Genomic DNA, 72089 nt, shown 5'->3' on the forward strand with positions numbered 1-72089 from the left:
GCATATCTACCGTATTGTTCATACCATGAGTTAAGCTGTGTTCTCGCAATAATGTTAGGCGGACTCACACGTGGAATACCAGGTTTGACTCTCGGAATCACAGGATAGGAGAAGCTACAGACTTGGCCGATCGACACTCGCAGAAGGTGGCAACGTTCCCTATCGGTTTGAGCCGCGATCTTCAAATTCATTCACGAAATTAAGGTGACGTCACTAAATTGTTTAATAATGTGTTTCCCAAATCACGTAGCTATACTCAGAATACGCTGTGTTATCTTCTTGGACAATAAGGCATTCGGTAAAACGTTTGACTTTATAGGAAATAGTTACGTTCTCATAAAGTGTGACGCTCTATTTTATTATTCAGACCACGAATTACGGAATCTGTTGAAAGTATTCCTCGGCGCATTTATTCCCGGAACATCTGGCTTACCTGTCCGAATCTCAGGATACGTGAAGCCATTCACATAGCTGTTCGACATTCATAAATGGTGGTAACGCTTTCAAACGGTTTGTCCCTCGATCTTCTACTTCATACATGGAATTACGGCGCCCGACACTAAAATGTATACTAATGTGTTTCTCTGAACACGGGGCAATACTCTCGATGAGGAAGGAGCGGATCGCCGAAGGTAAGACCTTCCGGAAGAAGTTTGAATCTATACCAATAGATATCATTCTATAACGGCTTGACTGTGTACTTTCATATTTACACCGTAAAACAGGGTGTCTAATGCCAATATTGTAGAGCAGCTTTACTGCTCGGATACCTCATTTCACGATCGGAAATCACAGGATAGGTGAAGTTACTGACGTAGACGTTCGATTACCAAAGGAGGTGGTAAAGTTCGCAAACGGGTCGACTCCCGATCATATAATTCACATATGAAGTTGAGGTGCCCGTTATTAAAATCTGTTGTAACTTTATCTACTATACACGATGTTATACTATCGATACAGCGGGCTAGCATCTCGGATGGTAAGTCCTTCGGGAAAAAGTTTGACTGTATATAAATAGGTAACGATCTACAACGATATGGCGGTGTGCTTTAATATTCATACCGTGTATTAATTTGTCCATTGCCAACGCTGTTCAGCAGATTTCCCCCAGGCATACCCGGTTGGACTAACGGAAACGCAGGACAGGTGAAGCTATTATTATAGCCGTTTGTCGTTTACAGAAGGTGGCAACGTTCTCAAGCGGATAGACCCTCGATTTTCCTATTCATACACGCAATTAAGGTGCCGTCACTAAAATATATTCCAATTTGTATCTCTGGATTAGTAGTTATGCTATCGATACAGCGGGTTAGGTTCGCGAAGAATAAATGCCCTCGGTGGAAAGCTCCACTCTCTACGTATTGGTAAACTTCTATTACGGTTTGACTCTGTACGTTGCCAATACTATTGCGAATACTCTTCAGCGGATTTAGTCCCGGAATACCTGATTTCACTTTCGGAGTCACGGTATATATGAAGCTAATGACTTACCCGTTCGTATCTCAAAGAAGGTGGGAGCGGTCTTGAACCGCTTGACACTCGATCTACTAATTCATATTTGAAAATAAGGTGTACTTCTGCTATAATGTCTACCAATTTGTTTTCGTGAGCACTAAGCGTGCCACTCGCCACAGCGGGTTACGCTCATGGATGGTTATGTATTCGGTAAAAAGAGTGTCTCTATACCAATTGGTAATGTTTCTTGAACGATTGACAATCTACATTGATATTTATACCGTGAATTGAGAAGTCTAATGCCAATACTATTCAGCGGATTTACTCCTGGAATCCCTGGCGTGACTCTCGGAATCACAGGATCGGTCGAGCTATTGTCTTAGCCTTTCGACTACCAAAGAAGGTGGTACCTTTCTCGAACGGTTTGACTCACGATTTTGATATTTATACCTGACAACGTGGTGCTTGTCTGCTAACATGTCTACTAATTTGTTTCCGTGAACATTAAGCACGACAGACGCTATAGCGTGTTGGGGTTTCGGAAGGTAAGGTATACGGTAAAATGGATGACTTTATATGAATTTGTATTTATCTTCCACGGTCTGTCTGTCGCATTTCTTATTTATACCGAGAATTAAGGTATCCTTTGCCAATGCTGTTCAGCCCGTTCACTTCGCTAATACCTGGCTTGGCCCTCGGAATCATAGGATATGAGAAGCTCTTGACTTAGCCTTTCGACCCTCAACCAGGGTGGAAACGTTTTCGAACGGCTCGATCCTCGCCTTCTAATCCATACATGAAATTAAGGTGCCCATCACTAACATGTATAATCATTTGTTTCTCTGAACACGAAGTAATGCCCTCGATACAGCGTGTAACGTCAGGCCATGGGCACAACGTTTGACTCTATAGCAATTGGCAATGTTCTCCGACGGTTTAACTATCTACTATAATGGTCAAACCGTGAACTGAGGAGACTATTTCCAATACTGTTCAGCAGATTTACTCCAGGCACACCAGTTATGATTTTGGAAAGCACAGGATACGTGAAGCTATTGACTTAGCCGTTCCATTCTCAAAGAAGGTGGTAGCGTTCACGAATTGTTTGACTGTCGATTTTTCTATTTATACATGATTATAGGGCTTCCGTCTGCTAAAATGACTAATAATTTGTTTTCGTGAGCACTAAACATAACACCCCCTACAGCGGGTTAGGTACTTGGAAGGTAAGGCCTTCGGTAAAATGTTTCTCTTTATACCAATTTGGTAACGCTCTCGAACAGTTTGACGCTCTACTTTAGTATTCAAATCGAGAAATAAGGTGTCCATAGCCAAGACTGTTCAACGGAATTACTCGCAGAAAACCTTGTTTGGCTCTCGGAATGGCAGGATAGGTGTAGCTATTGACATAGCCGTTCGGTTCTCAATAAAGGTGCTAACGTTATCGAAAGGTTTGACCTTAGATCTTCTAATTCATTCACAACGATAAGGTGGCCGTCACTGAAAGGAATACTAATTTCATTTTCTGAACACGATGTTGTACCCTCAATACAGCGGGTTATGCTTTCGGAGGATAAATCCTTCAGTAAAACGTTTGACTTTATATCATTTGCTAGCTATCTCAAACGGATTGACGCTCTACTTTAATACACAAACCGTGAACTAAGGTGTCTATTGCCAATACTGCAAAGTGCATTTACTCCCGGAATACCTGGTTTAACTATCAGAATAACAGGATCGATGTCGGTACTGACTTAGCCGTTCAACTCTAAAAGATCGTTCTTCAACGGCTTGAGTCTCGATTTAGCTAGTCATGCATAAAAATAATATCTCCGTTTGCAACAATGTCTACTAATTTGTTTTCATAAACAACAAGCAAGACACTATCTATTGCTAATACGGTTCAGCGGATTTACACCCGGAATACCTCGTTTGACTCTCGGAACCGTAGGATGGGAGAAGCAATTCACCTAGCGGTTTGAATCTCATAGAAGGTGGTAACTTTCTCGAACGGGTTGACCCTTGATCTTCTTGATCATAATGCAATTAAAGTGCTCGTCACTGAAATGTGTACTATTTCGTACCTCTGAATACGGGCTTTTAATCTAGATACAGCGGGACAGTCTTTCGGAGGGTAAGGCATTCTGTTACAAGTTTGACCAGACACCTATATGTTATTTTCCACAACGGCTGGACGGCCTGCTTTAATTTTCAGACCGTGAATTAAGGTGTGTATTGTCCATACTGTTACGCGGACTTTCTCCCGGAATACCTGGTTTCATTCTCCGAACCACAGCATAGGTGAAGCTGTTGACTTAGCTGGTCGTCTCTCACGGAAGGTACTAACGGTCTCGAACGATTTGACCCTAGATCTTCTAACTCATGCAGGAAATGATGATTCTCGTCACTACAATGTATACTAGTTCGAACATCTGTACATGGTGTTATACTCTCGATACAGCTGGCATGTTTTTCGGAGGGTAATGCATTCTGTACGGAGTTTAACCCTACACGAATAGGAAATGTTCTACAACGGCTTGACGGCCTGCATGAATGTTCAAACAGTGAATTGAGGTGTCTGTTGCAAATACTATACAGAGAATTTACACCCCGAATATCGGGTTTAACTTTCGGAATTGCAGGTTACGTGAAACTGTTGTCTTAGCGGATCGTCTCTCATAGAAGGTGGCAACGTTCTCGAACGGTTCCACATTCGAACTCCAAATTCACATGAAGTTATCGAGCCGGCACTGAAATGAATGCTAATTTCTTTCTCTGAACACGCAGTTATATGCTCGGTACAGCGGGTCAGATTTTTGGGAGGGTATGGCCGTCGGTAAAGCGTTTGACTTTGTAGCTTTTCGTAACGTTCTCAAACGGTTTGACGATCTACTTTAATATTGAAACCGCGAATAAAGGTAAAGGAATACCTTTACCAGTACTGTTCGGCAGATTTACTGCCGGAGTACCTGGTTTGACTGTAGGTATCACAGAATGGGTGAAGCTATTGACCTAGCCGTTCGACTCTCAACGAAGGTGGTAACGATGTCGATCGGTTCGTCCATCAGTCTTCAAACTCATAAATTAAAATAAGATGCCCCTCTATAAATGTATACTAATTTGCTTCTCGGGACACGAAGCTATGCTCTCGATATAGCGAGTTATCTCCCCGGTATGTAAGGCCTTCTGTAAAAGTTTGACTCTATACCAGATGGTAATGTTGTACAACGGCTTGACGGCTTCCTTTAATATTCATTCCGTGCATTAAGATGTCTATTGCCAATACGGACAAGCGGATATGCTCCCGGAATAACTGGTTCGCCTTTCGGTATCACAGGACAGTTGACGGTATTGACGTAGCTTCGCCATCCTCAAAGAAGGTAGTTACGTTCTCGAACGGTTTGACTTTCGATTCTGCTACTCATACAAGAAAGCAACGTGTCCCTCTGCTAAAATATCTATTACTACGTTTCCGTGGACACGAGGCAGGACATTACCTACGGGGGTTAGGTCCTCGGAGGGTATGGTATCCGGTGAAAAGTGTAACTGCATAGTAATATGTAACGTTCTTCAACGGTCTGACTCTGTACTTTAGTATTTACTCCGTGAATTAGGGAGCAAAATGACTTTGCTGTACAGGGGATTCATTCTAGGAATACCTGGCTTGACTCTGAGGATCACAGGATAGATGAAGGTATTCACTATGATGCACGACACAAAAAGAAGGTGGTAACGGCCTCGCACGGTTTGCCCTCGGTATTCCAATATATGCATGAAGATAATGTGTCCGTCTGCTAAAATGTCTACTAATTTGAAAATGCTAAAACTATGGAATACAGTCGCTGCATCGGGTTGATTTCTCGAAAGGTAAGGTATTGGCAAAAATAATGACGTTATACCAATAGGTAATGTACTCCGACCGTTGGGCTCTCTACTTTAATATTCATGTCGTGATATAAGGTGTCTATTGCCAATAGTGTTCAGTGGATTCAATCCCGGATTTCCTTGTTTGACCCTCGGAAAGACCGGAAATAGCTATTGTAGCCATTGACATAGCCGTTCGTCCGTCACAGAAGATGGAAACGTTCCCGATCTGTTTGGCCCTCAATATTCTAATTCATACAGAAAATTAAGGCGACCGATACTCAAATGCGTAATAATTTGCTTCTCGGAACACGAAGATATATTCTCGACACAGCGGGTTATTTTCAAGGAGGGCAGGGTATCCCGTATGAAGTTTGATCCTGCTGCAATAGATAATAATCTACAACAGCATGGCGGTCTGATTTAATATTCAAGCCGTAAAATAAGGCGTCAATTGCCTATACGGCTCAACCGCATTACTCCAGGAATTCCTGGTACGGCTCTCGGAAAGACAGGATATGTGAAGCAATTGAAAGCCGTTCGATTCTCATGGACGGTGGTAACGAACCTGAACGGTTTGACACTCGATCATATAATTCGTACACGAAATTATGGGGTCTGCCACTGAAATGAAGATATCTTCCTTCTGTGAACACGAACTTATACTCTTGATGAAGCCGGTGAATTTCGCGGAAGGCAATGCCATCGATAAAACGTTTGACCTTATACAAATTCCTAACGCTCTCAAACGGATTGACGCTATACATTAATATTCAAACTGTGAATTAAGTTGTCTATTGCCAATTCAGTACAGCAGATGTACTCCAGGTATGCCTGGTTTGTCTCTATGCATCCCAGGATATGTGAAGATAGTGACTTATCCGTTCGACTCTCAAAGAAGGTGGTCACGATCCCGAACAGCTTGACACTCGATCACCTAACTCAATCATGAAATTAAGGTGCCTGTTACTACAATGGATACTAATTAGCTTCTCTGGACATGAAGTTATGCTGTCGATACAGCGGGTTAGCTTCTCGAATGCAAGCCCTTCTGTGAAAGGTTTAACTCTACAGCAATAAGTAATGTTCTACAACGGTTTGGATCTGTACTTAAATGTTTATACCGTGGAAGAGGGTGTATAAAAACAATTCCGAACAGCGGATTTACTCCAGAAATACGTGATTAGACTCGCGGAATCACAGCATGGGTGGAGCCATTGACTTATCGGTTCGACGCTCAAAGTGGGTCCTAACTTTCTCCAAAGGTTTATCCATCTATCTTCCAATTCATTCATGAAGTTAAGGTTCCCGTCTCTGAAATATATACTAACATCTTCTTGTGAACACCAAGTTACATTCTTGATGATGCGGGTGATATTCACGGAAGGTAGCGCCATTGGTAAAACTTTTGTCTTTATGGAAACTGGTAACGGTCTCGAACGGTTTGACCCTCTATATTCTATTTTATCACTGATATTCAGGTTCCCGTAACTAAAATGGTCTTTATGGAAACTGGTAACGGTCTCGAACGGTTTGACCCTCTATATTCTATTTTATCACTGATATTCAGGTTCCCGTAACTAAAATGTATACTAATTTGTTTCTCTGATCACAAAGATAAACACTCGAAAGTACGGGATAGGTTCTCGGTAGATAAGGCCTTCGGTAAATAGTTAGACTCCATGGCAATATTTAAGGTTCTACAGTGGTGTGAATCTGTACTTTATTTTTCATACCGTGAATTAAGGTGTGTATTGCCAGTGCGGTACAGCTCATTTACTCCCGGAATACCTGGTTTGACTATCGGAATCACAGGATAGGTGAAGCCATTGACTTAGATGTGCGACTTTCATAGAAGGTGGGAGCGTTCTCCAACGGCTCGACTCTCGATTTTGCTATTCGTACATGGAAGTAACCTGTCCGTCTGCTAAAATGTTTATTAATTCATTTCGGTGAGCATTAAACATTATACTCGATACAGCGGGTTAAGTTATCGGAAAACAAGGTATTCTGAAAGAGGAATATCTTTATACGAATTGGCAATGTCGTCTGACGGGTTGACTCCGTCCACTAACATTCGTACCGTGAATAATGGTGCCAACTGCCAATACTATTCAGCGGAATTACGCCCGGAATACCTGGCTTGACATTGGGAATCACAGGATAGATGAAGCTATTGGCTTAGCCGTTCGAATCTCAAAGGAGTTGATAACATTCTCGAACGGTTTGACGCTATATCGTCTAATTAATACATGAAATTAAGGTGCCTGTTACTATAATGTATAATAATTTGTATCTCTGGTCGCGAAGTTATACTGTCAATACAGCTGATTAGGTTCTCGGAAGGAACGGCCTACGGTGAATGTTAGACTGTATACAAAAGGGTAACGTTCTACAACGGATAGACGCCCTGCTTTAATATTCGAACAGTGAATGGTGGTACGACAGATCCAACAACACAACTGAATGGTCTCCGTTAACTTCTTAAAACAAGATTTTGAACCGCATGAAATTCTTTCTCATTTTTATATTTATATACAAATATTGCAATTTACTGTTATGGTGATTATAATTTTTTCCGAAATTGTGAATTGTTAGTTGAAAAAGTTACATTTCGGAATACAAGTGCTTTTGGAAATAGTTCAGTGCACGTTTGTCACATTATTTTGTTAAACTTATTGTTATTTCATATGATTGTGTGGATACGCACCTACGCTGTTTGAGCGATACATGTGACGATGTCTTGCTCTTGCATAAGGCAGATCGAAACGGCACAACTGGATCATCTTCGTTGACTTGTTTAACCTGTATTTTGTACCGTAGGCATCCATTCTCAGTTTTTTTTATATATTTCTACATAATGCAATTTACTGTTGTCATATTTTCGATCTTTTTCAAAGTTTTCAATTCTTGGTTTAAAAGATTGTAGTTCTCAGTAGAGGTGTCATTGGAATTAGTTGAGTGTAGGTTTATGACAATATTTTGTTAAATTTGTTGTTATTTTGCAGGATTGTCTGCATGCGTACGTACGCTATCGGAGCGACTCGACTGCACTGGTCTTGTAGTTACGTACAGCAGTACAGAGCGACTGAACTATATGGTCTTCATTAATTTCGTTAAGCATAATATTGTACCGTAAGCATTCTTTCGCCGTTTTCTATTTATTTCTATATACTGAAATTTGCTGTAGCGATATTTAACGTTCCATTCAAAATTTAAAATATTTAATTTCTGAAATTGTGTTCTTTAGTAATATTGCCTTTGGAAGCTCTTGAGTTTACGTTTATGACATTATTTTGTTAATGTTATTGCAGTATTATATGAATGCCTGTACGCGCACCTTCGCTTCCGGATCGACACGGCAAGAGTTTTCTTGCAGTTGCGGACGGCAGATCGGAGCAGCTTTCTGGATAGTCTTCGTTATATTCTCTAACCTTGATATTTCATCGCATGCAACTTTTCCCAGTTTCTATATATTTATACATACTGTAATTCGCAGTTATAATATATTAGATTTTTTTCACAATTTTCATCTTTTCGAATCAATAATTGTATTTCCTATAAAAAGTGTCTATGGAATATTTTGCGAGTACGTTTATAACAATATTCTGTTAAATTCTTTGTTACTTTGTATAATTGATTGTATACGTACCTACGCATTCGGAGCGACACGGCAGAAGCGGCCTCGTATATGTGTACGGCAGATTGGACAGGCATAATAGGTTGTGTTTGTTAATTTCTGTAACCATAATATTGTACCGTTCGCATCCTTCGCAGTGTTCTATTTATTTCTACATACTGCAATTTAATATCAAGCTACATTCGATGTTCGGCAAAATTTGCTATTTTCAATTTTAAAAATTGTATTTCCTAGTAAAGGTGACATTGGAAATATTTGTGTGTACGCCAATGACAATATTATTTTTAATTCATTGTTATTTTATATGATTGATTTTATACGTACCCACGCTGTCGGTTCGGCACGACTAGCGAGGACTTGTATTTACATACGGAAGGTCGGAAGGGCATATGCTGTTAAGATGATTTCGATTCCTTTCTTAATTTTCAGTTCTCTGTTTAAAAAAATTGTATTCCTTAGTGAAAGTGGCTTTAGAATTAGTTGAATGCAAGCACATGAAATTGTTTTGTTAAACTTATTGTTGTTTTATATGACTGCATGTATGCACACCTACGCTTCCGGAGCAATACGGCTGTAGTGGTTTTGTAGATGCCTACGTTAAACGGAGCGGTACTACTGATTTTCATCAAAATTTTACGTTTATAGCTTAAAAAGTTCTATCTTTCATGAAGAGTGTCCTTTGGATTGGGTGAGATTACGTACATGACAATATTTTTTAAGCATGCAGGTATTTAATATGATTGCCAGTACACGTACAGACGCTGCCGGAACGACACGCCTGGCGGGGCCTTGTAGTTGCGTACGGCATAACGGAGCGACACTACTGTATGGCCTTTGTTAATTCCATTAACAGCGGTCCCGTATGCATTTTCCCGATTGTCCCATTTATTTATGCATGCTGTAGTTTACTCTAATGATATTTTCGATTTCATTCAAAGTCTTCAATTTTTAATTAACAAAATTTTTATTTCTAAGGAAAAGTATGTTTGGAGTTAGTTGACTGTACGTATACGACAATATATTGATAAACTGGTTGTTATTTCATATGATTGTCTGTATACGTACCAGCCCTTCCGGAGCGGCACGACTGGCGTGGTCTTGTAGTTGCGTTCGATAGAGCGGAGCGACAATACCCAATGCACATTGTTAGTTTCATTATCATTAATATTGTAATGTAAGAATTGATTCGCAGTTTCCTATCTATTTCTACATGCTGTAATTTACTGTTATGGTATCTTCGATTTTTCAAAATTTTCAATTTTTCGATTTCAAAATATTATTCCATAGTAAAAGTGTCTGTGGAATTCGTTGAGTGTCCGTTTATGACATTATTCTGGTCAACTTATTGTTAATTTATCCGATTGTCTGTAGGCGTAACTACGCTTCCGGGACGACACGGATGGACATACCTTGTAGTTGCGTTCACTAGATCGGAGCGACAGTGCTCTATGGTCTATGCTCATTTTTTCAACCTTGATGTTGTACCATTTGCATTCTTTCGCTATTTTCTACTGATTAATACATACAGTAGTTTCCTGTATTGATTCCTTCGATATTTTCATTATTCCCAATTTTTAATATCATTCTTTGCACATTTCATGAATGGTGTCTTTGGAATTAGTTGAGTGTACGTTAATGACATTATTTCGTTAAATTTATTGTTATTTGCATGATTCTCTGCATGCGTACGTACGCCTTGCAGCGTCTCGATGGCACTGTTGTTGTAGTTGTGTTCGGTAGTGCGGAGTGACACTACTGGACGGTCTTCGTTGGTTTCATTAAATACAATACTGTACGCAGTTTTGTATTTGTCTACATTGACTGTAATATACGGTTCTGATATATTGCATTTTTTTCGTAATTTTCAATTCTTAATTTAAAAAATTGTATTTCTAAGTAACAGTGGCTTTGTAATAAGTGCAGCGTACATCTGTGACATTATTTAGTTAATCTCACTGTTATATTATATGATTTTCGGTGTTCGTACCTACGCTTCCGGAGCGACAAGTGTGTAGTTCTCTTGCCGTTGCGTTAGGAATATCGGAGCGATAGTGCTGTATGGTCTTTGATAATTTCTTTGACCTCGATATTGTACCGCGTGCCTTATTTCTCTTTACTCTGTTTATGTCTACATACTCTAATTTACTGTTATGATATCTTCAATTTTCATCAAAATTTTCAGTTGTTGCATTAAAAAATTGTATTTACCAGTGAAATTGTCTTTGGAGTTAGTCGAGTGTACGTTTATGCCAATATTATGATGAAACTTATTTTTATTTTACATAATCGTCTTCATACGTACATACGCTTCTGAAGCGACACGCCTGATATGGTCTTGCAGTTTCGCTCGGAATATCGACCGACACTATGGTATTATCTTCCTTAATTTCTCTATCCTTGATATTGTGCCGAATGCATTCTTTCGATATTCGCTCTTTATTTCTACATTCTGCCACCTACGGCTATGATATTTACGATTTTATTCAAACACTCCAATTTTTTATTTCAAAAATTGTATTTTTTAGGAGAAGTGAAAATATCATAGCAGTAACTTACAGTATGCACAAATAAATGAAAGACAGGGAAAAAATTCGTACTGTACAACATCAAGGTTTAAAACATTATCGAGGAGCATCCAGTAGTGTTGTTCGGTTCTCTCGTACACAAACACAATACCACGCCGGTCGTGTCGTTCCGACAGCGTAGGTGCGTATACGGACACTCATGTAAAATGACAATTAGGTTAACAAAATAATGACATCGACGTGCACTCGTCTAAGTCCAAACACACTTTGGCTCAAAAATAAAATTTTTTAAACTAAAAATTGAAATTTTTTATGAAAATCGAAAATATTATATCCGCAGATTACAGTATTTTTAAATAAATAGTCAAGTATGAAAGAATGCATACAGAACCATGTTAAGTTAAAAGAAATTAAGGACGCCCATCCAGCAGTGCCGCTTCGACCTGCCTCACGCGACTACAGTACCTCGCCAGTTGTGTTCCTCCGGCAGTGTAGGTCCGTCTACAATCATATAAAATAACAACCAGGTTAACAAAATATTGTCATAGACTCACATTCACCTATCTCAATAGAAACTTTTACTAAGATACACAGATTATTGAAGTGCAAATTGAATATTTTGAATCAAATCCAAAATATCATAACTGCAAATCAGAGTATGCGCAAATATATCGAAAATTGCTAAAGAATGCTTACGCTTCCATGTTAAAGGCAATGAAATTAAGAAAGACCACACAGTAGTGCCGCTCCAATCTGCCGTACGCAACTACAAGGTCGCACCAGTCGTGTCGCTGTGGCGGCCTAGTTGCGTATATAGGTAATCATAAGAAATAACAACAAGGTTTCGAAAATAATGTCATAAACTTTGCCTACAAATTACAAATTTTGAAATTAAGGATTGGAAATTTGGAACAAATCCAAGATATCAAAACCTCAAATTACAGTACGTGGAAATAAATAGGAAACTGCTGAAGAATGCTTACGGTTCAATATTAAGGGTAAAGGAATTAACAGAGACCATACAGTAGCTCCGCTTCGATCTGCCGCACGCAACTACAAGGTCTCGCCATTCGTGTCGCGGAAACAGCGTAGGTACGTATACAGACAATCATACAAAATAACAATTAATTGAACAAAATAAAGTCATACGCGTACACTGAACTAATTCCAAAGTCACTTTTCCTAAGAAGTACAATTTTCTAAGATAAAGATTGAAAATTTTGAAGAAATATCCAAAATATCATAGCAGTAAATTACAGTATGTATAAATAAATGAAAAACGGGGAAAAAATGTATACGGTAAAAGATCAGGGTCAAAGAAATTAACGAAGACCATCCTGTAGGCTCCTCCGATCAGGCCGTACGCAACTGCAAGGCTTCGCCAGTCGTGTGGCTCAAACAGCGTTGGTACTCAGACAGAATCATATGAAGTAACAATGAATTTATCGTAATGCCATAAACGTACACACAAATAATTCCAATGAAACCTTTACTAGGAAATTGGAAATTTTGACGAAAATCCAAAATATCAAAACAGTAAATTGCAGCGTGTAGAAATTAATAAAAAACTGCAAAAGAAGGCATATGGTACAATATTATGGTTAATGAAATTAACGAAGACCATCCATTATGCCTTGCCGATCTGCTGTAACCAATCCAGCCGTGTAGCTCCAGAAGCGAATGTGTGCATACAGGCATTCATATAACACAACAAAGAATATTTCACAATATCGTCATAAACCTACACACAAATAGTTCCAAAGGATCCTCTACTAGGAAATACAATTTTAGAAATTACAAATTGGAAATTTTGATGAAAATACAAAATATCATAACAATTAATTGCAGTATGTAGAAATAAAAAGAAAACAGCGAAAGAATGCGTACGGTACAATATTATGGTTATGGAAATTAACGACGACCATGCAATATGCCTCCCAGATCTACCGTATGCAATCACAAGACCACTCTCCCTTGTAGATCCGGAAGCGAAAGTGCGCATATAGGCAATCATATAAAATAACAATAAGTTTATGAAAAGAATGTCATATGTGTGCATTCAACTAATTCCAAAGACACTTTCAATAAGGAATACAATCTCTTAGAACTGAGAACAGAATATTTAAAAAGAAATCGGTATCATCATAACAGTAGATTACAGTATATAAAATTAAATGGAACCCTGGGTAAAATTCGGTCCTTACAAAATCACGGTTTGAAGAAATTAGCGAACTGCAGCTCCGTTCTTCCGTACGCAACTACTAGGCCTCGCCTTTCGTGATGTTCCAGCAGCGTAGGTACGTATAGAGAGAATAACTACCAATAAGTATAACAAAATATTGTCATATACGTGCACTCAACTAATTCCAAAGTCACTTTTACAATGAAATACAATCTTTTGGAATAATAATTTATAACAATGTAAAAAATTAAAATATCATAATAGTAAATTACAGTAGGTATAAATAAAGTGACAAATTGGAACAGACTGCATACAGTTTAAAGTCATGGGATACAGATATTAACGAGGACAATCCATTATGCTGCTCCAACCTCCCGTACCCAACTACAAGACGATTCCAACCGTGTCGCTCTGGAAACGTAGATACAAATACAGAGAATCATTTAAAATAACCATGAGCCTACATAATATTGTCATAAACGTACTCTCATGTAATTTGAAGGACACTTTTACTAAGGAATACGTTTCTTCAAATTAAAAACTAGAAATTATGAGCAGAATCGAAAGTATCATTACTGTAAATTACAATATCTATAAAATAATCGTAGACTGCGAAAAAATGCATACGGTACAAAATGAAGAATAAAGAAATCCGATCTACCAAAGGCAACTACAATACCACTCCTGTCATGACGCTCGGGAAACGTAGATAAGAATTACAGATATTTGTATGAAATAACAATAAGTTTTTGAAGATATTGCCATAATCGTACACTCCACTAATACCAAGGTCACTTTTCTTGAAAAATGCATTTTCCGATATTAAAAACTGATCAGTATGGAAAAAATCGAAAATATCGTGACTGTAAATTATAGTATGTAGATATAAAGAGAAGTCCGAGATAGAATGCTTTCCTTACAATATTATGGTTAATCAAATTAACAAGGACCATACAGTAGTGCCGCCCCGATATACCGATCGCAATTAGAAGACGAATCCAGGAGTGTCGCTCCGGAAGCGTAGGTACATATACAGACAGTCATATAATGTAACAGCAAGCTTCAGAGAACACTGTCATATATGCACACTCAACTAATACCAAAGACAAGTTTACTGAGAATTACAAATCTCTAGACACAAATTTATAATTTTGAAAAATCAGACATACCATAATAATAAATTACAGGATATGGAATTTAATAGATGACAATGGAAGAATTAATACGGTACAATATTATGGTTAAAAATATTAACAAAGGCCATACAACAGTGCGGCACCGATCTACCGGAAGCAACTACAAGACCACAACTGTCGTGTCACTCTGGATGCGTATGTACGTATGAAGACAATCATAAAATAACAATAAGTCTAACATGGTATTGTCATAAACGTACACTCAGCTAATTCCAAAAATGTTTTTCCCGAAAAGTACAATTTTAAAAATAAAAAATAGGACATTTTGTAAAATATCGAAAATGTCATGTGAATAAAATGCAGTATACATAATTACGTAGGAAAATTGGAGAAATATATACGTTACGCTATGACGATTAATGAAATTAACGTAAACCATTCAGCATTGTCGCCCCGATTTACTGTATGCAACAGCAACATCACTCTAGTCGTTTCTCCACGGCGGCGTAGAAACGTATACAGATCATCACATAACATAACAAAGGAATTAAGTAGAAATAAATGGAAAACATTGAAAGCATGCATACGGCACAAAATCACGGTCAATGCAGAAGTTAAGGAAAACCAGCTAGTAGTACTACTCCGCCCTGCCGTACGCAACTACAAGACCAGGGCGGCCGTGTCGCTCCGGCAGCGTGGGTACGTGTAGAGACAATCATATGAAACAGCAATACTTTTAACAACAAATTGACAGATAGGTACGCTCAAATAATAACAAAGCATTGAACTGCAGACGGGCAATCGTATAAAATAACGAAAGTTTCCGAATATATTGTCTTATACGTACACTGAACTAATTTCGAAGTCACTTTCAGTAAAAAATAAAATTTTGAATATAATATTCTCAAATTCTGACTGAAATAGAATTAGAGTAAATCACAGTTTGTAGATATAAATAAAAGACTGCGATAGAATGCATATGGTTCAATATCAACGTTAAAGAAATTACCATTCGTGTCCCAGTTTGTTTCAATTTATTTTTAAAGTGTTGTAATTTGCTGTTATGATACTTTCAATTTCTTTCAAAATTTTCAATTTGGAAATTTCAGAATCTCTACTTTTTTGGAAAATTGCCTAGCTAAATTCTTGAGATTACGTTTATGACAATATCATGTTAAGCTTGTAATTTCATATGATTGTCTGTATACGTACACACGCTGCCTGAGTGACATGACAGGCGAGGCCTTGCCGTTGCCTACGGCAGAACCGCGCGGCATACTGGATAGTCTTCGTTAATTTCTTTATCCATGATGGTAATCCATGATTACGCGGATGGAAAGGTCTTCGGTAAAGCGTTTGACATTATGCCAATTGGTAACGTTCTCAAACGGTTTGACTTTCAACATTAATACTCAAACCGTCAGTTGAGGTATCTACTGCCGATACTGTTCAGCGTATTTACTCTGGGTAAACCTGCTTTTGCTCCCGGAACCACAGGATAGGTGACGCTATTGACTTGGCTGTTCGACTCTCAAAGATGGTGGTAACGCTCTAGAATGCTTTGATACTCACCTTTACAGCTCGTACATTAAATTAAGTTGCCCATTGGCTACCATGTGCAGGAACCAGATGCCCGGAAATTTATGTTCGACTCTCGGTACAGCGGGATAGGTTCTCGGAATGTAGAGGCCTTCGAAATGAAGTTTGACCCCTTACCAAATGTTAAATGCCCCGAAGGGTTTGACTCCTAGCGTAACAGAAGATGCCAAAATAGAATTATTATATGCTAATAATAAATACAATAAATCATCGTGCGCATTGGCCTGCTTTATAACGCGCGGGTTGGTTTTTCAACATAGTTCGATTGTGCTCTCAAGTTTGCGTTAGGTTTTCTGGTTCGGATGTGGTCCTCGGGCATACAAGTTTCGGACATGCAAGAATTAAGCGAAGAATAGATAAATCGAATTAAAATTTGAGAATGCATTAAATGGACGAGCGGAATTGTCTGCCTTGTAAGGGGCGTGTCAGGCTTTGAGTATGATACGGTTACGTTCTCGGGTTTTGTCTTCGTTCTTGAACATACAGGATACGCAAATGAAAAAATTAACAAAAAGATGGGAAATAACTAAACAGTATTATTACATGCCAGTTGTAAACACATTAAATGCGAGGGTGGTTTGGCCTGCGTACTAAGGCCCAGATTAGGTTTTGGATAGGTTTCGGTACAATTCCTCGTGCGACTTCGAGAAGTGCGGACGTGTTTCGTGGTGCTCCGCGGGTCCGAATTTCAGTGGCGAATATGTTGTTTTCCTATTGAGGCAATGAGTGAAGTACGTGCGTGGGTGTTGCAGAGTTCTCATCTGTGCGCAGTAAACGTGGTTCCCGTCGCTCTGAAACCTTAAGTGAACGATACGAGGTAAAATCGCAGCTATGCAACGCCTCATTTCAGCAAACTGAGCCAGTGCCGGGGACGGCCTGGGCGATAGCCTCGAATTAAGTTTAATACTAGGACTAGGAATATATACCCCGTGAACAGAAATGAGGGAAAATTCAACAGATTTCACGAAAAAGCTAGTAGCTTCCCTGCTGTGTGGGCGCAAATATGTTCCTACGATACGAAAGGAAAGCGTGTATCACATATTTACGTGACATTCCGATTCCAATGCAAACCCGCTACGCACATGCGATACATAATTCAGCCATGAAAATTCAACGTTTCAGAGTCATAATGCGTCTAGTTATTGGTTGATCGAAAAGCAACTTCGTTTTCCTTCCATGCGGCTTAATTGCAAGTGATCTGCCATAAAATACATTTACATCCTCAGCTCGGAGAGAACGAAATAGCCTTCCGAACAACCAAATACAATTTGGTCCTCTTCCGGGAGAAATATAAAGTACTTTCCGCACAATCTAATGCAATTAGTACCTGCATTGGGTTAAAACGAAATTACTTTCTGAACAAAATAATATAATAAATGAGTGTGTATTTGATGCAAGTGACTGAAATAAATGGGTTTGGACTGAAAATCACAATCAGCGTAACGATCTTTATAGTTTATCATTTATGTGCTCGCAAATATGTTCCATGACGAATCACAAATCCAGGGAAATGCAGCAACGTGTCAACGTCAGAATACCCGCCATTACTGAGTTATTCGGGAAGGATTATTGTTTTTTTGTTCTTATTTCATGCGTGCTAATTTTAAAGTTAGCTGTAAGAAAAAACGATTACATCCTCCGTACCGAAAAACGTAATTACTTTCCGAACAACCAAATACAGTAAGATCCCCTGTCCGAAAAAGAAAAATGAAAAATGAAATTTCGTTCGGAACAATAAAATACAACTAGACCATCCATCGCGGAGAACGAAATTATCTCCGATCAACGTAATACAAATAGGCACCCCACCGGGGAAAAAAAACGAAGTTTCAGTCAGAAATGCATGCTGCTATGAATAGCTGTGCACTTGATGTATGCGCCTGGAATGAACGAATTTCGATAGAATTTCGCTGCCAAAGACACAATTTTTAACGTTTCCCCGCTCTATGTTGCCATATACGTACCAGTGGTGGTAAATTGAAGTGAGTATCTCATATTTGTGTAACTTTTGGTTCTCGTCGCGAACGCGACACTCACTTGCTAAGTCGCGAAGTCAGCGAAAAATTTCAAAGTTTCAGTGTCAGGATATGTGACACTATTTGCTTGTTCGGAAAGAAATCTCTTTTCATTCATATGGTTTAGTTTTTAAGATGGCTAAGATGGATAAATTTACGATCTCTGCTCGGGGAAAACGAAATTACTTTCCTAACAACATGATACAATTATGTCCTCCGTCGGGAGTGAACGAAATCATTTTCCGAACAATCTAATGCAGTTAGGTCCTCTGTCAGGCAAACTCGAAATTACGATCTGGACAACCTAATACAATTGGGACCTTCGTCGGGAAAAAACGAAATTACCTTTCGAAAAACATATAGCAGTTAGAATCTTCATGGGTGAAAAACAAAATTACTTTCCGACGAACCTAATGCAATGTATGCATACATATTTGAAGCAAACGACTGAAATAAACGAACATGGACAGAAATTTGCTATTAAAGCAACGATCCATATAGCTCCGTCACTGTATTCGGGTAAATACGTTTCAATGATGCGAAAGCAACGTCGGTGTCTCATAAATACGTGGCTTTTCATTCTTATCGCAAACGCGCAATTCACTGGCGAAACACGATTCAAGCGCGAAATTTCAGCCCCTCAGCGTCAGTATACCTGATATTTCTGGGTCGTTCGTAATGTAGTTTCGTTACTCCTCATGCGGCTTAATTGTGAAGTTTGTTGAGAGGGAATACATATACGTCCTCGTTTCGGAGGAGGCGAAATTACTTTCCGATACGTTCAAATACAATTACGCCCACAGTCTGTCTCACGACCGAATACAAATAATCTCATTAACGGGAAAATGCGTTACATCATACGGATAAATCTAATGCAATGAATGAATGTGTTTTTGACACAAACGAATGAAAAATCGAATTTGGAGTTAAATTCGATGTCAAAATCGCCAATTTTACTATTTCTCCGCTCCATGTGCGCAAATACGTACCAGCGATGCGAAATCAATGTGGTTATCGCATATTTAAATGTCATTTTATTCCCATCGCAAACGCTTTTCACTTGCAAAGCACGATACAAGCTGAAAATTTATGCATTTCAGCTTCAGAATACGTGTCATTAGCTAGTTCGTGCTGTAATTTTGTTTACTTCTGTCACGTGGCTTATCTGCTATCCTGACCTTCAAAAACTACATTTACTTCCTCTTTTCGCAAAAGACGATATAACTTTCCGAACAACCTAATATAATTAGTTCCAGTATGGGGAAAAAGCGAAATTAGTTTCCGAACATGGAAATATTATCAGGTCCTCCACCGGAAAGAATCGAAATAGCTTCCCGAACAGGCTTGCACAATTAAGTCCTCTACAGGGGAAAATCCAAATTACATTCCAAAAAACAAATACAGTGAATGAGCTTATATTTCATGCAAACGACGGAAATAATCGGATTTGGACAAAAATTCGATGCCACACTAATCAGACTTGTGGCTTCTACGCTTTCTGCGCCCAATCATATTACAATGATGCGAAATATACGCGTGCAACGCACATTTGCGTGAATTTTGACTCTCACCGCAACTATGCTTCTCGCTTGGGAATCCCAATTCAAGACAGAAATTTGAACATTTCCTCCACAGAATACGTGTTATTATTGGGTTGTTCTGATTGTAATTGCGTTTCTTTCATACGGTTTAATTGTGTTGTTTGGTGTGAACGAAGGCATTTACGTCCGGTGTTCGGAAAAGTCAAAATTAATTTCCGAACATCCAACTCCAATTAGGACCTCTGTTGGGGAGGGGGGTGAAACTACTAGAGACGTACTACCAAATGTTATTATATCCTCTATCGCAATATTACGAAACTATTTACCGAAAGGCCTATTACATTGCATGAGCGTATATCCCATGCAAACGACTGAAATAAACGGGCTCGAAATGAATTTCGCTTTCAATGTAACGTCTATTGTAATTTCTCTGACATTCGCGCATAAATAAATTACAATGGTGCGAAATCAGTGTAAATATCCCATATTTACGTGAATTTTCGTTCCCATCGCAAACGCGCGATTCACTTGGGTAGCGCGATTCGAGCCAGAAATTTTATAGCGTTTCATCGTCAGAATACGTATTACTATTGGCTTTTTCAGAAAGTCAATGCGTTCATTCTTATGCGGCTTAATTGTGAATATGGGTGAGAAAGAATACATATACGTCGAACATTGGCAAGCGTGAAATTACTATACCAAAAACGTATTAATGAATGTGTATTTGATGCATATGTCCCAAATAAAATGATTTGCTGAGAAATTCACTGCCATCGTAACGATTTTTATAGATTCGCAGTTTTATATGCGCAAAAACGTTCCTATGATGCTAAATTATCGTGATATCCGCATGTTTACATGACATTTGATTACCATCGAAAACGCTCGATTCACGCGGGCAGCACGACTCATGCAAGAATCCTTAGCGTTTTGGAATCACAATACGGTTTATTACGGGGTATCATTGAAAAGTAATAACGCGCTTTTTCATGAGCCTTCCGTGTGATGTTTTCTGCGAAGGAATACCCTTACGTACGCCGATTGAAAGAAACGATACTAATTTTCGAACACCCAAATACAATTATGTACTCCGTAGAGCAGAACCGAAGTTACTTCCCGAACAAGTTTACGCAATTATGTCCTCTAAAGGAAAAAAACGAAATTACTTTCCGATGAACCTAATACAATGAATGAGTAGTGCATATTATATGCATATGACTGAAATAAACGAATTTTGAAAGATATTAGATATCAAAGTAACGATTTCTACGCTTTCCACGCTGTATGCGCGCAAATACGTTTCTATGATGCGAAATAGCGGTGTGCATCGCATACATATGTAATGTTCGGTCCCCATCGCAAACGCGCTATTCACTTCTGTAGTACGATTCATATTTCAGCGTTCCAGCGTTAGAACTCGTATTATTATTGCTTTGTTCGGCGAGAAATTTCGTTTTTGTTTCAGACGTTATAATCACGAACTTGGCATTGAAAATATACACTCTCTCCATCGGCCCAGAAAAAAACGAAATAACTATCCGAGCAACATAATGCAATTAGATCCTCCATAAAGAGCAATCGAAATTAATTTTCGGACCAGCTAATACAATTAACAAGTGTAGCTTTTATGCAGGCGACGGTAATAAAGGGATTAGGACAGAAATTCGCTATCAAAGTGAGGAATCCTATAGTTTCCGCGCTGCATGCAGCCAATAGGTTCTTATGACGCGAAATCATGATGTGTTTAACATATTTACGAGACACTTGATTCCCTTGGCAAATGTGTTATTCACTTGCGAAGCACGATGCAAGCCAGAAATTTCTGTGCTTCAGCGGCAGGATACGTGCAATTATTAGGTTGTGAGGGAAGTAATTACCGTTCTCTTTTTTTTATAAGGCTTAAATATGACGTTGGGTGCGAAAAGGTACCCTTACGTTCCCTGATCGGAGAAAACAAAATTTCGTACCACACGACCCAATAGAATTTGTGCCAAATTTTGAAATTGGCAGCGAAAGAATATATTTACGTCCGTTTTCCGGCGAAATAGATATTTTTTTCCGATCACCTGACTGCAGTAAGTTCCTGCAGCGGGAAAAAAACGAAATTACCTTCCCAAAAGACATAATACAATGAAGATGCGTATATTTGATGCAAAAAATGAAAGAAGTGGATTTGGATAGATATTCGCTGTTAAACTAACAACCTTTATTTTTCACCAGTGATACAAAATCTGCGCGAGTAATATATATTAACGTGACATTTCTTTCCCATGGCGAACGCGCGATTTCTTTGCGAAGCACGATTCATGCAAGATGTTCCTGCGCTTGAGAATCAGAATACGTGTTTTGATGTGGTTGAGCGTACATTAATTTCTTCTTCTTTCTGCATGCGGGTTAAGTGCAATGTTGACTACGATAGGGTACATTTACGTCTTCTGCCAGGAAAAATTGTAATTACAGTCTGTACAACCATATTCAATCTTGTCCTATATCGAAGATAGATGAGAATTCGAAATTTCATACCGAAAAGTTCAATACAATGAATGGGTGTATATTTGATATAATCAGCGGAAGTTTTCGGACTAGCGCAGATATTCGCCAAGAAAGTGGCGATACTAACATTCATACCATAAATTACTGTGTCTACTGGCAATACTATGCTGTGGATTCTCGCCCGCAAGTTCTGGCCTGACTCTCGGTATAACATGATAGGTGATGCTATTGAGTTAGTGGTTCAACTCTCAAAGAAGGTGGTAACGATCTCGAACGGCTTGACTCTCGATCATCCTATTCAGTCATGAAATTCAGGTATCCGTCTACTATAATGTCTAGTAATTTACTTCTGTGAAGCCTAAGTTGTACTCTATCTACGGCGGGTAAGGTTCTCGGATGCTAAGATCATCGGTCAATAGTTTCTCTCTATACCCCATAATAACGTTCTCCATCGGTTTGAATCTCTACATCAATATTCGTACCGTCAATTAAGGTATCGACTTTGCTATTCATACATGAAAACAAGGTGTTCGTGAACTAAGATATCTACTACTTTCTATCCGTGAACATTCAGCTAGACACTCCTCAGAGTGGGTTAGATGCACGGATATTAAGGTATTCTGTAAAGCGTTTGACATTACACAAATTGGTATCGGTCTGAAACGGTATGACGCTTTACTTTAATATTCATACCGTGAATTAAGGTGTCAATTAGCAATACCGTCCAGTGGATTCACTACCGGAATTCCTGGATCGACCCTCTGAATAACAAGGTAGGTGAAGTTACTGACATAGCTGTTCGGCTCTCAAGAGAGGTCGTGACGCTGACAAACGGTTTGTCTACCGACTCACGAGGAAATACCAAAATAAATTTATTAACAGCTAACAATAAATACATAAAATGTGCGGATATGTGGCCTGCCACGTTACGGGAGGGCTATGCGGATGCATTCCCGTGTTTGGGTAAGCCTCTCGGGCATACATGTGTTGGTCATGCAGAAATTAATCGCAGAGTGCAAATAACTGCGTACAATTATCAAATGTCAATAATAAAGACATTTAATGGGTGGATGGATTGGCCTGACATGACCGGACGGATCAGGTTTGGAATAGCTTCAGTTGGGTTCTCGGGATGGGGATAGGTGCTCGTACATACATGTGCAGAACATGCAAACATTGCAAAGGAAAGGAAATATCAAATGAGATTTATTAAATTCTAATTTTTTTCCTCTTTTCGCACCATTTCATAATTCCCATTTCTTAATTTCAAAAATTGTAGTTCTTAGTAGAAGTATCTTTAGAATTAGTGGAGTGTAAGTTGAGGGCGGTATCTTGTTAAACTTATTGTTATTATCTATGATTGTCCGTATAGGTACCGACGCATACGGAGCGACACGACTGATGAGGTCTTGCAGTTGCGTACGACAGGCCGGAGTGGCACCTCTCGATGGACGTCTATAATTACATTAACTGCGATTTTGTACGGTATGCATTTTTTCCCCAGTGTTTCATTTATTTATGCATACTGTAGATTACTGTTATGATATTTTCAATTTTTTTCAACATTTACAATTTTGTGTTCAAAAAATTATATTTCTTCGTAAAAGGGTCTTTGGAATTAGTTGAGTTTACGTTTATGACAATAATATGAAGAACATAATGTTAAACCATTGAATTAGCCATTAGACTCCTGGAAAATGTTGTAACGTTCTCGAACGATGTGCCCCTCAATGTTGCTATTCACACGTGAAATGATGATCATCGATGCTAAAGTGTTTACTAATTTGATTCGATGCACACCCAGCTAGACCATCGTTTCAGCGGGTACTGTCCTCGGATGGTAGGGCGTTCAGTTTATCGATTGACTCTATACCAATTTTTATCGTTGTCAAAGGGTTAGTCGCTCTACTTTAATATTCATACGGTGATTTAAGATATCTGCTGCCAACACTGTTCAACGGATTTACTTCCGGAATATATGGCCTTATTCTTGGCAGCATAGGATTTGAGAAGCTATTGATTTAGCCATTCGACTCTTCATGGAAGGTGGTATCGGTCTGGAATAGTTTGATCCCCGATCATCTTATTTATTCACGAAAATAAGGCGTCCGTCTGCTAAAATGTCTACTAATTTGTTTCTGCGAACACTAAGCAAGACAGTACCTACAGCGTGCCTGGTGCTCGGAAGGTAAGGCCATGGCTAAAAAATTTAATTCTGTGCCAATGAGTATCGTTCTACAACGGTTTCACTCTGAACCTTAATATGCAGTAAATTAGGGTTTCTATTGTCAATACTGTACAGCGGAATTACTCCGGGAATACCTGGTTTGACTTGCGGAGTCAGCGGATTGTTGAGGATATTGACTTTGCCTTTCGACCTTCAAAGGAGGTGGTCACGTTCTCAAAGAGTTTGCATCTCAATTTTGCTGTTCATGCGTAAAATTATAGTGACGCTCTGCTGAATTGTTCACTAATTTGTTCCCGTGAGGTCTAAGCTTGGCTCTCGCTACAGTGTATTACGATCCTGAGTGGTAAGCTATTCGGTAAAAAGAATAACTTCATGTCAATTAATAATGTTCTCCGATGGCCTCACACTCTACTTTAATATTCAACCCGTGAATTAAGGTGTCTATTGTCAATAGTGTTTAGCATATTTACCCCGTAATACCTGGCTTGACTCTCAGAATCGCGCGATAGGTGAAGCTATTGTCTGAGCTGTGCGATACTCAAAAGCGGTGGTTACGTTCGCGAACGGTTTGACTCTCGATCTACTTTTTCATACATTAAATTAATGATATTTTCGAGTTTTTTCAGAATTATCAATCTCTAATTTAAAAAATTCTATTTCTCTGAAATAGTGTCTCTGGTATTAGTTGATCGTATGTTTATGACAATATTCCATTTAATTTGGTTTATATTATGTGATTGTATGTATATTTGCCTACGCTCCCGATGCGACCCGACTATAGTGCTTTTGAAATTTGGTTGGACTTGACGCTGATCGACACATGCAACGCAGCGACACGTCAGTGGTGGAGATGTAGCTGCATACGGTATATCGCAGCAGCACTACTGGATAGTATTTGTTCATTTCTTCAACCTAAACATTGTAGGGCTTTTCCTATTTACTTCAACGTACTGTAATTTATTCTAAAAATATTTTCCATTTCTTACAAAATTACCTATTTCTAATTTTAAAATTGTACTTTTTAGAAAAAGCGTCCTTGCAATTAGATGACTATATCATTTCAGAAAAATTGTGTTAAACTTGATGTAGTTATATATGACTTTTAGTACAGGTTCCTTCGTTCCCGGTGGTTCGCGACAGTAGTTGACATGCAGTTGCGCACGATATATCGCATCGACTTCACTCAGTTCGTCACCGTATGTGCATCGGCGCAAGGGAGCTATACGAAAGGAGTGACGTTGTTGTTGCGGACGGTACATCAGATCGCATGCAACTTGTTATTAATCCTTAATTTCTTTAATTTTTATATTCAATCGCGAACATTCTTCCATACACTTCTACATATTGTAATTTTCCGTTCTGACCTTTCAGTCTTTCTTTTAATGTTTGCTATTTTTAATTTAAAAAATGCTACTTTTATATAAAAGTGACATTGAAATTAGGCGATTGTGCATTTATGAATATATTTTCTTAAATTTGCTATCACCATGAATGATTGTCTCTATACGGACCTACGCTGTCGGAGCGACACAATTAATTCCAAAGACACTTGTGCTAAGAAATAAAATTTTCTAAACTACATGCTGGAAAATATGAAAAAAAGAAAAAAAAATCGAAAATATCGGTACAGTAAGTTACAGTATGTATGAACAATTGAGGGACAGGGAAAATATGCAAACGGAACAATATCAGGTTTAAAGAAATTTACGAAGAACTTTGAGAAGTGCCACTCCGCCCTGCCGTATGCAACTACAGGATCACTCAGGTGGTGTCTCTCAGGCAGCGTATGTACGTATAAAGAAAATCATATGGAATAATAATATATTCAACAATATATTGTCATGAACGTACACTCAAGTTATCCCAACGACACGTTAACTAGGAAATACAAATTTTTATACTAAAAATTGGTAATTTAAAAAAAAAAAGGTAAAATATCAAACAGTACGTATAAATAAATGGAACATTGAAACGGATTGCATGCGGTACATAATCTAGGCAAAAGAAATTTAGGAAGACCATCCATTAGTGCCGCTCCGCCCTGCCGTATGCAACTACAAAACAACGCCAATAGTGTTGCTCCGGAAGCGTAGGTACGTATAGAGAAAAACATATAAAATAACAATAAGTTTAACATGATATTGTCATGAACTAACGCTCAATTAATTCTAAAGACACCTTTACTATGAAATACAATTTTTGAAATAAAAAATGGAAATTATGAAAAAGGGCAAAAAAAGGAACAAAAAAATTAGTATTTAGTGAAGCTGATTGATTATTTCCTGGTTTTTTTTTTTTTTGTCATCTTTGCATGTCATACACATATATTTGCCATATAGCCCCTATCCCCATCCCGAGAACTCATCAGACTCTTTCCCAAACCTAACCCGTCCGGTACAAGTCAGGCCAATCCTTCCTCTCATTTAATGTATATATAATTGCCATTTAATAATCGTATGTAGTTATTCGAACTCTTCGATTAATTTCTGCATAACCGACACTTACACAAACACGAGAATGCAACCGACATAGCCCTCCCGTTGCGAGGCAGGCCATCTATCCGCACATATCATGTATTCGTTGTTAGCATATAATAATTTTATTTTGGTATTTCCTAATGGGTCTACAGTCAAATCGTTCGTCAGCATCACCATCCCTCTTGAAATCCGAACCGCTATGTCAGTAACTTCACCTACCCTGTTATTTAGAGAGTCAAACTAAGAATTCCGGTTGTCAAACCACTGGACATTATTGCCAATGGACACGTTAATTCACGGTATGCATAGTAAGATTGCGGGTTAAACCACTGGAGAACGTTGCAACCTGGTATGGAGTCAAGCTTTTTACCGAATACATACTGAGCAGCCAACCTGCTGGATGGAGTAACTAGCTTAGTGTTCATGGAAACACATCCTAAGACATTTTTGTCGACGAACACTTTATTTTCATGTATGAATAGCAAAATCGATGGTTAAGCATTTCGAGAACGTTGTCACACACTTTTTAGACTCGAACGGCTAATACAATAGCTCAACCTATCTTGTTATTCCGAGAGTCAAACCATGTATGCTGGGAGTCAGTCCGCTGTACACTAGTGGCGATAGACACCACAATTCACGGAATGATTATTAAAGTAGAGCGTCAAACCGTTTCAGAACGATACAATTTTGTGCAATGTGAAACGCTTTACTGTATAGCTTAACTTCCGGGCATCTAAACCACTGTAAGAAGTGTCTAGCTAGGTGTTCACCTATAGAAAATAGTGGACATTTTAGCCGACGAACACCTTATTTTCAAGTATGAATAGCAAAATGGAGGGACAAAACTTTCGAGAACGTTACCACTTTACTAGATTCGAACCGCTAAGTCAATAGCTTCACCTTCGTGTTATTCCGAGAATCAATCCCGGTTTTCTGGGAGAAAACCCGCTGCACAGTTTGGGAGTAGGCACCTTAATGCACGGCACGAATAATGATGTAGGGGGAGAAGCCGATGGAGAACGTTACTACGGGGTATAGAGACACGATAACCACCAATGATCTTACCATGCGGGAACCCAACCCGCTATCAAAAGAGTACAGCTTAGTCTACACAGAAAAAAATTACTAGACATTTTAGCAGTCGGACACCTTAATTTTCGGAATGAATAGGAAGATCGATAGTCAATCCGTTCCAGAACGTTTCCACCATTTTGAGAGTCGAATCACAAACTGAACAGCATCACCTATCCTGTTATACCGAGAGTCAGATCAGGACTTGCGGGCGAGAAACAACAGCAGAGTATTGCCAATAGACGCAGTAATTCATGGTATGAATGTTATTATCGCAACCTTCATGGCGAATATCTGCGCTAGTCCGACAACTTCCGCTGTTTATATCAAATACACACCCTTTCGTTCTATTGAATTTTTCGGTATGAAATTTCGAATTCTCATCTATCTTCGATACAGATCACGATTGAATTAGGTTGTACGGAATGTAAATAAAATTTATCCTGGCAGAGGACATAAATGTACCCTATCGCAGGCAACTTTACTCTTAATCCGCATGGAGAAAGGGGAAGAAATTAATTTCCGCACAACCACATTATAACAGGTATTCTGATTCTAAAACGGTGATTCTTCTAGCATGAATCGTGCTACGCAAGGAAATCGCGCGATTGCCGTTGAGAATGAAATGTCACGTTAATATATAACACTCACGCAGATTTTGCATCACTGGTGAAAAATAAAAGCCGTTGGTATAACAGCGAATATCTATCCAAATCCATTTCATTCATTCTTTGCATCAACTATACACGCCTTCATTGCATTTTGTTTTTTGGGAAAGTAAGTTCGTTTTCTTCACTCCGGAGGAACTTATTGCAGTCGGGTGATCGGAAAGCAAAATCGATTTTGCCGATGAACGGACGTAAATGTATTCTTCCTCAGCCAACTTCAATATTAGGCCGACTCAAAAAATTAGGGAAACGCAATTAATTTCCTTATAACGCAACGTAAACACGCATTCTGACGCCGAAGCGCAGAAGTTCTTGGTTTGAGTCATGTAGCGTAATGAAGTAGTGCGTTTGCGATGGGATTGGAGAGTCTCGTTAGAAATGCGACATTCGCGTTCATTTCGTAACATTGGAACTTAATTGCCGCATGGAGCAGAGAAGCTATGAAAATCGTTCCTATCCCGGCAAATTTCTGCAAAATCCGTTGATTTCAGTGACTTGCATCACATATACACACATTTCTGTGTTATGGTTCTCGGAAAGTAATTCTGTTCTTCGCCGACGCAGGACCAAATTTTATTGCTTTGTTCGCGTAGTAATTTTTTTCTTTTCCGGATGGAAGTCCAAACTCTATTGGTTTGTGTGGTACGAAATTTTGTATTCACCGATCAGGGGACGTAAGGGTACCTTTTGGCACCCAACGTCGTATTTAAGCCGCATAAAAAGAAAAGAAAGGTAATTACTTCCCGCACAATCCAATAATTGCCCGTATTCTGCAGCGGAAACTCTAAAATTTCTGGCTTGCATCGTGCTTCACAAGCGAATAGCGCGTTTACCATGGAAATCAAATGTCCCGTAAATATGTTAAACACATCTTGATTGCGCATCATAGGAACTTATTGGTCGCATCCAGCGTGGAAACTATAGGATTCCTCACATTGACAGCGAACTTCTGTCCAAATCCCTTTATTTCCGTCGCTTGGATAGAAGCTACACTTATTCATTGTGTTAGGTTCTCCGAAAATTAATTTCGTTTGTTCTTTATGGAGGACCTAATTGCATTACGTTGCGCGGAAAGTAATTTCGTTTCTTCAGGGCCGATGGAGAGAATGTGTATTTTCAACGCCAACTTCACAATTATGCCGCCTGAATCAGAAACGAAATTTCGCGCTGAAGAAAGCAATAATAACACGAGTTCTGAAGCTGGAACACTGAAATTTGTCACACCAATCGTGCTTCGCGCGTGAATCGCGCGTTTGAGATTGTGATCAAATAGCCTATAAATATGCGGATATCACGCTAATTTAGCATCATTGGAACGTAGTTTCGCGCATACAACTGCGAAATTATAAAAATAGTTACGTTGGCAGCGAATTTCACTGCAAATCCATTTATTTCCGACATATGCATCAACTGCACACTCATAAATTTTATGACGTTTTTCGTATAGTAATTTCGCGCTTGCGAATGTTCGATGAATATGTACTCTTTCTCACGCAAATTCACAATTAAGCCGCATGGGAAATGGCGCAATTACTTTCGGAGCAAACCAATTGCAACATGTATTCTGACGCTGAAAAGCTGAACAATTCCTAGCTCCAATCGCGCTACCCAAGTGAATCACGCGTTTGCGAAGGGAATGAAAATTCACGCAAATATGGGATATTCACATTGATTTCGCACCATTGTAATTTACTTACTCGCGATTGTCGGAGAAACAACAATGAACGTTACTTTGATAGCGAAATTCAGTTCAAGCCCGTTTATGTCAGTCGTTTGCATGGGATATACGCTCATGGAATTGTCTTTGAATTTTCAGTAAATAATTTTGTAATATTGCGATAGAGGATATAATAGTATTTGGTAGTACGTCTCTACGAGTTTCGCCCCACCCCCTCCCAACATAGGTCCTAATTGTAGTTGTATGTTCGGAAATTAATTTTGTCTTTTCCGAACACGGGGCGTAAATGCATTCGTCCACACCCAACAACGCAATAATAACACGTATTCTGTGGAGGAAATACTGAAATTTGCGTTCTAATTCCAGGTTCCCAAGCGAGAAGCACGGTTGCGGTGAGAATCATAACTCACGCAAATGTGCGGTGCACGTGTACATTTCTCATCATTCGAATATGATTGGCCGCATGGAACGCAGAAGCCATGAGAATGATTATTACGGCGCTGAGGTAGTGCCCATATCCGATTATTTCTGTCGTGTACCTGAAATTCAAGCTCATTCAATTTATTAGGTTTTTCGGAATGTAATTTTGATTTTTCCCTTTAGAGGACTTAATTGTTTGATCCTGTTCGGGAAACATTATCGATTCCTTCCGGTGGAGAACCTAACTATATTAGGATGTTCGGAAACTAATTTCGTTTTTTCCCGATAATGGACCTAATTATATTCTGTTGTTCGGTAAGTGATATCATAGTTTCCGGAAATATAACGTAAATGTATTCTTTCTCAACCAACTTCACAATTAATCCGCATGAAAAAATACAAAATTACTCTCCGAACAATCCAATAATAGCAGGCACACTGACGCTGTGGCGCTCATATTTCGCGCTTGAATCGTGTTTCGCCGGTGAATTGCGCGTTTGCGATGAGAATCAAATGCCACGTGTTTATGAGACACCGACGTCGCTTTCGCATCATTAAAACGTGTTAGCCCGAATACAGTGGCGGAACTATAGAGATCGTTGCTTTGATAGCAAATTTCTGTCCATGTTCGTTTATTTCAGTCTATTGCTTCAGATATACATGCATTTATTGCATTAGATTTGTCAGAAAGTAATTTCGGTTTGACTCGATGGAGGACCTACTTGAAATTGGTTGTGCGGAAAGTAATTTCGATTTTTCCGAAGGGGGACCAAATGTTATTATGTCGTTACGAAATTAATTTCGTTATTTCTGACCCCAACACGTACATGTATTCTGTTACATTCTTCTTCAGAATTAAACCGCATGAAATAGAAGAAACGATGCTTCGTTGTACAAGCCAAAAGTAACACGTGTTCTTAAGCTGAGACGCTGAAATTTCTCGTTGGATTCATGCTTCGTAACTGAATGGCCCGTCTGTAATGGGAATCAAATATAAAGTAAATATGGTATACTCGCGTTGACTTCTCATCATTGGAATTTATTTGTGCACACAGAGCGGTGAAACTATAGAAATTGTCACATTTACAGTGAATTTCTGAACAAATCCGATTTCAGTCCTCTGCATCAAATATGAAATCATTCATTTTATTAGGTTTTCCGGAGAGTAATTTCTTTTTTTCACGGCGAAGGAGCTCCTTGTGCTATGTTGTTTTAGAAATAATTTCATTATTTGCCGTCAGAAAACCTAATTGTACACTGTCAAATACCTCGCTTGAATCGTGTATCGGAATTGAATTGCACGTTTATCATGGGAATCGAACGTACCGTAGAAATGCGATACGAGCGTTCAATTCGCATCATTCGAACGTATTTGTGCTTCTCGAGGTATAAATCATTAGATTCATTACTATGACAGCGAGTTTGGTTCCAAATCCGTTTATTTCAGTAGTTTGCCTCAATTATGCACTTACTCACCGTATTAGATTTTTCAAAAAGTATTATCCTTCCTCCTGGCGGAGGACCAATTTCTATTTGGTTCTTCGGATAGTAATTTTGTTTTTTCCCTATACAGGACCTAATTGTATTATCCTGTTCCGAATGGAATTTCCACTTTAGACGTCGTAGGGCTTAATGGTACTTGGTTATTCGGAAAGTATTTTCGATTTTTCTGAACATAGAACTGAAATGTATGATTTCAAAGCAAAATTCATAATTTATCCCGACGAAAATGATAGTTCTTTCCGAATAATCTAATATTACCACGTATATATTCGCTGGGACACTGAAGTTTTTCTCTTGCATTGTGCTTCGCAAGTGAATCGCGCAATAGCGATGGGTATCAATATTCACGCAAATATGAGATACGTTGATATTGCATCATTGGAATGTATTTGCCCGTATACAGCGGAGAAACGATATAAATTGTATATTAGACAGCGAATTTCAATCCAAATCCGTTCACTTCAGGCGCATGCATCAAGTATACACTTATTCATAGCATCATGCCTTTCTGATAGTAATTTCGTTTTTTCCCATTAGAACGCTTGTTTGTATTACGTTGATCGGGGTTAATTTCATTTTCCACGATGGATGGTCTAAGAGTATTTTATTCTTCCAAACGAAATTTCACTTTTCTTCGGACAGGGTGTCTTATTGTATTTGGTTGATCGAAAAATAATTATGTATTTTCGGTACGGCGGATGTAAACATATTTTCTTACAGCCAACTTCAAAATTAGGCCGCATGAAATAAAAAAAAAAAAAACGATAATACAGCCGAAGCAACTCAGTAATGTCAGGCATTCTGACGCTGATGCTCTGCTGATCCTCCCTGGAATCGTGACTAGTAAGCGCAGAGCGCGGTTGCGATTGGAATGAAATGTCACGCAAATGTGCGATACTTACGTTGATATCGCATCATTTGACCGCATCTGGGCACATAGAGTGCTGAACCAATCAAAATCATTCCTTGGACGGCGATGTACAGCGCATATTTGTTTATTTCAGTCGTTCGCTTCAAATGTACAGACATTCACTGTATGAGATTTTTCGGAATTGAACTTCGATTGATTCTGATTCATTACTCAATTGTATTAAGATGTTCGGAAAGTAATTTTGTTCTTTCTGTACAGCGGAATGCAATGCATTGCTTCACAAACAAATTCAAAGTTAAGCAGCATGAATGAGAAAACAATATAACTCTCCTATCAAAGAAATTGTAACATGTATTCTGACGTTGAAACGCTGAAGTAGCTGATTTACTCGTGCTTCGCAATTGAATACCGCGTCTGCGGTAGGAGTCATCAGTCACGTATATATGAGATACTCACGTCGATTTCACAACCGTGGGACATATTTGCAAGCATATAAATCATAAACAATAAAGATCGTTATGCTGACTGTGAATTTCAGTCCAAACCCATTTATTTCAGTCACATGCATCAAATACTCACTCATTAATTATATTATTTTGTTGAGAAAGTAATTTCGTTTCTTCCCCATGCTGGTACTAATTGTATTAGATTGTGCGGAAAGTACTTTCTCTTTCCCCGGAAGTGGATCAAATTGTATATGGTTGTTCGGGAGGACATTTTGTTCTTTCCGAGCTGAGAACGTAAATGTATTCCATGGCAGAGCACTTCGCAATTAAGCCGCGAGGACGGAAAACGATGTTGCTTTCCGATGAACCAATAATTGGGCGTATTATGACTCCGAAACTCTAAAATTTCAGAGCTGAATTATGTTTCGCAAGTGAATTGCGGGTTTACATTGGGATCGAAATGTCACGTAAATATGCGATATCCGCTTTGATTTCGTATCATAGGAATATATTTGCGCGCACATAGGAGGCAAGCTATTCGCAGTTACGGGAAATATTTTGATCTTTCGCCTATTTCAGTCCACGTGGTATATATTCCTTATCGTAGTATTAAACTGTATTCCGGGCCATCACCCAGGTATGGCTCTCTTTGTTTCAGTGAGGCGATGCATATCGGCGATTTCACATCGTATCGTTCACTTAAGTTTCAGACGGACGCGAACCACGATAATGGCGCTCTGGTAAGCACTGTTACTCCGACGCACGCACTTCAATCTCCACGTCACACGAAATAGAACATATTCGCCACTGAAACTCGGATCCGCGGAGCACCACGAAACACGTCCGCACTTCTCGGAGTCGCACGAGGGAATGTACCGAAACCTAACCAAAACCTAATCTGGTACATAGAACGCAGGCCAACCCACCCGCCCATTTAATGTGTCTATAACTGGAATGTTATAATTCTGTTCAGTTAAATAATATTTTTCTTCATTTTCTTCATGTCCACATCGTGTATGTCCAGGAACCAAGACAAATCCCGAGAACCTAACCTTATCCTACCCAAAACCTAACACGCCCGTTACAATGCAGATAATTCCACCCGCCATTTAATGTACGTGTTATTCTCAGTTTGTAATTCAATTTAGTTATTTCCTGTTTTCGCTTAATTGTTGCATGTCTGAAACTTGTATGTCCGAGGACCACATCCGAACCAGAAAACCTAACCCAAACTCGAGAACGCAATCGAACTATGCTGAAAAACGAACCGGCGCTATATAAAGCAGGCCAATGCACACGATGATTTATTGTATTTATTGTTAGCATTTAATAATTCCATTTACGGCAAAATTCAAGCACTTCCGGCCCTTTAACAATTTGGTAAAGGGTCAAACTTCATCCCGATGGCCTCTACATTCCGAGAACCTAATCCGCTGTTGCGAGAGTCGAACATAATATTCCGGGCACCCGTCTGGTGCACATTGCAGCCAATGGGCAAATTAATTTAATGTACGGGCTATAAGGGTGACATCAATGCATTCTAGATGGTTACCACCTACTTTGAGAGTCGAACTGCTAAGTCAACAGTTTCACCTCTCATGTGATTCCGAGAGTCATACCTGGTATTCCGGGAGTATATCCGCTGCTCAGTATTGGCATTATACACCCTAATCCATGGTATAATTATTAAAATACAATGTCAAACGTTTGGAGAACGTTACCTGTTGGCATGGAGTGAAACTTTTTATCGTTGGCCTTACCTTTCCAGAAAATAACCCGCTGTATCTAGTGTGTAACTTCGCACTCAGGGAAACAAATTACTACACATTTTAGTGACGAACATCTTAGCTTCATGTTTCAATTAGAATATCGGGGTTCAAACCGTTCGAGGACGTTACTACCACCATTGAGGACCGCACAGCTGAGTCAATAGCCTCGACAGACCTGTGATTCTGAGAGTCAAACCAGGGTGGCCGGGAGTCAATCCACTGTGCAATGGAGCTTAATGGCAATATTAAGGTGGAGCATCAAACCGTTTGAGAACGATACAAGTTGGAATAAAGTCGAACGCTTTACCGAAGACCGTATCGTCCGGCTAATCATGGATTACCATCATGGATAAAGAAAATAACGAAGACTATCCAGTATGCCGCGCGGTTCTGCCGTAGGCAACGACAAGGCCTCGCCTCTCGTGTCACTCAGGCAGCGTGTGTACGTATACATACAATCATACAAAATAACAAGCTTAATAAAATATTGTCATAAACGTAATCTCAAGAATTTCACAAGACACTATTCCTAAAAAGTAGAGATTTTGAAATTTCCAAATTGGAAATTTTGAATGAAATTGAAAATATCATAATCGTAAACTAAATTATGTACAATTGAGTATGAAACTGCGAAGGATTGAATGCGGTGCAATATCAAGGTTATCGAATTTAACGACGACCATACAGTACTGCCGATCCGATATATACCACGCAACTACAAGGCCACTCCAGCCGTGTCGCTCTGCGGGCGTAGGTACTTATACAGAGAATCATATAGAATAAAAACAATTTTAAGATAATATTTCCATAAAGGAACACCAACCTAATTCCGAAGACACTTTTACAAAAGTGTACAATGTTAAAAATAAGTAATAGGGAATCTTGTAAAAAATTAGAAATATTAGAAAAATAAGTTGCAGTGCGTGAAAGTAAATAGAAAACTCCGAAATAATGCATACGGTACAATATTAAGTTTAAAGAAGTTAACAAATACTGTACAGCAGAGTCGCACTGATCTACCTTACGCAACAACAGGGCCTCATCAGTCGTGTCGCACCAGGAGCACGGGATGCTCCTGGTTAATTCCTCGAACCATGATTTTGCACCGTATGCATGTTTCTCAGTCTTCCACTTATTTATACATAGGATAATTTGTGTGTGTGTTATGATATTATCGATTTTTTTTCAAAATTTTCAGTCTTTAGTTTAGAAATCTGTATTTCTTTGTAAGAGTTCCGTTGGAATTAGTTTAGTGTACGTATCCGGCAATATTTTGTTGAAAATATTGTTATTTTATATGATTATGTGAATACGGATTCTCGCTGCCGGACTGACACGAGTGGCGAAGTCTTGTAGTTGCGTACGGCAGGGAGGAGTAGCACTACTGGATTGTCTTCGTTAATTTCGTTAGCCATGATATTGTACGGTATTCACCTTCCCCAGCCTCCCATTTTTTTATACATACTGCAATTTTCTGTTCTGATATTTTCGATATTTTTTCAAAATCTTCAGTTCATAGTTTAAAATCTGTATTTCTTAGCAAAAGAGTCTTTGGTATTAATTGAGTGTTCGCATATGGCAATATCTTGTTAGAAATATTGATATTACATATGATTATATGTATACGTACCCACGCTGACAGTGCGACACGTCAGCTGACATGTTGCTGTTGGGTACGGCAGATCAGAGCGGCATACTGGATGGTCCTCGTTAATTTCTTTAACCATCATATTGTACCGCTCGTATTCTATCGCGGTTTTCTGTTTATTTCTACATACTGTAATTTACTGTCATGATATTCTTGATCTTTCACAAAATTTTCAACTTTTAGTTAGAAAAATTGTACTTCCTGCGAAAAGTTTTGATCTAGTTGAGTCTACGTTTATGACAATACTTTGTTAAATTTTTGGTTATTTTATATGAATATCTGTGCACGTACTAACGTTCACGGAACAACGCGACTGGAATGGACACTACTGGATCGTCATCGATAATTTCATTAACCTTGATTATGTACCTGTATTCGTTTGCTGTTTTCAATCTATTTATAAATACTGTCATTTACTGTTATTATATTTTCGATTTCCATGAATATTTTAATTTCAGTTATATAGAATGGTATTCCTTAGTAAAAGTGTCTTTGGAATTAGATGAGTGTACGCTTACGACGTTATTTTGCTAAACTGATTGTTATTTTATATGATTGTCAGAATACGCATCGACGCTGTTTGAGCGACGCGATTGGCGAGGTCTTGTAGTTGTGAACGGCATGTTGAAGCGGCACTACTTGATACCCTTCGTCAATTTATTTAACCTTGACTTTGCTCCGCATGCATTCTTTCGCAGTTTTCTATTTATGTCTACATACTGCAACTTGCAGTTTTGATATTATCGATTTTTTCAACATTTTCAATTTTTATTATATATATTTGTATTTTGCTGAAAAAGTGTCTTTGGACTTAGTTCAGTGTACGTTTATGACGGCAGCTTGTTAATCTAATTGTTATTTTATTCTATTGTGTGCACAGGTATCTGCGCTTCCGGAACAACACGACTGGAACGGTCTTATAGTTGAGTACGGCAGATCCGAGGGGCACTAGTGGATGGTTTATATTAATTTTTTTAATCATGATATACTACCGTATGGATTTTCTCCCATCCATCCATTCATATATACATACTGCAATTTACTGTTATGACATTTTGGATAATGTTCAAAATTACAAGTTTGAAAAATTGTATCGCATACGGAAAGTGGTTTTGGAATTATTTGAGTGTACGTTTATGACTAAATTTTGTTAAGTTCCTTGTTATTTTATGCGATTGTCTGCATACATACCTACCCATCCGGTGCGACACGCCTGAGCTGGCCTTGTAGCTGCGTTCGCGAGATCGGAGCGCCGCTAGTGTTTGATCTCCGGTAATTTCTTTAAACTTGACTTTGTAGCGTAGTCATTATTTCCCAGTTCTGCATTTATTTGTGCATGCCATAATTTACGGTTATGATATTTTCGATTTTCTTCAAAATTTATAATTTTTAGATTCAAAAAGTGTACTGCTTAGGAAAATTGCTTTCGAGTTAGCAGAGTGTACGTTTTTGACAATAATATATTAAATTCTTGGTTATATTGCATCGATTGTCACAATGCGTACCTAAACTGACGGAGCAACACAGCTAGGTAGGTCTTGATGTTGCGTTCGATAGATCTGAGCGACACTAGTGTATGATCGTAGTTTCTTTCTTTAACCCTGATAATGTACCGTTCGCATTTTTTCTCAGTTTTGTTTTTATACCTACATACTGTTGTTTACTGTTCTTATATTTTCGATTTCTTCCAAAATTCCAATTGATAATTTCTAAAATTGTACTTTTAAGTAAAAGCATATCTGGAAATAGTTGAGTGTACGTTTAGGACAATATTTTATTAAACATATTGTTACTTTATACGGTTGTCTGTATACGTGCCTACGCTTCCTGCACGACACAGCTGGAATTATGCTGTAGTTGCGTTCACATTATCGGAGCGATGCTGCTATAATGTCTTTATCAATTTCTTTAATCCCTATTTTGTACCGTTTGCATTGTTTCGCAGATTTATATTTTTTTCCATATACAGGACGTTACTGTTTTGATATTTTCAATTTCTTTCGAAAGTTTTCGATTTCTAGTTTAAAAAATCGTATTTCTCAGTAAATGCGTCTTTGGTATTATGTAAATGTACGTTTATGACATTATGTTGTTAAACTTAATGTTATCTTAAATGATTGTCTCTATACGCACCTACGCTACCACGCGCGTCACGAGTGGAGTAGTCTTCTAGCTGCCTTCTGTAGATCGGGGCGGCACTACTCTGTGGTCTTCGTTAATTTATTTAACCCTGAGTTTATACTGCATGCATTTTTTCCCAGTTTCCCATTTATTCATACGCACTGTTATTTACTGTTATGATTTTTCCGATATTTTTCAAAATTTTCGATCTTTATTTTAAAGAAATTGTATTTCTATTTAAAAATGTCTATGAAGTTTGTCGAGCATACGTTTATGACAATATTTTGTTAAACGTGATTTTATTTAATACAACTCTATGTGTACGTACCGACGCTTACGGGCCGACACGGATGGAGTGGCCTTGCAGTTGGGTTAGGTAGATCGAAGGCGGACTACTGTTGGGTCTTCATTAATTTCTAATACCTTGATTTTGTACAGTATGCATTTTCCCCTGTTTTATATTTATTTATACAAACTTGATTGTACTATTGTGATATTTGCGATTTCTCTCAAGATTTCCAATTTTTAAATTCAAACATTGCATTATGTGGGAAAAGTGTCAATAGAATTAGTTGAGCGTACGTTTATGGCGATATTAAATTACACTTATTGTCATTTTATATGACTGCCTGTATGCGCACCTTCGCTTCCGGAACGACATGACTGGCGTGGTCTTGTAGTTGCGCTCGATAGATCGGAGCGACAATACTCTATGTACAATGTTATTTTCTTTAACCGTGATATTGTACCGTACGCATTCCTTCGCAGATTTCTATTTATTTCTACATACCGTTATTTACTGTGTTGATATTTCCGATTTTTTTCGCAATTTTCATTTTTTTATTCCAAGAATTGTATATTTTAGGTAAAATTTCTTTGATATTAACTGAGTTTACGTTCACGCAATGTTTTGTTAAACATATTGTTATTCTAAATTATCGCCTGCATTCGTACCAACTCTGTAGGGACGACTCGACTGGCGAGGTCTTGGAGTTGCGTACTGCAGATGGTAGCGACACTACTGCATGGTCTTTGTTAATTTGATTAACCTTGATATTGTACTGTAAGCATTCTGTCTCGGATATCTATTTATTTATACATACTGCAATTTACAGTTACGATATTTTCGATTTTTTTTTCATAATTACCAGATATTAATATCAAAAATGTATTTTTTAGGAATACAGCTATTGGAATCAGTGGAGTGTACGTTTATGGCAATATTTTCTAAAACTTATTGTTATTTTATACTAATGTCTGTAATTCGTCCGAACGCTTCCAGAGCGACACTACTGGCGTGGCCTGGCAGTTGCGCACTCTAGATCGGAGCGACAATACTCTATGGTCAATGATAAGTTCTTTAACCATAATGTGGTACCATAATTATTCTTTCCCAGTTTTCTGTATACGTTTCCATTCTGGAATTTACTGGTATGATATTTTCGATTTTTTTTCTTCAAAATTATCAATATTTAATTAAAGAAATTTCATTCCCTAGTAAAATTGTCTTTTGAATTAGATGAGTTTATGTTTATGACAATATATTCATCCACGTATTGTTATTTTATATGATTGTCTGTGTACGTTCCTACGCTTCTGGCGCGACACGGCTGGAGTGGTCTTGCAGATGCGTATGGTCGGTCGGACCGACATTACTGTGTGATCTCCGCTGATGCCATTAACTTTGATAGTGTACTGTATGCACTCTTTCCCCCGCAGGGTCTGCAGGAGGAAAGATTGCATTGCAGTGTAGGTATGACGAACCCACGGTGCCCGCGTCGGCTGAACCTAGGCCGAGGTACGCGGGATATGACCAGTACGGCCTTGCATACACTGGTACCTCGTGAACCGTTTCGACCCCTGGGGTGGGCGGGCTTCGGTCCGTCGCACCGCTGGATGCATGGATTGTCCTCGAGGGAGCAGTGGTAAGCCCATATCACGGGTTAGGGGCCATCGTCTTCGGACGGTCAGACTATCCAAGGGTGAGCTGCGTGAGATCAGCTCGGACACTGGCCTGCAGAGTCAGTAGGGATTTAGAAAGGTCCCGGCCAATCCAAAGTTGTCGCGTAGGGCTTGCAGTCTACGATCTAATTGGTAGGTGCGTGCTAAGTTTAAGAAAATAATGTCATATTCGTACCCATACCTAATTCCGAAGACACTTTTACTAAGAAATATAAATTTATAATTAAAAAATGGAATCATAGTAGAAAATCGAAGCTATCACATGAGTAAATTGCAGAATTTGTTATTAAATAGAAAACTGCCAAAGAATACATAAGGTACGACAATATAGATAAAGAAAGTAGCAAGACCATCCAGTTGTGCCGCTTCGATCTGCTGGACGCTACTACAATGCCTCGCCAGACGTGATGCCCCGGCAGCGTAGGCACGGACACAAATAATTATATAAATTGGCAAAGAATTTAACAAGATACTGTAATAAACATACGTTCAACTAATTGGAAAGGCACTTTTCCTAAGATGTACAATGATTGATATTAAGAATTTGGAATTTTGAAAAAAATCGTAAGTACTCGAACAGTATGTATTACAATGTAGAAAACAGCGAATGAATGCAAACGGTACATTACCAAGTTGACAAAAATTAACAAAGACCATACAGCAGTGTCGCTATGATCTAGTGAATGAAACTACAAGATAACTCTAGCTGTGCCGTTCCGGACGCGTAGGAACGTATACAGACAATTGCATAAAGTAACAATATGTTTAACAAAATATTGTCACAAACGTGCTCACAACTAATTCAAAACACACTTTTTCTAAGAAATATAAATTTTTTAAATTAGGTATTGAGAATTTTGACAAAAATCGAAAATTTCATAGCAGCACATTACAGCTTGTACTAATCAATAGGACAATGGCGAAAGTGCATAAGGTATAACAGTATCATAACAGTAAATTACAGTATGTATAAATAAGTGGAATATTGGGACAAAATTCATACGGTACAATAGCAAGGTTAGAGAAATTAACGAGTATCATCCAGCCGTGACGCTTCGATTTATTACAAGAGCACTCCAGTCGTGTCAGTCCGGATGCGTAGGTGCGCATACAGGCAGTCATATAAGACAACAATAAGTTTAACAAGATATCGCGATAAACGTACACTCAATATATTCCAATTACACATTAACATAGATGTACAATTTTTGAGACAAGAATAGAAAATTTTTATATGAATCTAAAATGTTATAACAGTAAATTGCAGTATGTATATATAAATGAAAAACTGGTAAAAATTGCATACGGTTCGAAATAAGGGATAATGAAGTTAAGAAAGACCATCCAGTAGTGCATATAATATACTATAAAGTATATTATACACACATACACATATACACATATAAAGTAACAATAACTTTAAACAAAATACTGTCATAAAGGTATAGTCGACTAGTACCAAAGACACTTCTGCTACCAATTACAAATCTGTAAACTAAAAATTCATATATCTGATAAAATCGAATATGCAATACCAGTAAATTACAGTATAAAAATGAAGTATATAACAATAATACAATGGGTGCGGTACAATATTAAGGTTCATGATATTGACAAAGACCATACACCAGTAAGGCTCCTATCTGCCGTACGCTACTACAAGTCCCCTCCAGCCGTGTCGCTCCGGAAGCGTAGGGTCGTACACAGGCAATAAGATAAAATAGCAATAGGCTAAACAAAATAGTGGCATAACCGTACACTGAACCAATTACAAAGACACTTCTATTAAGAAATACAATAACTTAAACCCAAATTTGATAATTTTGAATGAAATCGGAAATATCGTTGCAGTATATTACAATATGAATATATAAATGGAAATCTGGGACAAAATGCATATGGTACAATGTCATGGTTAAGGAAATTAACGAAGGTCTTGCAGTAGTGTCGCTCTGATCTACCGAACGCAACTGCAGGACCACTCCATACCTGTCGCTCCGGAAGCTTAAGTTCGAATACAGACAGGCGTATTGAATATGAATAATTTTCACAAAATATTGACTTAAACGTACACTCGGTCAATGCCGAAGACACTCATCATAGGAAATACTATTATTGAATTTAAAAATTGGAAATTTTGGAAGAAATCGCAAATATCAAAGCGGTATGTTACGGTATGAATAAATAAATGGAAAATTGGTAGAAATTGCATACGGTACAAAATCAAGGTTAAAGAAATTAAAAAAGACCATCCAGTAGTGCCGCACCGATCTGCCTTACGCAATTACAAGACAGCGCCAGTCGTGTCGGTCCGGCAGGGTAGGTACGTGCATAGGCAATCATATAGAATATCAATACGTTGAACAAACGAATTTCATAAACGTAGACGCAACTAACTCCAAGGACACATTTATTAAGAAACACAATTTTCTTAAATAAATTTTCATCATTTTGAAAAAAATTGAATATATCATAACACTAACTTACAATATATATAAGTGTATGGAAAACTGGGAAAAAATGCATATGGTACAAAATCAAGGTTGATGACATTATCGAAAACAATTCAGTAGTGCCATGCCGATCTGGCGTAAGCAAATACAAGACCTCGTAGGATGTATCACTCCGATAACGTATGTACGTATACAAACAATCATGTAATATAACAATAAATTTATCAAAATATTGTCATAAACGTACACTCATCTAATTCCGAAGACACTTTTCCCAAAAAATATATTTTTTGATATTAAAGACTGAAGAAGTATGAGAAAAAACGAAAGTATCGTTACAGCTAATTACAATATGTATAAAATAATGGCTGACTGCGAAAAAATGCATTTGGTTCACATTGAGAATTAGAGCAATTAACGACGACCATCCATAATGCCTCTCCCATCTACCAAAGGCAACTACAAGACCGCTTCTGTCGTGTCGCTCCAGAAGCGTAGGTACGAATACAGTCAATCATATAAGGTAACGATATGTTACACAAAATAATGCCATAAACGTACACACAACTAATTCCATCGACACTTTTACTGAGTTATACAATTTTCTAAACTAAGAATTGTAAATTTTGAAGCAAATTGGAAACATCATAACAGTAAATTTCAGTATGCATTACAAAAGGATGACTGCGGTCCATACTACGATACTATGTCAAAGTTAAACAAATTCACGAAGACCATACAGCAGTATCACTCTGGAAGCGTATGTACGTATACCGAATCGTATAAAATTACAAAGAATTTAACAAAATATTGTCATAAACGGACACTCACCTAATACCAAAGGCACTTTTAATGAGAAATATAATATTGTAGAGTAAATATTGAAAATTTTGATTGAAACCGGAAATATCAAAGCAATACAATACAGTTTGTATAAATGAACAGAAAACAGGGGGGATAATACACACGGTTGAAAGTCAAGATTAGAGAAATTAACGAAGACCATGCACTGGTGCAGCTCCGATCCACCGAAAGCAACTACTGTACCACTACAATCGTATAGCACCGGAATCTGAGGTACGAATTGATACAGTCATATAAACTGCCAAAGAACTTATCAAAATTCTGTTATAAACGTACATTCAACTAATTCCAAAAGCACTTCTCCTATGAACTACAATTTTTGAAATTAAAAACCGAAAATTTTGAAAAAAAAATCGAAAACATCATAACAATAAATTACAGTTTGTACAAATAAATAGCAAATGGGAGAAATATGCATACGATATAAGATTAAGGTTACAGAAATTATCGACGATCATCCAGTAGTGCCGCTCCGTTCTGGTGTATGCAACTATATGACCTGGCCGGTCGTGTCGCTCCGACAACGTTGGTACGTAAACAGACAATCGTATACAGTAACATTAAGTTTAACAGCATAATGTCATAAACGGAAAATCAACTATCTTCAAGGACACCATTGCAGAGAAGTACAATTTTTTAAACTGAAATTTGCAAATTTTGAAGGAAATCGTAAATATCATAGAACCAAATTGGAGTATGCACATATAAATGGAAGACCGGAAAAATTGCATACGGTACAATATCAAGGTTAACGAAGTTAACGAAGACCATATACTAGTGCAGCACCGATCTACCGAAAGCAACTACAAGACCAATCCAGTCGTGTAGCTCCGCTAACGTAGGTACGCAATCAACCATATACAATAACTATACGTTTAACAAAATATTGCCATAAACGTACACTCACCTATTTCTAGATACACTTCTACTAAGAAACTCAATTTTTGAAATTAGAATTCGAATTTTGTATGAAATCGAAAATATTATAACAGTAAATAACAGCATGTAGAAATAAATAGAAAACTGCGAAAAAATGCGAACGGTACACTATCAAGGCTAAAGAAATAGCCTATGATGATACAGCAGTGTCACTCCGATCTACCGAACGGTTCTACATGACCACTGCAGCCGTGTCGCTCCGGAAGCGTAGGTACGCATAGAGGCAGTTCTATAAAATGACAAAGAATTCAACAAAACTGTGACATAAACGTGCACTCTACTAATTGGAAGATATGTTTCCTAATGGATACAATTTTTAAAACTAAAAAATGGAAATTTGGGGAAAAGTCGATGGTATCGTTACAGTAAATTACAATATGTACAAATTAATGGCAGACTGGGGAATAATGCATACCGTACAAGATCAAGGTTATAGAAATTATCGAAGACAATACAGTAGCCTCGCTCCGAACTCCCAAACGCAACCGCAAGACTACGTCGTTATTGTCGCTACGGCAGCGCAGGTGCGTATACGGACAATCGTATAAAATAAAATGAAGTTTAACAAAATAGTGTCATTACCGTGCAGTCAATTAATTTCATGTCACGTTAGGTGAAAAATGCATATTTTTACTGTAAGTTGAAAATTTCGAAGATAATCGAAGATATCATATCAGTAAAGTACAGTATTTATAAATAAATAGAAAGCTGCGAAGGAATGCATAATGTTCAATATCAAAGTTATCGAAATAGACGAACACCATACAGTAGTGTCGATCCGATGTACCGTACGCAAATGCAAAACATCGCCAATCGTGTTGCGCAAGCAGCATAGGTACGTATACACACAATCATATAAGATAACAATTAGTTTTACAAATTAATGTCCTCTACGTACATACATCTAATTCCAAAATCACATTTACTGAGTAAATCAAATTTATGAAATGAAGGTTGAATATTTCGAAGATAATTGAAATTATCATAACAGTGCATTGCAGTATGAATAAATAAATGGAAGACTAGAAAAAATGCATACTGCTCAAAATCAAGGTTAAACACATTGTCCAGGACCATCCAGTAGTGTCGCTCCGTTCTGGCACACACAAATACGAGACATCGCAGGTCGTATCGCTCCGATAACGTATCTACGTATACAGACAATCATCTAAAATAACAACAAGATTAACAGAATATTATCATAAACGTATACTAAACTAATTCAACTTCCACTTTTACTAAAAAATTGAGTTCTGGAGATTAAAAATAGGAAATTCTGATAAAATCAGAAATATGCTAACAGTAAATTACAGTTTGTATAAATAAATAGAAAACAGCGAAGGGATGCATACGGTACAATATTATGATTAGAGAATTCATCGAAGACCATCCAGTATGTCCGTCCGATATGCCGTACGTAACAACAAGACGACGCCAGTCGTGTGGCACCGGCAGCGTAGGTACGTGTACAGGCAATCATATGACTATGAAATATTATGAAATACAGTTTTTTCAATTAAAAATTGGAAATTTTAAATGAAGCCGAAAATATCATAACATTAAATTAGTGCATGTATAAATAAATGGAGGACTGGGAAAACTGCATACGGTACAAGAATAAGGTTAAAGAATTTAGCGAAGACAATTCTGTGTGCCGCTCCCATCTGGCGCATGCAACTACACGAGCACACCAGCCGTGTCCGTCCGGAAGCGTAGGTACGCTTAGTGACAATCATTCGGAATATCAATAAGTTTTTCAAGGTAATGTCACAAACATGCACTCAACTAATTCCAGAGACACTTTTACTATGTAATACAATCTGTAAAGCTAAAAATTGATAATTATGTAAAAAATGAAAAATGTCACAACAGTAAATTGCAGTATGAGTATATAAATGGAAAAATGTGAAGGAATGCCAAAGGGTACAATATTATGGTGAATGAAATTAACGAAGTCCATCCAGTGGCGCCGCTTCGATATGCAGGTTGCACCTACAACATCTTGTCAACCGTGTCGTGCCGGGAGCGTACGTCCGCCTACAGACAATCATATAAAATAACAAAAAACCTGACAAGATATTGTCATAAACTTACTCTCTACTTTTTCCAAAGGCAGCTTTACTATGAAATACAATTTCTTACAATAGAAATCGTAAATTATGAAAATGAAATCGAAAATATCAACCAGTAAATTAAAGAACGTATAAATAAATGGAGAAATTGGGAAGGAATGCATGGAGTTTAAAATCATGGGTTTCAGAAGTTAATGGGGACAATCAAGTATGCCGCTCCTATCTGCCGCACGCAATATCACAAGCCTACCAGTCGCGTCGCTCCGACAGCGTACGTACATATATAGACAATCATGTAATATAACAATGATTTTTTCAAAATATTGTCATAAACATAGAATCAAATAATTCCAAATTCACATTTCCTAAAAAATACAATTTTTCAAAATAAAAATTTGAAATTATGAATATATCGAAAATATCGCAACAGTAAGTTGCAGCATGTAGAAATAGATTGAAAACTGGGAAAGAATGCATACGCAATAATATTAAGGTTAAGGAAGTTATCAAAGACCATACAGCAATGTCGCTCCGATCTACCGAACGGTAGTACGGAACCACTCCAGCCGTGACGCTCCGGAAGCGTAGGTATGTATACAGATGATCTTATAAAATAATAATATGTTTAACAAAATATTGTCATAAACGTACACTCAAATAATATCGAAGACACTTTTACTAAGAAATACTATTTTTGAAACTAAAGGCTGAAGCTATTGAAAAAAAACGAAAATATCACAACAGCAAATTGCGGTATGCAACATAAATGGAAAACTGGAAAAAATGGTATACATTCCAAATCAGGGTTGATGAAATCAAAAAAGACCATCCTGTATGCCGCTATGATCTGCCGCACGCAACTAGAAGACCTAGACAGTCGTGTTCCTCCGGGAACGTAGGTGCGTATACAGATAAACAACTAAGAAAATAATGTTAAAAAAAATATTCTCTGAAACGTAAACAAAACTCCAAGGGCACTTTTATTAGGAAGTATAATTTTTTATACTAAAAATTGAAACTATCACGTCAGTGAAGTACAGTATATATAAGTAAGTGGGAGACGGGGAAGACATGCATACGGTTGAAAATCATGGATAAAGTAGAAACTAACACACAACATCTAGGAGTACCGCGCCGCTCTGCCGCACGCAAATACGAGACCTCGCCAGTCGTGCCACTCAGGCAGCGTAGGTACCTATACAGGCAATTGTGACGCCAGCCAAAATCCAGCCAACGCATCACCAGACGCATCGCCAAGACAGTAACCGTAGCAAAATCAGCCAAAACCAGCCAACACATCATCAGAAACCGCGTACTCAACCAGAAAATTATAATATGAAGACCGAGCACAAACGAATAAATCAGTTCTACATTATACCTCAAACAGAACGTTTCCACATTCGAATACCTATCCTGATGACCTACGATAGATATTTAAAACTATTCAATATCTATATTACACTTATTGTACGGAGTAAGTATTGGTATAAGAAACCTGGTTTCTTCTGGGAAGGGTCTCTTCCACCATGGTTGAAAAGCCGCCCGATTATATTTTATTTTAATACTTGTCATGTATTTCCCGTGGCAATGTCATAAAAGTACACTCAACTAATTCCGACGACACTTTTACTAAGAATTACAGATCTTTAAACTAAAAATTTGTTATCTTGGAGAAATCGAACATGCCATAGCATGTAAATAAGAGTGTATGAAAGTAAATAGATGACTATGATGGAATGCATACGGTACAATATTAAAGTTAAAAATACTAAAAAACACCATACAACGGTGTGGCTCAGATGCACCGAACGCAACTGCTAGACCACACTAGTCGTGTCGCTCCGGCACCGTAGGTACGTGTAGGGATAATTATATAAAATGACAAAGAACAAAACAGGATATTGCCGGAACGTATACTCAACTTATTCCAAGCATACTTTTACTAATAATTACAATATTTAGAATTAAAGATAGGAAATTTTGAAAATAATCGGAACTGTCAAAATAGTAAATAACTACATGTATAAATAAATGGAAAACTGCAAGGAAATGCATGCGGTACAATATCAGGGTCATAGAAATTAAAGAAAGTCATATAGTAGTGTCGCACCTATCTGCCGCACGCATCTACAATACATCGGCAGTTGTAACGCTCATACAGCGTAGGTACGTATACAGACTATCATATAATATAACAATAGCTTAGCAAAATATCGCAATGTACGTATACTCAACTAATTACAAGTAACAAATTTACACAGAAGTACAATTTTGTAAGCAAAAATAGAAAATTTTTATATAAATCACAAATATCATAACAGAAAATTACAGTATGTATAAATAAATGGAGGACTGGGAAAACTGCATAGGGTACTACATCAAGCTTAAAGAAATTGACGAAGGCAATCCATTCGTGCAGTTCCAATCTGCCATACGCAACTGCAGGGCCACACCAGTCGTGTCGCTCCTAGCGCGTACGTACATATGAAGACAATCGTATATAATAACAAAGAATTTAACAACATATTGCAATAAGGGTACACTTATCAAATTCGAAAGACACTATTCACAAAATGTATAAAGGTTAATACTAAAAATAGGAAATTTTGTGAATAACAAAAGTGCTAAAGCAGTAAATTACATTGTGAACAAATAAGTAGAAAACAGCAAAAGAATGCAAACGTTACAATACCAAGGTTAGGAAATGAACAAAGACAATAGAGCAGTATGGCTCCGACGCAGTGAACGCAACTACAAGATAACTCCGGTCGTGACTTCCCGGAAGCGTAGGAACGTATACAGACAATCGTATAAAGTAACAATAAGATTAACAAAACAATGCCATAAATGTACACTCAACTGATTCCAAAGGCACTTTTAGTGAGATAAACAGTTTCTTAAACTAATAGTTTTGAATTTTGAAAAATACCGAAAATATCTTAACACTAAATTGCAGTATGCATAAATAAATGGAAGGCTGTGAAAAAATGCATACCGCGCCATATCATAGTCAACGAAATTAACAAAGACCATACAGCAGCTTCGCTCCGATCTAGCGAACGCAAATACAAGACCACTTCTGTCGTGTCTTTCGGGAAGCGTAGATACGTATAGTGGCAATCCTATAACACAACTAAGAATTTTACAAAATACTGTCATAAAAGTACACGCACTCATTTCCAAAGATACTATTCCGAAGAAATACAGTTTCTTAAAATAAAAATTGGATATCTTGAAAATAATCAAAAAATCATAACATTAAATTCAATATGCAGAAATAAGTAGAAATCTGTGAAGGAATGCATACAGTACAATATGAAGGTTAATGAAATTAACGACGATCAAACGGTAATGCCGATCTGATCGACCATACGCAACTACAAGACCAATTCACGACATGTCGCTCTGCCAGCGTAGGTGCATATAGAGGCAGTCATATAACATAACAATGAATTTAACCAAATATTGTCATAAACGTACACTTAAATAATTCCAAAGACACTTCTACTAAAAAATACATTATTGTAATTTGAAAGTGGAGAAATTGAAAAAAATCGAAAATATCATAACTGTCAATTACAGTATCTATAAATAAACGGAAGACTGCAAAAAATGCAGCCAGTACAAAATCAAGGTTAATGGAACTATCAAAGATCATTCAGTACTGTCACACCGATATAGCGTGCGCAACTACAAACCAACTCCCGTCGCCTCGGTCCGACAGCGTATGCATGTATACAGGCATTCATACAAAATAACAACAATCTTAACAAAATATTGTCATATGCGTAACCTCACCTGATTCAAAAGACACTTTTCAGGAAAAAATCAATTCTCCTAACTGCAAGTTTGATAATTATGAAGGGTATATAATATACTGAATCAGTATGTTACAGTTTATAGAAACAAACAGAAAACTGCAGAAGAATGCTTACGGTACAATATTGAGGTTAATGAAGTTAGCAAAGACCATACAGTCGAGTAGCTCCGACATACCGAACGCAACTAAATGGCCACTCCATTCGTGTCGCTCCATAAGCGTAGAAGTGTATACAGACAATCACGCAATACAGCAACAAATTCAACAAAATATTGTTATAAACGTAGACTTAACTAATGCAAAAGTCACTTTTACTATGACATAAATATTTTGGATATTAAAAATCGAAAATTATGACAGGAATAGAAAATTTCATAACAGTAAGTTACAGACTGTATAAATGAATAGGACTATGTGGAAATGCATGCGGTACAAAATCAGTGGTAAAGAAATCAACGAAGACCATCCAGTAGTGCCCCTCCGATCTGCCGTACGCCAATGCAAGACTCTGCCTGTCGTATCCCTCGGACACCGTAGGTACGTATACAGACAATTATCTAAAATAACAACAAACTTAACAAAATATTGTCACAAACGTACACTCAACAAATTCCGAAGACACTTTTACTAGGATATACAATTTTTTATAATAACAATTGAAAATTAAAAAAAAAATCTCAAATACCTTAACAGCAAATTACAGTTGGCATAAATAAATGGAAAACTGTGAAAAATAGCATACGGCACAAAATCATGGTTAAAGTAATTAACGAAGACCATCCAGTTGTTCCACTCTGATCTACAAACGCAACAACAAGGTCATTCAAAGTCCTGTCGATCCGATAGCGTAGGAACGTATACAGACAAGCATATAAAATAACAATAAGTTTAACATAATAACGTCATAAACAAGCACACAACTATTTCCAAAGACAGTTCTACTAAGATATACAATACTTTAAACTCAAAATTGATAATAATGAAGAACATGGAAAATAACATAAAAGTAATTAGAGTATGTATGAATGATAGGAAAACTGGAAAAAAAATGGAAACGGTTCAAAATAAAGGTTAATGATATTAACGAAGACCATCCAGTAGTGCCACTCCGCTGTGCCGTAAGCTACTACAAGACATCGCCAGTCGTGTGGCTCAAACAGAGTAGGTACGTATACAGACAATCACATATAATAACAATTAGATAAACAAAATAACGTCATAAACGAACACTCAACTAATTTCAAGGACACTTTGACTAAGAAAGAAAATATTTTAAAATGAAGACAGAAACTATTGGAAAAAAATCGAAAATATTATTATGGTAATTTACAGTATTTATAAATAAATAGAAAACTGCGGAAGGATGCACACGGTACAATATTATGGTTAAACAAATTAACGATGGGCATCCAGTAGTGCCGCATCTATCTGCAGTGCGTAACTGCATGACCTTGACAGCGCAGGTACTTATACAGACAATCATATAAATCAAAATTATGCACATCAAAATATAGTTACAAACGTACACTCAACTAATTGCAAGGACACGTTTACTGTAGAAGACAATTATATGAAATAAAGTTTGAAAATTCTGAAAAAAAATCGAAAATATGAAAACAGCAAAAATTACAGTATGTACCGATAAATGGAAGACTGGGAAGAAATTCATACGGTACAAAGTCAGGGTTAAAGTAATTAACGACGACCATCCAGTTGTTCCACTCCGATCTACGAACGCAACTACAAGGTCAGGCATGGTCCTGTTGCTCTGGCAGCGATGGTACGTGTACAAAGAATTATATAATACACCAGCAAATTCTAAAGAATAATGACATAATTTTCTGAACAAAAATTTGAAGATTTTGACGAACATCGAAAACATCGTAACGTTAAATTGTGTTACGTATAAGAAAATGAAAATCTGGGAACTAATGCATATGGTACAATAGTAAGGTTAAAGGAATTAACGAAAGCCATTCAGGAGTGCCGCTCTAATATTCCGTACGCAACATGGGAAGTGGACTATTGCGGTATCTGCATAAAAAATTATACCATGGAGAACACAACGATAACTTCGAAACACCCAGAGTTGGAGATTTTTTCATGAGGTGCCAGCTTTAGAAGAAAAAGAAAATCTGTTATGATGAAGAATGGACTTTTGCCGAAGCAACGTGAGCTGCCAGATCCAGATAAACAGAAGGATAACGCCGCAGAACCCAGAACCGGTTATTTTTTCTTGCGCTTGCAACGTCAGGAAAAAAATTTGTTACAAAAATGGACTTTTGCGGTATCAGCGGGAACAATTATGTCGAAATAATCTAGACGGTAGCGCCGAAACACCAAGAATCTGAGACATTTTCTCGAGCTGAGATCTTCACGATAGAAAAAAAATTTCGTCTGAGAAATGGACTTTTGCGATATCAGCGTGAACAATCGGATCCACATCAATCTGAGGGTAACGCCGAAAATCCCGGAATCGGTGGCACTTTCGCGAGCTACCAAATTTACAGAAAAAATTTCTGATTGCAAAATGGACTTCTGCGGTACATACGTGGACATTCGGATCAAGAAGACACGACGGTAACGCCGAAACACGCAGAATAGGAAATTTTTTCTCGATCTGCATACCTTCCGATAAATAAGCAAAATTTTTGTTTCAAGAATGGCCTCATGTGGTATCACAGTGAACAATTTGATCGCGATAAACACTACGATAACCCCGAAACACACAGGATAGGAGATATTTTCACGAGCTGCGAACGTTGAAAAAAAGAAAGTTGGTAAAATGGTCGATTGCGGTTCTCTCATGAACAGTGAGATCGAGATATAAATGATGGTAGCGTCGAAAGATCCATAACCGGATACTATTTTCGATCTGCTAACTTTAAAAAAAAAATTTCTGTGAATAATGAACGTCTTCAGTGCCACCGTCTATATCCAAATTCAGAGAAACAGACTCGTAATGCCCGTACACGCAGAATAGGTAATTTCTTCTCGAGCTGCCAACTTTACATACAAAGAAACAAAATTTTGGTTTGAAAAATGGACATTTGCGGCACCAGCGTGAGTAACTAGATTGAAATGAACACGACGGTAAACCCGAAACACCCGGAAACGAGGAATTTTTATCGAGGTGCCAACTACATAAGAAAATATTTTTAGGTGAAAAATGGACTTTTGCGGTATCTACACGAACAAGCAGATCGGGGAACATGGCGCTAACGCCGAAGCACGCAGAATCAGTGATTTCCTCTCGGGATGCTATATTTGGAAAAAATTAATATATACTTTTGGTTCAAAGTGGACCGTTGTGGCAGCAGCGTGAACAAACACATGGAGCTAAACGCGACGAAAGCGCAGAAACATCCAGAATCGACATTATGTTCCAAATATGTATGCTTCTCAAAAAGAATACATTTTCGTTCGAGAAATGGTCTTATGCGTTATCTGCGTGCACAAGGAGATCGAAATAAGCGGGACAGAAACGCCGAAACACTCAGAATCGGTGAATGTTTCTCGAGCGGCCAACATTACACACAAAAGGAAAAGAAAAATATTTGATTCAAAAATGGCCACTTGCGGTATCTGCGTGATCATTTAGATCGAGATGAACACAATGGCGACGCAGAACTAACTTTAAGCAGAGTTAACTTTACACACAAAAAATGAAGCATTAATGATTGAAAAATTGACGTGTGCGGTATCAGCATGATGAATTGTATCGAGACAAGCACAATGGTTACTCCGAAACAAGCAGAATAGGTAATTTTTTCTCGAGCTGCGAATATTCCAAAAAAAAAGAAATGTTTAGTTTTGGATGAAAAATTGACTTTTGGGGTAGCAGCGTGGACAAACAGATGCAGCTAAACACGACAGTAGCTCCGAAACACTCGGAATCGGTGATATTCTCTCGAGTTGCCCACTTTACAATAAAAAGGAAAAAAACTTTTTCGTTCGAAATACGGGCATTTGCGGTACCTTTGTGAACAATTGCATGAAGAAAAACGCGACGTTAGCGCTAAAACACCCAGAATGTATGCTAACAGTATATAAAAAAAGATATATATTTTAGCTTGAAAAATGGACCTTCGCGGTATATGCGTGAACAAACAGTTCGACATAAATACATCGGTCGCACCGAAACACGCAGAATCATAGATTTCATCTCTGGCTGCCAACGATCCAAAAAAAGACCGATCTTGTTGGAGAAATAGCTTTGTGCGTTATCGGCGTTAACAAGCAGATCGAGAAGAATACGACTGTGGCTCCGAAACACCCAACGTCGGTGACTTTCTCGGGTGCCAAATTTAGAAAAATAATTTTTGCTTGAAGGATGGACTTCTGTGGATCTGCGTGATCAAGTCGGTCGAGAAAGCAAGACGGTATCAACGGAACCCGCAGAATCGGTGATTCCTCCTAGAGCTGCCAACATTCTAAGAAGTACGAAAATTTTGGTTTGAAAAATTGTCCTTTGCGGTATCACCGGTCACAATTAAACCGTGGTAAAAACGACCGTAACACCGAACCACCTGGAATCGAAGATCCGTTCTCGAGGCGCGAAGATTCCAAAAAATAGAATATATAGTTTTGGTTGTAAAATGGATTTTTTCCGTAGCAGAGTGATCAATGAATTGAGAAAATCACAACGGTAGGACCAAAACAGCCAGAATCGGTGATTTTTTTCTGTAGCTACCATCTTTCCAAGGAGAAGAAGAATAATTTTGTTTTGAGAAATAGACTTTTGCTGCAACAGCATGAGTAATTAGATCCAGATAAACACGACGGCAGCCCCGAAACACCGAGAATCGGTGATTCTTTCTCGAACTGCAAATTTTACATGAAAAAAGAAATATATTTGTGGTTCCAAAATAGAATCTCGCTGTATCAGCGTCAACAAATAGATCGAGAAAACAGGACAGTAACACTGGACTACGCAGAATCCTTGATTTTCTCTCGAGCTGCCTACTTTACACAGAAAAAAAATGAAAATCTTTGTTTGGAAAGTGGTCTATGCGGTTTCCTTGCGAAAAATTGTACCGAGATAAACAGGACGGTAGCGCCAAAACGCCAAAATCGGTGATTTTTTCTTGAACTGCCAACTTTACAAAAAAAGAAAGAAAGAAATTAGTTTGATTGAAAAATGTGATTTTTCGGTACCAGTGTTAACAAACGTATCGAGATTAACCCGACTGTAACGCCGAAACACCCGCAATTGGTGATTTTTACTCGAACCGCCACCATTCGTAAGAAATGGAAGAATTCTTGTGTGACAAATTATCTGTAGCAGCATGACAGTGAACAGTTAGATCGATATGAACAAGACAGTAACGCCGAATCACACGGAATTGGTGACTTATTCTCGCTGTGCCAACTTTACAAAACAAACAAAGAATATTTGGTTCGAAATATGGTCCTTTGCAGAATCTGCCAGAACAATTAAATGATAGACCAGACCGAAACGCCAAAAGACCCAGAAGCGGTGACTTTTTCTGTAGCTGCCAACATTACACAGACAAAAAATAAATGTTTTTGATTGAAAAGTTTATTAGGGTGAGCAAATATATCGAGAGAAACACGCAGGAAATACCGAAGCACCCAGAAGGGGTTATCCTTTCCTTAGCAGACATCATTGCAAAAATGAACTTATGTGGTATCAGCGTGAGCAATAATATCCAGATAAGGACGACGGTAAGGCAGAAACACGCAGATACGGCGATTGCTACTGGAGCTGACATCTTTACAACGAGAATGAAAATTTTTGTTTGAAAAATGAACTTTTGCAGTATCTGTGTGAACAATTAAATCGGTTGAAACACGACAGTAACGCCGATGCACCTAGAGTTGGAGATTGTTTCTCGAGCTGCCAACATTCCAAAATGCGACAACAATTCATGTTTGAAATGTGGACTTGAGCGGTGGCAGCGAGGGCAAGCAGATCGCGATAAACAGGACGGTAGCGCCGAAACATAGGGGATCGATGATTTTTTCTAGAGGTGCTAACTTAAAGAGAATAAATTTCCTTTATATGGGCTTCTGCGGTACCAACATGAACAAACAGGTCCAGATAAACACAACGGCAGGGCCGAAAGACCCGGAATAGTAGATTTGTCCTCGAGCTGCCAACTATCCCAAGAGAATAAAAAAATTTGTTTTAAATATGGTCCATTGCTGTATCAGCGTCAACTATTAGATCAAGATAATCATACCAGTAAAGCCAAAACACCTAAAATCGGTGGTTCTTTCTCGAATTGCCAACATTACAGAAAAATAAATTTTTTCATAGAAACGATGTCTCTCGAATTAGTTGAATGTACGTTAATGGCAACATTTTGTAAAAAGAACTGTTTTTTTTTATATGAATGTCTGTACATCTAACCCCGCTTTCGGAGCGACATGACTGGCGATGCTTTATAGTTGCGTACGTCAGGGAGGAGTGGCACTACCAGAAGGTTTTAGTTAATTTCTGCTTTAACCATGATTTTGAACCGTATGCATGTTTTCCCATTCTACTATTTATTTGTACATACTATAATTTACTCTCACGATATTTTCGATTTTTTTTACAGTTTGAAATTCTTAACTTTCAGAAATTGTATTTATTAGTAAAAGTGTCTTTGGAGGTAGTTGAGTGTACGAGTATGACAATATTTCGTGAAACATATTGTTAAACCATTGACTTAGTCGTTTGACTCTGAGAACAGGTAGTAACGTCTTAGAACACTGTGCCCCTCTATTTTCATATGCATACATGAAATTATTATGGTTTTCGTCGCTAAAGTGTCTACTAATTTGTATCGGTGAACACCAAGCTAGACATTCCATAAAGAGGGTTAGACTCTGGGAGTGTAAGTTATTCGGTAAAAGGAATGACTTTGAAAATATTGGTAATGTTCTCCGTCGGTTTGAATCCCAACTTTATTATTAGTAGCGTGAAATGAAGTTTCTATTTCCTTTACTGTTCGGCGGATTTCCACACGGAATAAATGGTTTGTCTCTCGGCATTGCAGGATAGGTGAACCTATTGACTGTGATATGCGACTATCAAGAAAGATGGTAACGATCTCAAACGCTTAAACATCCTTACTTCCGATTCATACGTGTAAGTACGGTGATCATCGTTACAATGAATACTAGTTTGTTTCTCTGAACCCGATGTTATACTCGCGATCCAGCGTGTTAGGTTTTCAGAGGGTAAGGTCTTCGGTTAAACCGTCGACTTTTTAACAACTGGTTACCCAGTCAAGCGGTTTGACGTCCTACCATAATATTCAAACCGTGAATTATGGTGTCCATTGTCAATACTGTTCAGCGGATTTACCCTCAGATTACCTGGTTTTATTTACGGAAACACACGACAGGTGAAGCTAATGACTGTGCTGTGCGACTCTCGAAAACGGTGGTAACGTTCTGGAACGGTTTGACTCTCGATCTTCTTATTCATACACGAAGTTAAAGTGCAACTTACTGTTATGACACTTTCAAGATTCTTTAAACTATCAGTCTCTAACTTAAAATATTGTATTTCGCGAGATAAGTGCCTTTAGTATTAGTTGAACGTACGTATATGACAATATATTGTTTAATATGTTATTATGTTTTGTGATTGTATGTGTACCGACCAACGCAGCCTAAGCGACACGTCTATAGTGGTCTTCAAAATGCGTACAGTATATCGGATCGTCTTGACTCTGTCCGTTACTGTATGTGCCCCGGCTCAAAGCAGCGACATGTCGGGAGTGGAGATGTAGTTGCGTACTTTATGACCGAGCAGCACTACTGCTTAGTCTTCCTTAATTTCTATAACCTTGATATTGTAACGTATGCATTTCTTCAGCTTCCTATTCGTTTCTACATATTGTAATTTATTGTTCTGATATTTCCAATTTTTTACAGTATTTTCTTTTTTTAATTTAAAAAATTGTACCGTTTAGTAAAGGTGTCATTGAAATTAGCTGGGTGTACGTTTATGACAATATTATGATAAGTTTGTTGATATCTTGTGTGATTGTCTGTATACGTACCTACGCTTTCGGAGCGACAAGACTGAATTGGTCATGTAGTAGCGTTCGGTAGCTCATAAGAAATTTCGGAAAAAATTTAAATATCATAACAGTAAGTTACTTTGCGTAGAAATAAAATGTTAACTGCGAAGGAGTGCATACGATACACAATCAAGGTTAAAGAAGTTAATGAAGATCATCCAGTAGCGCCGCTTCTATATACCATAAACAACTACGGGGCTACGGGAAAAAGTCCAAAATATCGTATGAATAAATCACAGTTTGTATAAATAAATGGAATACTGGGGATAAACTGCGTACGGTATAAAATGAAGGTTAACGAAACAAGCGAAGAACATCCACTAGTGCTCTTTGTTATGACATACTCAACTACTGGGCCACTCCAGTGTGAAGTAAACTTGTAGAGAATGAAATTACTTTACTACCACGGATTGCTATTTAATATATTAGCTCCGAACTGTGGAGAGGCAATGCCTGGCTGGGTTGTTCTTTTATATATATACGGTTTTGTGGTAGGGATTGGACCTTAGGGATGTTATTTATTTGTGCTGAGGCGTTATTTGTCGTCCCGGGCCTGCTGGATTGTGATACGGCCTGATAACTCCCCTGAGTCATATGTTGTCAGTTGAGCCGTAGTCGAAGTCCGTGGCGGTCGTGGGCTTAATATTCAGCGTGATGTGCCATCAGCCGTGTCGCGCCGACAGCGTAGGCACGTATACAGACTTGCATCCAAAGTGACAACATATTTAACAAAATATTGTCATAAAAGTACAACCAACTAATTCCAGTGACAAATTTCCGAAGAAATAAAGTTTTTGAAACTTAGATTTGGAAGCTTTGAAAAAATTATAAACATCGTGACAGTAAACTACAGTGTGTATAAATAAATGGGAGACCGGGAACACATGCACAAGGCACAAAATCAAGGTTAGAGAAGTTAATGTAGACCATCCAGTATCGCCGCTCCGATCTGCCGTATGCAAGTACATGACCTGGCCAGTCGTGTGGCTCCGGCAGCGTGGGCACGTATACTGATAATCATATCAAACATCAATATTCTTACCATAATGATGCCATAAACGAACACACAAATAATTAGAAAGACCCTTTTGTTAAGAAATACAGTTTTTTTAAACTAAAATTATAAAATTACGTAAAATAAATCCAGAATATCAGAACATTAAATTTCAGAATGCATATATAAATGAGGTGTTTACTCAAAATATACATGTTGTTCAATCTCTATATAATTGTTCTAGCAGATACCGAAAAACTCCATTTTTCAAATCAAAAGTTTTACTTCTTTGTATGTAAATTTGGAAGCTTGAGAAAAAGTCACCGATTCCGTGTGTTTCGCCGCTAGCTGGTACCGCGAATGTCCATTTTTCCATCAAAAGTTATATTTTTTGTGTGTGTAAAGTTGGCAGCTCGAGGGAAAATAGCGGATACTGATTTATTGATTTTGATTGATTCAGCGATACCAATGCGTATTTCTCGATATACTTGTTCACGCTAATGCCGCAAGAGACAATTTTTCGAACAACAATATTTATTTGTGAGTTGGCACTTCGAGAATAAATTACCCATTCCTGGTGTTTCGGCGTTACCGTTATGTTCATCTCGATCTACTTACTCACGCTGATAACCCAGAAGGCCCTTTTGTGTACGCAAATTATTCCTTCCTTTCATTTAAGTTGACGCATCAATAAACGTCACCGATTCTGGTTATTTCGGCGTTACTGTTGTGCTTATATAAATCTAATTGCTTAGCCTGATACTGAAGAAGTCCACTTTTCAGACACAAATTCGTTTTCTTTTTTTTGGAACTTTGACCGCTTTGGAAGAAGTCATGGATTCTGATTGCTTTGGCGCCACTGTCATTTTTATTTCGATCTAATTGTTCATGCTGATACCGCAAAAGTCCATTTTTCAAACAAATGTTTTTATTTTCTTTGTATGCAAATTTGGCAGCACGAGAAAAATCACAGATTCTGCGTGTTTCGGCGTTACCGTTGTGTTCATGTCGATCTAGTTGCTCACGCTGATAACACAGAATGCCCTTTTGTGAACACAAATTATTCCTTCCTTTCATTTAAGTTGGCGCATCAAAAAACGTCACCGATTCCGGGTATTTCGGCTTTACAGTCGTGCTTATATAAATCTAATTGCTTAGCCTGATACTGAAGAAGTCCACTTTTCAGACTCAAATTATTTTTCTTTTTTTTTTTTTGGAACTTTGACCGCTTTGGAAGGGGTCACGGATTCTGAGTGCTTCGGCGCCACCACCATTTTTATTTCGATCTTATTGTTCATGCTGATACCGCAAAAGTCCATTTTTCAAACAAATGTTTTTATTTTCTTTGGGTGCAAATTTGGCAGCACGAGAAAAATCACAGATTCTTCGTGTTTCGGCACAACCATCGAGATTTATCTATCTTTTTGTTCACCCACAGAACGCAAATGTCCATTTTTCAACCAAAAATATTTATTTCTAATCTTGGCACCTCGAGAAAAAATCATCATTTCTGGCTGGTTCGACGTTACCTGTTTGTTTATTTCAATCTAGTTACTCACGCGGATACGGCGAAAAACTATTTTTGAAACAAAAATCGTTCCCATTTCTTGTGTGTAATGTTCGCAGCTCGAGAAAAAATCAAGGAACCTGGGTCTTTCGGCGTTTCCGTCGCGTTTTTCTCGACATATTTGTAGACGCTGATACCACAAAAGACCATCTTTGAAACAAAAATTGTTTCCATGTTTTTTGCAAAGCTGGCAGTTCGAAAAAAATTCTTGATTCTGCGTGTTTCGGCGTTTCGTTCGTGCTTATCTGGATATAATTGTTTACGTTGATACTGCAAAAGTTTATTTCTCAATCAAAAATATTTATTTCTTTTTGGAAAGTTGGCAGCACGAGGTAGAATCCCCGATTCTGCGTATTTCGGCGCTACGGGAGTGTTTACTTCGATCTCATTGTTCACGCACATACCGCAAAAGGCCATTTTTCAATCAAAAATTTTTATCCCTTTTTGTGTGAAGTTGGCAGCTCGAGCAAAAATCACAGATTCTGGGTCTTTTGGCGTTACCATCGCGTCCTCCACGATCTAATCGTTCACGCTGTTAGCACAGTCGACCGTTCTCACCCAAAAATATTTTTTCCTAAAGATGACAGCTGGAGACAGAATAATCGATTCCGGGAGCTTCTACGTTACCGTCGTGTTTATTTCGATCAAGTTGTTCACGCTGTAACTACAAAAGTCCATTTTTCAAACAAAAACGTTTTTCCTGTTCTTTGAGAAGTTGAACGCTCGAGAAAATTTCACGCATCTGGTAGTTTCGGCGTTAGAGTCGTGTTCATCTCAATCTACATTTTCACGCAGATACCGCAAAGCTTCATTTTTCAAACACAAATGTTTTTTCTTCTTAAAGATGGTAGCTCGAGAAAAAATCACCTATTTTGTGTGTTTCGGCACTATCGTTGTGTTTATATGGGTCTAGTTTCTCACTGTGATGCCGCAAAAGTCTACTTGTCAACCAAAAATATTTTTTATTTTATCAATTTGGCAGCTCAGCAAAATATCAATGTTTCTGGGTGTTCCGGGGCTACCGTTTGTGCCTATATCGATTTGCTTTTGCACCCAGATACCGGAAAGGACCATTTTTCGGACATAAGCCTTTCTCTCCTTTGTGTGTTAAGCCGGAAGCTCCAGAAAAAATGAGCGACTCTGCTTATTTCTCTGTCGTGTTTAGCTCCATTTGGATTTCCCCGCAGCTACACTCGATTAATTCAAAAGACACTTTTGCTAAGGAATTTAATTGTCTAACGCAAAAATGGAAAATTTTGAAAAAATCGAAGGTATCATAGTAGTTTAATACAGTTTGTATTAATGATCAGAAAACAGGGGGAAAATGCATACGTTTCCACATCAAGTTTAATGAAATTCACGAAAACCATACAGACATGTTGCTCCGATCTATCGCACGAAATAACAAGACAAGTCCAACTGTGTCGCTCAGGAAGCGTAGGTACATAGACAGACAATCTTTTAAAAGAACAGTAAGTTCAACAAAATAATATCATAAACGTCCACTCAACATGTTACAATGCCACTTTGAAATACAACATCTAATCTAAAAATTGAGGGTTAAAAAAAATCCATAATGTCATAACAGTAAGTTACGGTGTGTAGGAATAAATAGAAAACTGCGCACGAACGCATACGGTAGAATACAATTTTAAAGGAATTAACGAATATCATAGTGTAGCGGGGCTCCCATGTACCGAACGCCACAGCAAGAGCACACCAGCTGGATGGCACTAGGAGCGTAGGTATGTACACAGACATACACAGAAGGTAACATAACAGTAAATTACAGCATGTAGAAATAAATAGAAAACTGCGAATGAATTCTTACGGTACAACATTAAGGATGAAAGAACTAACAGTGTCCATAGAGTATTGTCGCTTCTTTCTACCGAACGCAATACAAGACCTCGCCAGGAGTATCGATCAAACAACGTAGGCACGTATACAGACAATAGAATAAATTAAGAATTAGTTTAACAAAATAATGTCATATGCGTACCCTAATCTAGTTCCGGAGACACATTTATTACGAAATACAATTTCCTAAAGTAAAACTTGGAAATTATGAAGAAAAAAGCGATATCATAATATTTCGTTACAGTATGTATAAATAAATGGAAGACTGGGAAACAATGCAAATGGTACAATATCATGGCTAATGAAATTAAGGAAGATCACACAGTATGCCGCTCCGATTTGCAGTACGCAATTACAGGACTACGTCTGGAGTACAGCACCTTGTTCAGAGGGAGGAACAAGTATATAGTTTAGTCTCGAGCGCCATAATTTCATGCATGAATTAGAAGATCGAGGGTCAAACCGTTCGAGAACTTTGCCACTTTCTGTGTGAGGCGATCTGCTAAGTCAATAGCTTCATCTATACAGTCATTCGGAGAGTCGAACCAGGTGTTGCTGAAGTAAATCCACTGAACAGTATTGGCATTAGAAACTTTATATCACGGCTTGAATATTAACGCAGACCGCCAAACCGTTGTAGATCATTACCTATTCGTATAGAGTCAATCACTTTACCGATTTCCGTACCTTCGGTGAAGCTAACCTGCCGTTTCGTGAGTATAACCTCGTGTTCAGAGAACGAAATTAGTATACATTCCAGTGACGGGCACCCTAACTTCATGTATGAATGAGAAGATCGAGGGTCAAGCGTTTCGAGGACGTAATCACCATCATTGGGAGTCGAGCGGTTAAGACTATAGCTTTTCCCGTCCAGTGATTCCGAGGGTCAGAGCAGGTATTCCAGAAGTAAATCTGCTGAACGGTATTGGCATTAGACACCTCTATTTACGGTACAAATAATAATATACGGTGTCCACCAGTTGTAGAAATATACCAATTGGTATAGTGTCAAACATTTCACCGATTGTCTTACCCTCCGAGAACCTCGCCCGTTGCACCGAAAGTATAACTTCGCGTCCGCGGGAAACAAATTAGTATACATTAAAGTTTCGCGCTCCTTAATTTCGTGTATGATTTAGAAGATCGAGCGTCAAACCGCATGAGAATGTAGCCACCTACTTTGAGAGTGGCACAGCTACGTCAATACCTTCCACTATCCTGTAATACCGATAGGGAAGCTAGGCAATTTAGGAATACATCCGCTGTACAGCAGTGGCAATAGACATCCAAATTTTCCGCATGAGCATTAAAGTAGGATCTCATGCTGTCGGAGAACATTACAAATAATTATAAAGACATTCTATTTACAGACTGCGTTGCCTTCCGAGATCGTATCCCACTGTATCGAGAGTATGACATGGTGATAAGAGAAACAAATTAGTATATATTTGAGTGACCGGAAGCATAATTTCATGTTAGAATTAGAAGATCGAGTGTTTGAGCATTCGAGCACGATACAGCCTTCTTTGCGAGTCGAACGGCTACGTCAATAGCTTAACCTGTGCTGTGATTCCGTAAGCCAAACCAGGTAATACCGGAATATATCCGCTGAAGATTATTGGCAATTGGTACCCTATTTCACGGTATTAACATTAATGTAGTTAGTCAGAACGTCAGAGAACATTACCAATCCTTATGGAGTCATTCCTTTTTTGAATACCTCACCTTCCGAGATCCGATCGTGCTGTAGGGAGTGTCCAGCTTAATGTTAACAGAAATAAATGAGTAAATATTTTATGGGACAGACACCACATGTTTGTGTATAAATATCAACATCGAGAGTCAAAGCGTTCGAAAACGTTACCACATTCATTGATCTTCGCATAGGTAAGGCAATAGCTTCTACTCCGTCCTGTGATCTCCGAGAGTCAAGCATGTCATTACAGGAGTAAATCCACTGAATTATACAGGCAATGGTCACCATAATTTACGGTATGAACATTAAAGTAGAGAGTCATGCTGACGGCGATCATTATCAATTGGCATAGAGTCACTCCTTTTACAGAAGTCCTTACCTCCCGAGAATATGACCCACCGTATCGAGAGTATAACTACTTTATCAGAGATACAAATAAGTAGATATTTTTGTGACGCGCAACTTAATATCATGTATCAATTGGAAGATCGAGGGTCAAACCGGTCGAGAACGTTACTACCCCTTTGAGAACGGAACGGATACTTAAATAGTTTCCCCTATTCTATGATTCCGAGCGTCAAATGGGGTATTCCGGTAGAGAATCTTGTGTGCAGTATTGTCATTAGACACCTTATTTCGCGGTATAAATGTTAAAGTACAGCGGCAAACCGTTGTAGAACGTTACGTACGCCTACTGATCAAAACTTTTTACTCAAGGCCTGACCTACCAAAAAGTTAGCCCGCTGTATCGATAGTATGACTTCGTGTTCAGAAAAAGAAATTAGTATTCATTTTAGCGACGGGCACCTTAATTTCATGTATGAATTAGACGTTCGAGAGACAAATCGTTCGAGATCGTTACCGCCTTCATTGCGAGTCGGACGGCTGAGTCAATAGGTTCACATATAATTGTGATTCCGACAGTCGAACCGGGCATTCCGGGAGTAAATCCGCTGACCGGTATTGACAATAAAGATCGTAATTCACGGTACGAATATTAAAGTAGAGCGTCAAACCGTTTGAGATCGTTACCAGTTGGCATAACGTCATACTCTTTACCGGATACCTTACCGTCCGTGACATTAACCCTCTGTATCGACAGTATAGCTTCGTGATCAGAGAAGTAAATGAGTATACACCTTAAAGGAATGCAGCTTCATTTCATGTATCAATAAGCAGATCGATCGTCAAACATTTGGGGAACGTTTTCTATTGGTACAGAGTCAAAAGATTTAACGAAGACCTTGCGAACCGAAAAACTACTAAGCTGTATCGAGAGTGAAACATCGTGTTCAGAGACAGAAATTATTATTCATTTCAGTGACGGGTACCTTAATTTCATGTACGAATTGGAAGATCGATGGTCATGCAGTTTGAGAACGATACCACCATCCTCCAGATTCGAACAGCTAAGCCAATAACTATATCCACCCTGTGATTCCGAGAGTCCAACCACGTATTCCTGGAGTATATCAGCTGTACTGCATTGGCATTGAGAACCCTACTTCCCGCTATAAATATTAAAGTACAGAGTCACCCATTTGTACAACGTTACCTATTGGTATAGGGTCTAACATTTCACCGATGGACGTACTCTCCTAGAAATTAACACGCTGTATCGAGAGGATATCTTCGTGCTCCGAGATGCAAAATGATATAAATTTTAGTGACGGGAACCATTATTTCATTCGTGAATTAGAAGATCAAACGTCAAACGCTTCGAGAACGTTACCACCTTCTGTGAGGGACGAAGGTCCGAGTCATTAGCTTCACCTACCCAATTGTTCGCAGAGACAAACTTGGTATTTCGGGAGATAGTATCCTGAAGAGAATTGTCAATTAACACCTTAGTTCACGGTTTGAATATTAAAGTAGGGCGTCATAGCGTTTTAGGGCGTTGCCAATTGGTATAAAGTCTAACACGCAACCGATAGCCTTACATTCGGAGAAGATACACCGCCGTTTCGAGAGTGTAGATTCGTGTCGGAAGAATGAAATTAGTCTACATTTCTGTGACGGGCGCTTTTATTTCCGGTATGGATTAGAAGATCGGGCGTCAAACCGTTCGAGGACGTTACCACCATCTGTGAGGGACGAAGGTCTAAGTCATTAGCTTCACCTACCCAGTTGTTCCCAGAGACAAACCAGGTATTCCCGGAGCAGATACGCTTTAAGGCATTGGCCTTCTAAATCCCTATTTCATGCTATTAATGTTACAGTACAGATCCAAAGCGTTTTAGAATGTTACTTGTTCCTGTAGAGTCAAACATTTCACAGAAGGCCTGACCTTCTAGAAGCCAACCCGCCGTATCGAGAGTATAACTTCGTGTTCGGAGAAGCGAATTTCAGGCATTTCAGTAACGGGCACCATAACTTCGTGTATGAACTATAAGGATCGAGTGCCAAACCGATCGATAACGTTATCACCTCTATGACAGCCGCATAGCTAAGTCAATAGCTTAACCTATCCCATGATTGCGCGATCAGTTGAGCTATTCCGAAAGTAAATTCGTGAACAGTATCGGCAATGGGCTCATTAATTCAAGTTATGAATATGAAGGTAGAGAGTCAGTCCGTCGGAGGACAATGCCAATTCGTGTTAAGTCATTCTCTTTACCGTACAGCATACCTTTTGAGAACATAACGTGCTGTAGCGAATGTCTTGCTTCCTGTTCACGGAAACATATTAGTAGACATACTAGCAGAGGGAATCCACATTTTCATTAATAAACATTAAAATCGAGAGTCAAACCGTTCGAGAACGATCCCTACTTGATTGAGACTCGAACGGTTAAGTCAATAGCTTCACCTATCCTGTGATTCCGAGCGTCAAACTAGGTATTTCCGGGGTTTACCCGCAGACCACAACCGGCAATGAGCACCTTAATTCACGGTTTGAATATTGAAGTAGGGCGTGAAACCATTTGAGAACGATACCAGTTGTTATAAAATCAAACGTTATACCAACTTCCTTACCTTCCGAGAAGGTAACCAGCTGCAGCGAGAGTATAACTTCTAGTTTAGAGAATGTAGTATATATTTTAGTGCCCGGGTCCTTATTTACGTGTATCAATATGAAGAGAGTGCGTCAAACCACTCGTGTACGTTATCACCTCTTATAGAATCGCACACATATGACAATAGCTGCATCCCTCCAGAGATCCCGAGAGACACGGCAGGTATATAAGTAGTAAACACGCTGTACAGTATTGGCAATGGACACCTTAATTCGCAGTTTGTATACTAAAGTGTAGCGTAAAACCGTTTGAGAACGTTACGAATTGGTATAACGTCATACTGCTTGTCAGGTACGTTGCCATCCGAGAACATAGCACGCTGTATCGTAGGCATATGTTCGAGTTCAGTGTCAGATTAGTCGAAATTTCAGCAGACGCAGACTTAAATTTCATTGATCAATAGGAATTTCGCCGGCCAGGCCGTCCGAAACGTTACCACCTAATTCTTGGGTCGAACTGCTAAGTCAATATCTTCACCTATCCTGCGATACCGAGGGTCAAACCAAGTATCCCGGGACTAAGTACGCTGTAGAGCATCGGCAGTAGATACCTCAATTCACGGTATGAATATTAAAATATAGCGTCACGCCGTGTGAGAACGTTACTAATTGGTATAAAGTCAAACACTTCACCGGTGGCTTTACCCTCAGAGAAACAAATTCGCCGTCTCTAGAGAATAACTTCGTGTTCATAGAAAGAAATTAGTATCCATTTTAGAGACGATCACCGTAATTTCATGCATGAAATAAAAGATCTCGGGCGAAACATTTCCAGAATGTTAGCTCCTTCTGCGAGAGACGATAGGCTGATTCAATAGCTTGCCCATGCTGTTATTCGGAGAGTTAAACCAGGTATTCTAGGTGTAAATCTGCTGAACAGTTTTGACATTAGATACCTTAATTCACATAATGAATATTAAAATATAGCGCCACACCGTGTGTGATCGATACTAATTGCTATAAAGTCAAACGTTTTACCGAATACCGTACCTTCCGCGAGCCTCACCTGCTTCCCCGAGAGTGTAACTTTGAGTTTAGGGACACGCATTAGTATACAATTTAGTGACGGCACCTTAAATTCATGTACGAGTTAGAATATCGATGGCCAAACCGTTCGTGAACGTTACCATCCTCTTGGAGAGTCGAACGGCTAAGTCTATTGCTTCACCTGTCCTGTGATTCCTAGAGTCAAATTAGGTAATGCGGGAGTAAGTCCGCTGAAGTTTATCGGCATCTGACAATATAACTCACGGCATGAATATTAATGCAGAAAGTCAAAGCGACGAAGAATATTACCAATGAGCATAAAGTCATATCTTTTACCGAATACATTAACTTCCGAGAACCTTACCCGCTGTATCGTGTGTCCCGCTTAATATGCACGGAAACAAATCAGTAGATATTTAAACGAACTAGTACCACATGTTTGTGTGCAAATAATAACATCGAGGGCCAAAGCGTTCGAGAATGTTACCACGTTCTGTGAGCGATGAACGGCTAAGTCAACTGCTTCACCTATTCAGTGATGCGGAGAGCAGAGCAGGTATTGCTGGGGTAAATCCGCTGAACAGTATTGCCAATAGACTCCTTAATTCACGGTTTGAATGAAATATTCGAACATCAAAGCGTTTGAGAGCGTTGGCAAGTGGTACAAAGTCAAACATTTTACTGAAGGCCTTACCATCGGTGATGCTAACCAGCCGTTTCGAGAGTATAACTACGTGTTCAGTGAAAGAAATTGGTATTCATCTCAGTGACTGGCTCCATAACTTTATGTATAAATTAGGAGATCTGGTGTCAATGCGATCGATATGGTGACCACCGTCTTTGCGAGTTGAACGGCTCAATCAATATGTTCACCCATCCGGTGATTCCGAGATTAAAACCAGGCACTCCAGGATTAAATCTGCTGAGAGGTATTGGCAATAGACATATTAATTCACGGTTCGAATATTAAAGTCGCACGTCAAATCATTGTAGAACGTTACCTCGTATGCCGTCAATCTTTTTACAGAAGGCCGTACCTACCGAGATGCCCAACCCGCTGCAGCAAGTGTCTTGATTAGTGTTCAAGATAGCAAATTAGTAGCATTTACACAGATAATACATGGTTTGACCATTAGAATATTGGAATAGGTGAAGCTATGGACATAGCCGTTCGTCTCTCGAAGAAAGAGGTAACGTTCTCGAACGGTTTGACGCTCGATATTCTAATTCAAACATGAAATTAAGGTGCCCGTAACTAAAATGCTTACTAATTTCCATCTGTGAACACGAAGTTATGCTCTCGATACAAGCGGCTAGCTTCACGGAAGGTAACGCCATCGGTAAAACGTTTGACTTTATAGCAATTGGAATTTTCGCATACGGTTTGAAGCTCAAGTTCAATATTCGTAACGTGAAGTAATGTGTCTTTTGCCAATACTGTACGGAGGATTCACCACACCTGGGATACTAGGCTTGACACTCGGAATCTCAATTAAAGAGGAAGCTATTGCGTCAGGCGTTCACTCTCAAAGTACGTGGTAACGATCTCGAACGGTCTGACACTCGATCTACTAATTCTTACATGAAATTGACGTGACAGTGGCTCAAAGTATACTAATGCGTCCCACTGAATTACAGCGGGATAGTGTTATGGAGGGTAATGTCTTCGGTAAAACGTTTGACTTTACACGAACTGGTAACGCTCTCAGGAGCTTTCACGATCTACTTTAATATTCAAACCGTGAATTAATGTACCTTCTGCCAATGCTATTCAGCGGATATACTCCAGGTATACCTGGTTTTACTCCCGGAAACACAGGATAGGTGAAGCTATTGTCTTAGCATTTCGACACCAAAAGACGATGGTAACTTTTTCTAACGGTTTGACTTTCGAGTGTGATATTTAGACATGAAAATGTGGTATCCGTCTGCTAACAGGTCCAGTAATTTGTTTGTGTAAACACTAAGCAAGACACACGCTATAGCTGGTTGTAGGGTGGTAAGGTATTCGGTAGAACCAATGGACTTATATGAATTTTTATTGTTTTTCCACGGTTCGACGCTCTACTTTCATATTTTTATCGAGAATCAAGTCGTCCTCTGCCAATGCCATTCAGGGCGTTTACTCTCGGAATACCTGGCTCGGCCTTCGGAATCACGCGATAGGTGAAGCTACTGACGTAGCCTTTCGAACCCAATAAATGGTGGTTACGTTCTTGAAAGTTTCGACACTCAAGCTGCCCATTTATACATGGAACTATGGGGCTCGTCACTAAAATGTATACTAATTGGCATCCCTGATCACAAAGTTATACTCTCGATAAAGCGGGTTAGGATCATAAAAGGTTAGTTATTCAGTAACAAGTATGACTTTAAAACATTTAGTAATGTTTTCCGATGGTTTGCCTCCCTACTTCAATATTCACACAGTGACCCAATATGTACATTGCCACTAATGTTCACCGGATTTACTCCCGCAATACCTGGTTCGACTCTCGGAATCG

Source organism: Lasioglossum baleicum, unplaced genomic scaffold (assembly GCF_051020765.1).
Source record: "Lasioglossum baleicum unplaced genomic scaffold, iyLasBale1 scaffold0037, whole genome shotgun sequence".
Taxonomy (NCBI): domain Eukaryota; kingdom Metazoa; phylum Arthropoda; class Insecta; order Hymenoptera; family Halictidae; genus Lasioglossum; species Lasioglossum baleicum.